At 40.3% G+C, this 64,322-nt stretch overlaps 2 protein-coding genes across 2 annotated transcripts; both read left to right on the top strand.

Moving 5' to 3' along the window:
* The first annotated feature begins 21,029 nt into the window (after positions 1-21,029).
* abcc6a (ATP-binding cassette, sub-family C (CFTR/MRP), member 6a) lies at positions 21,030-48,304 on the top strand. Its single transcript, XM_085163249.1, has 31 exons — positions 21,030-21,711; positions 24,524-24,700; positions 24,861-24,986; positions 30,394-30,531; positions 33,168-33,290; positions 34,371-34,432; positions 34,557-34,688; positions 35,892-36,098; positions 37,262-37,439; positions 37,634-37,795; positions 37,912-38,004; positions 38,562-38,765; positions 40,322-40,468; positions 40,567-40,654; positions 41,232-41,301; positions 41,414-41,540; positions 41,636-41,812; positions 41,896-42,063; positions 42,270-42,453; positions 42,552-42,636; positions 42,725-42,842; positions 43,278-43,485; positions 43,582-43,892; positions 44,160-44,359; positions 44,527-44,653; positions 44,867-44,968; positions 45,080-45,226; positions 45,322-45,480; positions 45,642-45,808; positions 45,909-46,103; positions 46,946-48,304. Exons 1-31 carry the CDS (start codon positions 21,670-21,672, stop codon positions 47,052-47,054), a joined length of 4,533 nt encoding a protein of 1,510 aa, XP_085019375.1. The 5' UTR covers positions 21,030-21,669; the 3' UTR covers positions 47,055-48,304.
* Positions 48,305-57,533: 9,229 nt separating this feature from the next.
* Positions 57,534-60,862, top strand: cep20 (centrosomal protein 20). Its single transcript, XM_085164279.1, has 4 exons — positions 57,534-57,659; positions 58,367-58,564; positions 58,831-58,915; positions 59,246-60,862. Exons 1-4 carry the CDS (start codon positions 57,632-57,634, stop codon positions 59,352-59,354), a joined length of 420 nt encoding a protein of 139 aa, XP_085020405.1. The 5' UTR covers positions 57,534-57,631; the 3' UTR covers positions 59,355-60,862.
* The last annotated feature ends 3,460 nt before the right edge of the window (positions 60,863-64,322 follow it).

Here is a 64,322-nt window from a genome sequence, read left to right as displayed (position 1 = left end):
AGTGAGGCTAGATTAAAGTGAGCAACTTTCCTAGGAATACAAACCCAAACAGGTTGATTTGAGGTTGGTTTTGTCATTTCTTTTTTTTTTTAATAGTTGAAATATAATTGTATTTATTTCTTTGTGAATTTACACTATAGCCTAAATCTGTCCTGCATTAGTATAATTTTGTGCTGATCTTTTGGAGTTGGTTACTAAAGGATACAAGTTAATATCCTGTTTTATCTCGATAATGTGGGAACCTCCAGAGCTGATAAATAAAGCCAGTTTAGAACTGCTAGGAATGACTTCTCGAAGCTGCCTCCAAAGCCAAGTCCGCTACCATGGACACCCATGTTAAAATGGCCAAAGTTACAGCCAAGTAAAGAAAATAAAACCATTTTATGGAGGGGTGAATTTTTATAGAAATTCACGAGTTTAAATTATATTGAGGTTTAAACTTCTGCTTAATTATGTGGCCATTTTACATCATTTTATATGTCCATTTTATATCAGGTGGGTGGTATTTACTCATGTTCAGCATTCAGCTGTGTTAAAAGACAGTATATGGAGCTTTGGGGTTTCTCAAAGCTCAAACTAATTCCATCCATCCAGCTTCCACTTATACAGTTCAAGGTTGGGGGGCAGTGGAGGCTACCCCAGTTACTATATCGTGAGAGGTGGGCACCCTGAACAGGTTGCCAGTCTGTCGCAGGGATAACACTAAGTGATACACATTAACACCTATGGCCAATTTAGAATCACCAGTTAAACCCTATGCATGTCTTTGGACTCTAGGAGGAAGGAGGAGTACCCAAAGTGAATCCACACAAACTCAGGGAGAACATGCAAACGCACAGCCCCAAGCTGTGAAGTAAAGGTGCGCTGCACTGTTGTGCCACTCTCCAAATTTAGCTTTCCCTTTAATATCCCAATATCATATTAATAACTAATCTACATTCAGCTGAGAAGTTCCATCGTCAACTAAGGTCAAGTTCAACTAAAAAAGAAAAAAAGGCCTCTTTTGAATCTACAGAAGGACATAGCTACCATCTATCTGCATATGGACGATTGTTTTTGGTTGCTTGTTTATTTTCTTTAAAAAAGTTTGCTAGAATTTTCTTTGTGGCCTCTTAGGGAAAAGTTTTATATTAATATGGCAACAAGACGTTACCATCTCTTGCCTGCTGGTCAACGCAAGTCAGATATTTAATTTTTGCTCTATTTTTTGGTATCTTACAAATTCTGAAGCTTATTTATATTATAGGTCCTAATTGCACAGCACTAAAACAGCTGCCTGCTATAGTTGAAAACAACACACTACACATAGCAATCAGAGTAATCTAAAACAGCATAGCTGTGGGCCAGAGAGGTAAACAGAAGAAGTTCTTTTCATATTGCCACGTTGTTCTCACATCATGAAAATGATTTGATCCTTTATTATGAACACTGTTTCTTATAATTTATTATACTTATTATTACATCTTGTTAAACAGCTCTTTGGTGGAGAGTAGTACTGAAGTGCTGCAGACACTGAATACCATAATTATTTTAGTCTAACTTTTCTGACATCTTGCACACACCTAAGAAAACTGGTTTCAATCAAAGTTTTACATAAAACTATATACATCAGCTAAACTGTATTTCATTGTTATTACAGCATGTAAGTAATATTTGTATTCTGGTTTTCTGGGCTAGAAAATCCAAATGTTTGCCTGGGTCAATGTAACAGAGGTGTGAGGCATCACACGATAAATCAAATGGCTTTTAGATCATCTTTAAGCAAATTCAATTCAATTCAATTCAATTTTATTTATATAGCGCCAAATCACAACAAAAGTCGCCTCAAGGCACTTCATAGATACAGAGAAAAACCCAACAATCATATGACCCCCTATGAGCAAGCACTTTGGCGACAGTGGGAAGGAAAAACTTCCTTTTAACAGGAAGAAACCTCCGGCAGAACCAGGCTCAGGGAGGGGCGGCCATCTGCTGCGACCGGTTGGGGTGAGAGAAGGAAGACAGGATAAAAGACATGCTGTGGAAGAGAGACAGAGGTTAATAACAGATATGATTCAATACAGAGAGGTCTGTTAATACATAGTGAGCGAGAAAGGTGACTGGAAAGGAAAAACTCAATGCATCATGGGAATCCCCCGGCAGCCTACATCTATTGCAGCATAACTAAGGGAAGATTCAGGGTCATCTGGTCCAGCCCTAACTATATGCTTTAGCAAAAAGGAAAGTTTTAAGCCTAATCTTAAAAGTAGAGATAGTGTCTGTCTCCCGAATCCAAACTGGAAGCTAGTTCCACAGAAGAGGGGCCTGAAAACTGAAGGCTCTCCCTCCCATTCTACTTTTAAATACTCTAGGAACAACAACTAGGCCTGCAGAGCGGGAGCGAAGTGCTCTAATAGGGTAATATGGTACTACAAGGTCATTAAGATAAGATGGGGCCTGATTATTTAAGACCTTGTATGTGAGGAGCAGGATTTTGAATTCAATTCTGGATTTAACAGGAAGCCAATGAAGGGAAGCCAAAACAGGAGAAATATGCTCTCTCTTTCTAGTCCCTGTCAGTACTCTTGCTGCAGCATTTTGGATTAGCTGAAGGCTTTTCAGTGAGTTTTTTGGACATCCTGATAATAATGAATTGCATCTGACAGATGTACATTAATTATGAAGGCATAAACATTTTGTTTCACATAACAGTGCATATATGAACTAATTAACTTTCAGTTCAAAACTTTAGCAGCACAAAAGAAAATATAGACCAACAGAAAGTGTTCTAGTCCTCAGGTGTGACCGATGAGGGGACTGAAAAACAAACCACAGAGCAGCAGAAGAGTAAAACTGTCTTTTATGTGCACCTGTATGTATGTGTGTCTCTTCGCGTAGTGTTTACATGCATTCAAGGATGTGTGTGAGTCTGCACACCCTTGCTTCAAGGCTCTGGTCAGACGGTGCATAACTGTGGTTGGACGCAGGCTAAGCGCCTCTAGACTACAGTGAGTCAACAATGTCTGCTCTCAGCGAGAGGAGACATGATAGGTCTTGTCTCATTTGGTCCCTCACTCGTGCGGTGGGACTCCCAAAATGTGTGTGTGTGTGTGTGTACGCATGACTTTAAAGTAAAATTAGCTATTTACTCAGATGTAGAATAAAAGCAGAATGCGTCAGTGTCTGTGCTTACATAAGTTATGTTGTACATGATGCCCCCTTAAAAAATGTGAATTTGGACAAAGGTTTTTAGAGAAGGGCAAAGTTAAGGAAAATTCTGAAGCCTAAGCATTAACTGTTCCCTTTCCTTTGTAAACCTTCTCCTCAGTAGGTAGTATAATACCTTAAACCTTCTTTCTTATGCTTTTTCCTGGTTGGTAGCCCATTTTAAGCACAGCTTCTGCCCAATTCTCAATGTCTTTATCTCAGCGTGACATCCTATCAAAGCTAGACACCCTATGACCCATAATTGGGCAACTATAAGAAAATGGACAGATGGACGGATAGATGGAATTCATTAATTAACTTCACCTAACCCTTACCTTAATTGTCACCTAAATTAAAGAGCAAGTTTATCTGAAAGTTGGGGCATATATTGTGTATTGTAAAAGATGCTGCTTAATTTGATATGATATGTGTCAAGGGGCTCCATCGTATACCAATTTAAAATAAGGCAGACACAGATTAAAAACTGTGACTGTGACCAATAAAAGGTTGCTGGTTTAATTCCAGCTGGAGACACAAACTCCTTTGGGGGTTGCATCAGGAAGGGCATCTGATGTACCTGTTGTGGTGATCTCTTGTGACAAGGGAGTAGCCAAGCGTAGCTTTTTTAGATTTGTGTGATCTACCTCCGCTCAAAACTGGAAAAAAAAACCCAAAACATATTGAATTATTTTATCAAATATATGAAAAGTAAAACAAAAACATTTGTACGTCTGTAAAGTTCATGTTCCTACACTGCAAAATCTCCAGTGTTAAATTGACACTAGAAAGTGGAAAATAACTAAAAATGCTAGTAATATTTCAGTGTTAGAAAAACAACACTGCTAATGTTAGTCATTGTTAATCTTTAACACTGACTAGGTTACTGTTAGAAATATAACGCTGTCAAAAGTGTTAATTTAACACTCCAAGGAGTGGACACATATAGACACTTTCTAGTGTCAACACTGGAGATTTTGCAGTATAAGTATCGGATCTGTGTGGATTAGTTTACTAAAATCAATTAATTCTTTTAAATCAGTTTTACTCATTAGATTTTTTGTTCAAAACAACATGTAATTTATGGTGGTTTATAGTGTAAGATAATGTGCTTAATGTATTAGAGCAAGAACCCCAAAGATCGGACAATTATTTCTTACTTATGTCTAAGTACTTGGGGACAGTGGGGAAGAAGAACTGCCTTTCAACAGCAAGAGACCACCTGCAGAACCAAGGTCAGGGAGATACAGCAATCTGCTATGACCAGCTGAGGGATGAAATGCCTTGTCTGGTTGCCCAGCTTGCATTACACAGATACAAACACAAGTGAATTTCCAAGAAATCCAGGGTGACATAACATACAGTGGGGCAAAAAAGTATTTAGTCAGCCACCGATTGTGCAAGTTCCCCCACTTAAAATGATGACAGAGGTCAGTAATTTGCACCAGAGGTACATTTCAACTGTGAGAGACAGAATGTGAAAAAAAAAAATCCATGAATTCACATGGTAGGATTTGTAAAGAATTTATTCGTAAATCAGGGTGGAAAATAAGTATTTGGTCAATAACAAAAATACAACTCAATACTTTGTAACATAACCTTTGTTGGCAATAACAGAGGTCAAACGTTTACTATAGGTCTTTACCAGGTTTGCACACACAGTAGCTGGTATTTTGGCCCATTCCTCCATGCAGATCTTCTCAAGAGCAGTGATGTTTTGGGGCTGTCGCCGAGCAACACGGACTTTCAACTCCCGCCACAGATTTTCTATGGGGTTGAGGTCTGGAGACTGGCTAGGCCACTCCAGGACTTTCAAATGCTTCTTACAGAGCCACTCCTTTGTTGCCCGGGCGGTGTGTTTTGGATCATTGTCATGTTGGAAGACCCAGCCTCGCTTCATCTTCAAAGTTCTCACTGATGGAAGGAGGTTTTGGCTCAAAATCTCACGATACTTGGCCCCATTCATTCTGTCCTTAACACGGATCAGTCGTCCTGTCCCCTTGGCAGAAAAACAGCCCCATAGCATGATGTTTCCACCCCCATGCTTCACAGTAGGTATGGTGTTCTTGGGATGCAACTCAGTATTCTTCTTCCTCCAAACACGACGAGTTGAGTTTATACCAAAAAGTTCTACTTTGGTTTCATCTGACCACATGACATTCTCCCAATCCTCTGCTGTATCATCCATGTGCTCTCTGGCAAACTTCAGACGGGCCTGGACATGCACTGGCTTCAGCAGCGGAACACGTCTGGCACTGCGGGATTTGATTCCCTGCCGTTGTAGTGTGTTACTGATGGTGACCTTTGTTACTTTGGTCCCAGCTCTCTGCAGGTCATTCACCAGGTCCCCCCGTGTGGTTCTGGGATCTTTACTCACCGTTCTCATGATCATTTTGACCCCACGGGATGAGATCTTGCGTGGAGCCCCAGATCGAGGGAGATTATCAGTGGTCTTGTATGTCTTCCATTTTCTGATGATTGCTCCCACAGTTGATTTTTTCACACCAAGCTGCTTGCCTATTGTAGATTCACTCTTCCCAGTCTGGTGCAGGTCTACAATTCTTTTCCTGGTGTCCTTCAAAAGCTCTTTGGTCTTGGCCATGGCGGAGTTTGGAGTCTGACTGGTTGAGGCTGTGGACAGGTGTCTTTTATACAGATGATGAGGTCAAACAGGTGCCATTCATATAGGTAACGAGTGGGGGACAGAAAAGCTTCTTACAGAAGACGTTACAGGTCTGTGAGAGCCAGGGATTTTCCTTGTTTGAGGTGACCAAATACTTATTTTCCACCCTGATTTACGAATAAATTCTTTACAAATCCTACCATGTGAATTCATGGATTTTTTTTTCACATTCTGTCTCTCACAGTTGAAGTGTACCTCTGGTGCAAATTACTGACCTCTGTCATCATTTTAAGTGGGGGAACTTGCACAATCGGTGGCTGACTAAATACTTTTTTGCCCCACTGTAGCTGATGTAATGCAGGGATATACATTGTTATTTACGGCCATAACTCTTATGTCACTAAAAAAATCACTGGAAAGTTTGACTATCTACTGACTACACAAAGAACTACATATCATTCAAAATAAACACACTGCTTTCGTGCAGCTTTTAATTTAGAAATCATCTGAGGCCTATCTGCCACGCACTACAGTCTGTATTTGTCTTGCGGTAATGGCGTTAAAACCGTAAAATGTGAATAACGCTCTAATCTCACTGTCTTCTATACTTACTGAGCAATGGATGTTTAAAATATGATTGATGAAAATGCAAAATAGAAAGTCCAAATATAGTTTCTAGACAGTGATGCAGGATTCATTATGTGGTGTAGAAGCATACACACAATGCTCCACTTCTCCACATGAGTTACACGTATTGCATAACATTGTTTGTAAAGCATCATTTCTTCTCCTACTCAAACAGAACAGATTCATCAAAATAGCTGAAAATGCAATAAACACAGTCCCAGTGACGTGAAATTGAAAGAAAGCACATACAGTTTCAAGTAAGTTGTTCATTTCTATGCATGAACTTGTACAAGGAGATCATGCTGTAGGCTTTTTAAAACTGGACATTTAAAAAGAAAATCGTGACACCAGAAGCCCTGTAGTGGGTTTTCTCAACATACTGGGCAAATTTCCTCAATATTATAAATTCTGAATTTTCATAATCTAATATAAAATCACAATTTGCGATGGGCTTTTTTTCATGATATTTTCACTCACATGTATAAAAGCTTTTTCCATATTTTGCATATATTCGATTTTTTTATTACAAATTTATTACATACTTTCCATTTTCTTCTTTCCTTTTAATGTAGTAATTCCACTCATAGATAGATTGATAGATAGATAGAGTAACTCAAAATTGTTGTTAGTGGTCCTATGTTGGTCTTGTTGCTTTATTTATTTATTGTTGATGTCAAAGCAGCCTGCAAGGTAAGGTATAGTCTTCTACAACACTTAACCTTAAACCTTAAAAACTAAGGCTACGTCCACACTGATGCGTTTTCGTTTAAAACCGCATATGCCGTTTTCTCTCCGTTTTGGCCTCCCGTCCACACTGAGACGGCGTTTTCTCTCAAGAAAAATGCAGCATTTTGAAAACGCTCTCGAGACTTTTTGAAAGCGATAACACATTTTAGTCATGTGATGCAGTCAAGTAACCAATTAAACTAAGATAGCAGATGGCATTATACAGCAGTTGTTTTCTTTGCTCTCAATTTTGACAGCCCTATTAAAGGTTGATATCAGTTTTTACACGCTCCAGATAGCTTTTCTTCAAATTCTCCCTCACTTTTGCACCTTCGTACTTTTGTGTTTTACTCGCAGCAACAACTCCACCTCCTTGACTCTGCAGTTTTCTCTGGTCCCCTCCCCAGTCAGACCAGGAGTGACATGTTTAGCCGCATGTTCTCCTTAAATTGCTGGCTGTCTGAGTGATGTCCAAGAAACGATGTGGGCTTCATAGATAATTGGCAAACCTTCTGGAGGAAACCTGGTCTTGTTAGGAGAGACGGCATCCATCCCACTTTGGATGGAGCAGCTCTCATTTCTAGAAATATGGACAAATTTATTAAACCCCCCCCAAAATATGACTATCCAGAGTTGGGAACAGGAAGCAGAGTTGCAGTCTTACACGCCTCTCTGCAGCTTCTCTCCTCCTGCTACCCCCCCCCCCCCAAAAAAAAAACCCATCTCCATAGAGACTGTGTCAGCTCCCAAACAGACAAAAAACAAACTAAAAACCAGCAATAAACAACTTAAACATAAAAAATCACAAAGAAAGAACAATACAGTATCCACATCTGAACCAAAGAGTAAAACAGTGAAATGTGGATTATTAAATATTAGGTCTCTCTCCTCCAAGTCTCTGTTAGTACATGACTTAATAATTGATCAACAAATCGATTTACTCTGCCTTACAGAAACCTGGTTGCAGCAGGATGATTATGTTAGTTTAAATGAATCAACACCCCCGAGTCAAACTGACTACCAGAAACCTCGAAGCACAGGCCGAGGAGGCGGTGTGGCAGCAATTTTTCACACCAGTCTATTAATCAACAAAAGACCAAGACAGACTTTTAATTCATTTGAAAGCCTGATGCTTAGCCTCGTCCACCCCAGCTGTAAAACTCAGAAACCAGTCGTACTTGTTATCATCTATCGTCCACCTGGGCCTTACACAGAGTTTCTGTCTGATTTCTCAGACTTTTTTCTGATTTAGTGCTCAGCTCAGATAAAATAATTATTGTGGGTGATTTTAACATCCATGTAGATGCTAAAAATGACAGCCTCAACATGGCATTTAATCTGTTATTAGACTCAATTGGCTTCTCTCAAAATGTAAAAGAACCCACCCACCACTTTAATCACACTCTAGATCTTGTTTTAACATATGGCATAGAAACTGAACATTTAACAGTGTTTCCTGAAAACCCTCTCCTGTCTGATCATTTCTTGAAAACATTTACATTTACAATAATTGATTACACAGCAGTGGGGAGTAGACTTCATCACAGTAGACTCACAGACTCCGTGGTATAATTCTCAAACACGTACCCTAAAGCAGATGACTTGTAAGCTGGAGAGGAAATGGCGTGTCACATATCAACCAGCCTGGAGAAATAGTTTGTTGCTTTATAAGAAAGCCCTCCGCAAAGCCAGAACATCTTACTATTCGTCACTGATTGAAGAAAATAAGAACAACCCCAGGTTTCTCTTCAGCACTGTAGCCAGGCTGACAAAAAGTCAGAGCTCTGTCGAGCCAACCATCCCTAACCAACCCAACCAACTAGTAATGACTTCATGAACTTCTTTACAAATACGATTTTTATTATTAGAGAAAAAATTACCAATAATCATCCCACAGATGTAATATTATCTACTAGTGTGGACGTAGCCTAAGGTGAAAGGTCAAAGTGCAAAGTGCAAAATCAACAACTGTAAACTCCCCTTAGATGGCCTTTAGAGTTGTGGTTTTAACGCCTACTGTTGTGCATGTCACATTGGTTTTATTTATGATCTTTGAGAAGAGTTGTTAATGGTCACAAATATAGTCTGGTCTGTCCTTAACATTGTAAAGTCTTTAAAAGTACGGTATTCTCCCTGAAAACAACACTTAGTCATCCCAGATTGTTGCAAAAGTAGGTTGAGAAATAAATTAAAGTTATGCAACTTTGTTTTAAAAAGCCAACCCTTTTAGGGTTTGGTGGTATTCCTCTGGAAAAGGCAAGATGTCTCATAAAACAAAAAGAGATGTATTTTCTGATTCAAATTCACCAAGCCTCCTAAAATCCCTTCTAATCCTTTTTATAGATGTACAAAATTAAAACCAGAGGAAAGTGATTTCTCTTCTATTATTGAATTGTTTACACTTGAAAAACTATCTTGTGCACCATGCAGACCTAAATCACACTCTAAACCGCCTGTTTTCATGGACACTAGAGTGTATTTAGCGTCGTCTGGTACAAGTTAAATGGCCCTTGTCTGTCTGGCACTATTCCTTCTGTGATTTTTTTTTTTTTTATACACTGAAGGGATAAGAGAAAATATTTAAATGTGTTTTTCACCGTCGGAAAATCGAAAATATATGCATGTTCAGGCAGTCCTCATCAAGCCAGAGATTTCTGAATGAATCAGTCACATAATAACCACTGTTTATGATAAGAAGCCAATGGAGACACATTCATCTGCTACCCGACACAAGACTATTTCAAGAAGGCACATAAACAAACCCAGGAGTCAAAAGTACACCCTTTAACAAATTAGATTTAAGATTTACCTCAAGAGCAAGCTCAGACACAGAGGCTAGTTTATATAAAGAAGGTGTGTTCAGTTTGAGAATTACCCAGGAAAGGTGATGCATTTGAGAAAGAAGATCCGCCAGAGACTTCAGATAGAGCCGTAACGGGTTTCCAGTTTTCACACATTGTGGACGATAGGCTAAAAAATTCAGGGAAACAATCCCGTTAATAAAGGGTGTGGCGAGAAGCCTCCGTTTATGAAACCTGTCATTTTACTAGAATTTCTAGTTAACCACAGGATGTGGCTCACATTGCTTTGCCATCCCAAGAGTTGCCGTCCTATATGGCTTTCCGGAAGCCTGTTATGTTTGTACTTACTGATTTACAGAGTGCAAACTGCAGGTTACCAGTGCATGAGTTTATAATAGAACAAATAGTCCTGCAACAGGAAGCTGTATAATGAGAACCGCTGTTGAAATTTGGATATATCATGTGGGGGGATATATTATTGACTGCTCTTTTTCCCATGACTGAAGACAAACTTGAAAAAGTGCTAATGGAAAGTATTAATACGCGGAAATAATACTATTGCTCATAAATACTTTGGCATGTTTTGATGTGGCTGGTTGATAAACTTTCAGTGTTTTGGGGTCATTTTTACCACTTATGTGCTCACGCTGGGATGATGAGGAGCAAACACATGTTAACAATCTTTTTTTACTGTTATTATGAAGCACCTATGACTCAAACGAGAGTTAAACAGTTGGCGGGAATCCAAAAGACATAAAGGTAGCAGAAAATCAGATCAGAGAAGTGGCTGCGGCTGACCTCTGTGGTGTTTTCTGTGTTCTGTTAACAGATATGACATTGCAGTATGACAATAAGTAGTAAAAAAATTCTGCCGGTGATCACTTCATAATTTTACCACACTGCATTCATCCCATTTGTTTTCCACCTTGAAAAAGAAGTGTGTTTTTACAGCCTGCAGGGAGTGTATGGTTCCCTAATAAATGTCACAACGTTCCAGGCCACCCCCTCGGTTTTTCTTGGTGATATTTTTAGACAGGCTCTGTCCACAATCCTGAAGTGAAAAGCGAGGGAATTGTTTTTGTTGATGCTCCGTCTTACCACTTCAGTGTGATGACTCGTGATGAGCTGGTGCCTCCATACGTCACAAGAGGCCAGAGTGAGTGGGAGTCGGGCTCTGGGTTCCATTAAGTGGGGAGCCAGTCACTGAGATAATTAAAGAACTAGTGACGCGGGACTGTCCGTGGAAATCCACTCGCTACTATTTTTGGATAGCTGCAGGTCTGTTTTGAGTTTAGAGAGAAGCCACAATATCCTATTAAGCATTGTTAAAACAATGTTTACTCAGTGGCTCTGCTTAGTTAAACTGCAGCCTCTTTGTCTCTACAGATGCTGAATGAAACGCATCACAAATGGTTAGATGGTGGATGGATGGAGGAGTAGTGTGAGATCAAAAAGTCACCAGATTTGACGCTGTATCAGCCTGGCTGCAGGAATTCAGCCATGTTGTGACCTCTTAGCTCACAGCCAGGGTCTCCGGTTTGTTTAGACTATCTAAACCATATTGGACTGTGGTCCAAACTGTGAGGCAGAGACAGGTCGCATAGCTGGGTAGCTGACGCATAAAGCTCAGCTACTTAACAACATGTGTGTGGCTTATATTTAGTAGTAAAAAAAATAGGCTTTGCAAATTACCCTAAAGAAGTGTGCGCAGTTGGTGCGTCATCAAATTAAATTTCAAATAAATGTTGATGACTGAGATTACAAAACAATGCATATGAATTGTTGCTATTTTATATCCTCCAAGAACAAAACAGGAACATCAAGATTACAATCCCACGGAAAAAGGAACATGTTGATTCCGTGAAAGATGTGTCTGACGTTTTAATAAACTGCAATTTGGTTCTTCGCTGGAAACTATGTAAGCACAAACTAACACACACATTCAAAAACTGACTTTTTGGTATAAGAGAGGAAATAAATAGAACCTTTAGAAAAGCAACTACCAAATAACTACTCTTCCAAATTCAAATTCAGAGAAAATCTTCATCATTGTATTCTAAGTGGCTCATGCACTGCCAAACACCATTGCCAATTTAAAAATCAAGTAATGAAGAAGTGAAAAAACACACTTCTGTTTTTGAATAAACATTAATAATTTGAGTGCTGACTGCTTTGTCACATTTCTTCTTTCCAAATTTTTTTATAATGAGACCAAATTTTTATACATATACATATATATATATATATATATATATCTATATACAGTGGGGCAAAAAAGTATTTAGTCAGCCACCGATTGTGCAAGTTCCCCCACTTAAAATGATGACAGAGGTCAGTAATTTGCACCAGAGGTACACTTCAACTGTGAGAGACAGAATGTGAAAAAAAAATCCATGAATTCACATGGTAGGATTTGTAAAGAATTTATTCGTAAATCAGGGTGGAAAATATGTATTTGGTCACCTCAAACAAGGAAAATCCCTGGCTCTCACAGACCTGTAACATCTTCTGTAAGAAGCTTTTCTGTCCCCCACTCGTTACCTGTATGAATGGCACCTGTTTGACCTCATCATCTGTATAAAAGACACCTGTCCACAGCCTCAACCAGTCAGACTCCAAACTCCGCCATGGCCAAGATCAAGACCAAAGAGCTTTCGAAGGACACCAGGAAAAGAATTGTAGACCTGCACCAGACTGGGAAGAGTGAATCTACAATAGGCAAGCAGCTTGGTGTGAAAAAATCAACTGTGGGAGCAATCATCAGAAAATGGAAGACATACAAGACCACTGATAATCTCCCTCGATCTGGGGCTCCACGCAAGATCTCATCCCGTGGGGTCAAAATGATTATGAGAACGGTGAGCGAAGATCCCAGAACCACACGGGGGGACCTGGTGAATGACCTGCAGAGAGCTGGGACCAAAGTAACAAAGGTCACCATCAGTAACACACTACAACGGCAGGGAATCAAATCCCGCAGTGCCAGACGTGTTCCGCTGCTGAAGCCAGTGCATGTCCAGGCCCGTCTGAAGTTTGCCAGAGAGCACATGGATGATACAGCAGAGGATTGGGAGAATGTCATGTGGTCAGATGAAACCAAAGTAGAACTTTTTGGTATAAACTCAACTCGTCGTGTTTGGAGGAAGAAGAATACTGAGTTGCATCCCAAGAACACCATACCTACTGTGAAGCATGGGGGTGGAAACATCATGCTATGGGGCTGTTTTTCTGCCAAGGGGACAGGACGACTGATCCGTGTTAAAATACCAGCTACTGTGTGTGCAAACCTGGTAAAGACCTATAGTAAACGTTTGACCTCTGTTATTGCCAACAAAGGTTATGTTACAAAGTATTGAGTTGTATTTTTGTTATTGACCAAATACTTATTTTCCACCCTGATTTACGAATAAATTCTTCACAAATCCTACCATGTGAATTCATGGATTTTTTTTTTTCACATTCTGTCTCTCACAGTTGAAGTGTACCTCTGGTGCAAATTACTGACCTCTGTCATCATTTTAAGTGGGGGAACTTGCACAATCGGTGGCTGACTAAATACTTTTTTGCCCCACTGTATGTGTGTGTGTGTGTATATATATATATATATATATATATATATATATATATATATATATATATATATATATATATATAACACCCAGCACGCCCCTTCAAGCTGTGTGTGTGTTTGTCAAGCTAAGTCAATGTAAAAGCTAAAAAAACAAACAATACGCATCCAAACCATCTCTGCCATTACTCTGGTTGGCCGTCATCCAGCGAGGTTTTCCTCTGAAGAGTAAACACAGCACAGCCTCATTCAGACACCTTCAGGTTCCAGGGCAGTTGAGAAAATGTTGTCTGAGCAGGAAAAGATCATCCTGTGTCTGAGGTTTGGCGATGTCAGGTTGTGATTGGAGTCACTAAAAGAAAAAAAATGCAGCCCAGCAATTACCTTGCTAATTCTAGATTGGTTATGCAATCACAGTATCTCCTAATGTTGTGCAGCACAACTAAAATGCAGAGTATATTAACATCTGGACATGAGCAGGAAAGTGTTGGATCTTTTCTTGTAAGTTTGAGTGTATAGTAAACAAGAGATGTTGTACAGTTACATTAGAGGACTGCTGTCAATTTTCCAATCCTACAGTTGCACAGCTTCGGTCTCTATATTTTAGCCTAAGACATAAGAATCCAGACTGTAACGTTGGACCCAAGAAACATATGCTGGAGCGAATATGTTGACAGCAGAACTTTTATTTGATACTGTGGTTTTATTGACTGGGACACAGACACTCCCGCTCTCTCTCAACTGTCACTGCCAACATATAAAGAGACACAATCACCGTCAGATCCCAGCACACCTGTTCACCCCGCCCCTGCACCGCCCCGGGAGCTCACTGTGTCACCCCTCCTCTGCAGCTGGCCAGAGACCACACCCACGCCACACAGACATATTTCACCTCCAAACAAAATATAGACCAAGTTTTTTTTAATTACCTTACTATAGTGTAAAAGATCTGAAATATAACATGTATTTTACATTTGGCATTTATTGATAATGACTTATTTTTGGAAAGTAACAAGAATGCAGATTTGCCTTTTTATTTGAATCTCCATAACAAATACCAAAGATCTATCTTTGGTGGTTAATTGTAAGAACAAATAATTTTTTACAGTACAAAAATGCACAAAGCAAAAATAACTGGGATTGCCTTTTTACTAAAGGTCCTAAACAAGAACAATTTTTAAAAAAAAACAAACAAAAACAAACTGTGAATAAAATGTAAAATTGCAATCATGATCTCAAATTGGTTACATGGTGTGCTGTCGGCCACCATCAGAGACCTTATTTCTTTTTCCTAGTATAAACAATTTCAGGGAATTTGGCACAGCTCATTGCTCAGACAGAGTATGGTCACTCTATTGTTAACATTGCTCTTACTGTTAACAATTAACGGCACTTAATTGTACAATTCATGAGTAAATTTGTCTGTTTGACACAGATTTGTTTGCTGGGCTGACCTTTATGAAATACCATGAAATGAAAAAACATTTCACTTGTTATTTGTACAAAAAATACATAAAATCTCACTGAAATATGACTAACAGGAGACAGAACTATATTGTTTTTGTTTATTAACCATCAAAACTGTTTCAATTAAAGCGAGGTGCATTTCAAGGTTAATTTTTAAAAAAAGGGTTTATTATTAATGAATTAAGAAACACAATAATTTTGGGTGCGCTGTGGTCAACAACTGTTTTGTCCATCGCTGTAGGTGTAATATAATAAAAGCCATAATGCATTACGACTGTGAAACCAGAAAACAAGCATAAAAGAAATAGCTAAAGCTGATTGACTGGTCAGTCTGTCAGCTGACTGGTCATTTGGAAATGATGTTCTGTCACAAATTTGCAGTGTCACGTGGCTGTTGTTCCCTACATGTCAACGAGTAACTTTAAAAGTGAAATATAAAGCTGCGTAAGTAACTTTCCATGTCAGTGTTTTGGAAACGTGTGTCTAACCTGTGATTTCCATGAGAGCTTAGGAACTGAAAAGCAAACTGAAACAGCTAGCCAGCTCTGGTGCAGTTAAAATGAAGTTGATGACTGATGTTTTTATGAGAGAGTCGATGAGAAGACTTTACCAAAAGCATGACAATTCCCTTGTATCATTCTGTAGATGTGTTGGGACATGTGAAATATATGTAATTAAACTTGGAGTTTGACTACAAGTTAGCATGCAAGTGGTTCACCAACATTCAGAGATGTAGTTTTTCTTCTTTCTTTTTTTTTTTCTTTTTTTGCCTGTCCCGTTTGGCTCTTTTGCTATCAGAATTATTGTCTAAAGGCGAAGAAAGATGCCCAACGGATTTACTTTACCAAATTGACCATCCCAGCCTTGCCACAATGGTCCATTTCATTCACCTTTTATTGTTTATTTTATTTTCACTTGCTGAATACGGGACAGACTTGACTGGGAGAAAGAAAGAGGGAAAGAAAAACAGCTGAGAAGAGGGACGGGGGAGAAGGGCAAAAAACAAAAACCAACAGAATAAGCAGACAAGAAAATAAATAAATAAATAAATATATCAATCACCTGGATCACCTGTTGAGAAAGAGAAAAGAAAACAAGCAGAAGAAAATGAGAGTAATAGAATAAACAACATCACAATGATCTATGGGAATATAACTGTAAATACTAAATATTAAACATTATTGTGCAGCACGTAAAATCGACAGCGCACAGTGTGCTTTGAGGTAGGAGCCAAAAAGGGTGTAGTTTGTGTGTGTGATCACCTGTGTGTACACCTGTGAGCATGGACGCACTTGTTTTTTAAAAGGTTCCTTCATGTAATGATCTGCTAGAGGGTGTGGGGGGCCACTGCCCCGTCCTCCAGGGCATGAAACAGGTATGGAGGAGATCAAAACTCCAGACATCCAGAGGCCTTCAGAACACAAGAGACCAAGGAAGACCAACAGAGGGGCAGCTGCGCCACTATCCCAGAAAGAGCTGAGGAGAGTCCCAGATGAGGGGTCACTCAGCAGCCGCGGAGCAGAAGCCCAGGGGGGGTTGCAGTGACGTGCCCGTGAGCTCCGCCGGCAGCCAGCTGAGATGTAGTTTTTCTGCCAATGCTGTATATGTTTGGGTTTTGTTTTGTTTTTGTTTTGTTTTTTGTTTTTTTTAATTTTTGGGGTAGTGTCCCGAACTCGAAGATATTGAGGAGGAAAACAAAACAACACTGGTAGAGTGTTGAGTGGTCAAACAATGATTTTATTGAACACACGCACGGGGAGATGGATACTGCACACAATCAGCATAGATCTCCACCCAAAAATACACAAGCAATTGCTTTTATAATGTCAGGGTTTGACGCCCCTTCTCGCGTTTTCCAAGAACATTATTTGCATCTTAAGAACATTATTTGCATTTTTTACACACAATGATCAATTTTAAGAGATAAATGCAGACACCAAAGTTCCCCTCCCTAGCATCTTCGTCCAAATATGGCGATGAATTCAGGCCCCTGAAGATCCCCTGGGACTTGTCTTCTTTTTGACACATCTTCTGTCACCTGTTACTAAGCAAACTCAAATGCAACAAGAAGCTGAATAAATTCAGGCCTTCACTCAAGCCTATTTCTAGATTATATGTATTATATGTGTTTTGTAGGCGTGTATGCAGTTTTAATCTTCCATAGCTCCAAGTCACTTACACAATAGATCAGCAGTCCCCAACCCCCGGGCCTCGGACCGGTCCGTGAGTTGTTTGGCACCAGGCCGCAAGAGTTGAGGCTCAGGTGTGAAATGTATGGTTTTCAGGGTTTTTATCGGTTTTCAGTGTTATTTTGTTATCGTTTTTATCTTTAACTCGGTCTTCCTGGGTCTTTTCACGTGTGTTATGAATAAATTCTTTTTTTTGGTACCGGTACTAGTTTTATTTTGTTGTATTTTTCCGCGACACCTTAAAGGCCGGTCCGTGAAAATATTGTCAGGCATAAACTGGTCCTTTCCTTAATTGACTGAGCTTTAACTCTTTAATAAGCACAAAATGCAATGTGTGTATATGGCTGCCTCTGTAATAAAAGGTTAATGTAAAGCCAGCAGGTTTAATAACCATCTTAATGCAGTGTCAATGCTGTAGATTATATTGTTAATGCAATGTTAATGCTGCAGGATATATTGTAGCTGTAAAATAATTTCTTTAATTCCACAGTAATTAACTGTTACAGCAACAAATTTAGGCCATAAAGAGCTTTTTTATTTTTATTTTTATTTTGCTATCGTGTCTGTACTATAATTGTCCTTTGAAAAGTCCTTTCTCCTTTTCTTTCATGACCCCGACCACTGTGAAGCAAAAGTGTTCATGAGGCGGCAACCACCACTGTATGAGCATGTGCAACAGGACCTGAGTGTTCACACAGACATCACATGTTCACACAACCTCATCATGGAAAAACTGTATTTTCTGGCAATTGCTATTTATTAACAAATGTTCTGCTGCCGCACGCCCTTAAGTTAACTGGTTTACATAATAATCCTGCCTGCTCAGTACTTCCACCTGGGCTCTAACTGGCATTCCTTCTGATTTCACTCTAATAAAATAATTAATAATTTTGTATCAACTGTTTTTTCAAAGTAGCTTCTTTCAATGTGAAATCCTTTGTAGTTTTTCTGATCAACACTTTATGTGCTATTGAGCAGATCTGGTACATCCACCAATATTAGATGCCTGTCTGATTCTGCTGGACCAACTTCTATGGCATCATCTCTCTATGTTACCATACTTGCTGAACTGCTTATTTCACAGTGTGTGAATAATCAGTCCTTTTTGTGAATGAGCAACTCTACGGCATGTGTCCAGACAGCAGGGTGATAAATACTTGTCGGCTGGTATCACTCGCAGGGTCATGCGAGAAAGGTCTAGACTCTGCAGACTGAGAAAATGGATGTGACACACTAAGATCATACATGCAGTGTCTTCTTCATCCCACCAGTTTAAACAATACAGCAGTCGTGCTGACAGACAGGAAGCAGAAGTCAAAGCTCAAGCAAAGAGCAAAGCTTTAAGCACGGATTACGATGGCACTGTGGGTTAAAGCAGGAGGGAGAAAAGCGGAAGGCAGAGCCCAGGTCTAATTGCTTGCGTAGGCTGACACATCTGAATTTACGGGCTGCAGTGGAAGAGTGCCACTCATTTAAGACTCTTTATTTAAGAGCTAAGAAAAAAACCCACACACACATAACAGATATTTTGTTCACTTGTTTCATAATCTGTTTAAGTCTCCTCTTTTCACTTTGCTGTTGCTAAATTTGTCTTGCCTTGCTCAAACGTAAAAAGCCAAAATGACACCATTATTTTGACTAGACTGTTTTCCTCCCAGAGAGAGAGGCCAGAGGAAGTGTAGGTGACCTAGACTGGTTAACCACCACACAACCACGAGTTGGCTGGGGCACTGCCACCTCCGCAGCCACCCTCTGCATCCAGCCTGCCAGGTCCACATTACTACTACTACATGCCATGACCACAAGTGGCCCTGCTCCAGTTCTAGCGTCCCATTGGGTCCACGCTGGGTGCTTTCTCTCTCCTCATCGGTATAAACAGTCTGCAGTCTGGCCATCGACTGACACGAAGCTCATTTGGGTCGCATTTACAGGCCAGACGTGCATATGTTTGCATTTGGGTCTGTAACAACAGTTTGCACAGCGCTTGCTCTTCACTGCATGTGCACAGTTCTGCATGTGTGTGTTGTTTTTGTGCTCCTTTTTCTCCACGAATTGCAAAACCCAACCTCAAGCTCCTGTCTGGGAATGATCAGCTGAGAACTCGGTTGAGAGGCTGCAGTGAAGGTTATTCTTGACCTAAGAAAGGATATTAAAGTGTATCTCTGGCCAATCTAACGAGCTTTTTTAGGATCCATTTAGAGGAGCATAACACAGAAACTTCAGGCTAGATCAAGTAAACATAAACAGCGCAATGCAGAGACGCCTTTTGGGAAGATTTCTCACACGCTTCTGAAGCCATTTACTCGATGTTGTCATCTTTCTACTGCTGATTAGAAAACACAAACGCACTCGGCCACAGAGAATCAAGCCTCAGTTATGTGAGTTAAAACAAAAAGGGAGCACATGCCAAATCTCTTTTTTTCTCAATGTTTGGACCTGAGGTATTATTTGGGACAAAAGGTGCACTTTCAGCAGCTACAGTCACGTACACACACCACCCACTTCATTGGCTGTGATACACTGCCTGTGGTGTTTCGGACCATTTCTTGGTAGCAGCAACTCTCCACTCATGCTTTAGGACTGAGACATAACACAACACTCGGTTAGACCGTGAAAGTTTAGATCTGACAGTCAGCTACATTAAGTATTGTTACACTAATTCATTTTCTCTTAATGCTTATTGGTTACTGTTGAAGTCAGCAGGGTAAGCTTTAGGGAAAATCTGAACTTTCTAACCCTCTGACCACACCTTAAAAAAAAACCTAACACAAAATATTTATTGCTAACCAGTATTTTTAACCACAATTACAGTTCCAGACTCCCTCTTGGTGTCTTCTCTATTTGCTCCATGAAACAACTTTGAAACCAAAAAGCCTCACTTTCAAATGAATTTGCATGTCGTGTTGCATAACATTTTGCAGTAGAGGCTAACTGAAGTGCTGAATAAAAAGCTCTTGATTGCATGGAGGAGAAGCATAAAGTGATGAGTCACTTTTAAAAGAATAATAATCTCATATTTGCACATGGCGAGACACAGGGCCTGGTGGTGGTCTGCCTCTCTGCCGAACTTTCCATGTTTCTTCTTTGTGGTGATGATGCCGGTGGTGTTAGTCCCAGTCAAGACAGTGTCATACTTTCCTGCGCAGCTGCTGTGCTGAAGTTTTCCCTTGTGTATTACCCGGACTAACCAGCATCACGCCATTTCGTGATGCTTTTCAGCAGACTACAAACAGCTTTGAGACCACTCGCTCTTGTTTTTGCACTTTTCAATTATATAAAAGCTTTTTTTTTAAAGTCAGATTTTGCCCCAGTTTCACATTACAGATGTGCTGCATTTAAGTATTTGCACCTATTCCTTAACAAACTAGTGACAGTAACACAAGCAACCAAGTCCCCCTCTCGTCTTTCAGTTTTTTCACAGACGAAAAGGACACAGATTTACTAAAATGTAACCCCCATCTTATTCAGCATGATGATGTCACATTTTCCACTAACAGCGCATGTTTTAGCTCAGGAAGATGACTAATTAACCAAATATATTATATTCTGACCATATCAGCAATTTGTGCAATACTTGGAAGTGCATGTGATGCTTTGTAATATCAAGATAGTTCCACAAAAGCAGTGTTTAGACTAAAAAATAGAACATTTCAAATACACATATGCTATAAGTTGGTGCTACCTAGGCTTGGTGAACTTATGTAAGAAAATCTTCACTGCTAATATCTTGGATTTGTGCTAAGTGGAGATCTTATAAGCATGGTATTTATCTGAGTGTGGCTAGTCTCAGTTTACAAGGTATGTCTATGCACAAACAGACACTTTGTGGTCAGACAACTGGCTGTTTGGGATGTGGGGAAAGAGGGGAAAAGAGGGAGCAAGGCAGGAGGTGAGGGGCACTGAGTGAAGCTGGGAGGAGTGTGTCTGGGTGTGGAGCTGTCATCCCACTGAGGGGAGTAGCTGTGGTGTTTTGATCAAAATCCAGAAGATGTGGGAGAGAAAAGAGGGGTGTGAGTAAATGAGGGAGAGAAAGAGGGAGAGTGTGAGAGAGCAAGAGAGAGAGAGAGAGAGAGAGAGAAATATTTCCACCCACCCAACAAGGAGACACACTCATAAACAGCAGGCAGACTGAGTGAGACTCAGAAAGACACAGAATCTCAGGGCAGCACCAGTTCAAACAGCGAGGCAGACAGAAACAGGGTTTCATTGAGAGAAGTTTTTATTAAAGAGCAGGAAAGGTCACACACTCAAACAGACACACACACTAATAAACACAGCGTACCACACAGACAGACAAGCGAGGACCGGCTAAACCCAAGAAACACAACCATTAGTCTTTTAGGGCTCAGTGTCTCTCCCCCCCCCCCGTCACACATACATACACCCACCGGTGCTGTTGCAGAGAGTCTGTGCTACCCATTGTGAGGAGCAGTGCTGATCGAGCCCAACAAGTGGAGCAACAGGGAGGAAGGAGCCAACGAGTGGATGGATGCCTTTTGCAGACTCAGTGGCCTGGACCCTCTATGGGTGAGTTTATGATGTGTTCACTGACCCTGGAATCACATCGTATTACTGAGTGTGTGGCTTTTTCAGCCAAGGTCACTTTTAAACAGCATTCATTTAAAAAATGAGGTATGTCTTTTTAATTCCTGCTTATTCCTGCAAAGATGTCTGTTAATTTCAGCTCGTAGTTGTCTATGAATTGCTAAATATGAAATCAAAGATATTTTTGTTATTTTGGCAGATTATATTATGAGTATTAGCATTTGTTTAGAGAAGTGTTGGTGTATAAACACACTGGTATAATTCTTGGTGAAACTCTCCTAAACATTTTTTTAATCTAATTATTTAAATGATCAGTGCCATTAGCATTAGCCAGATTAGCATTTTGTCCTTGGATACCTGTTGTTCATTGGGATTAGAAGGATTACTGGCACTAATAAATAAATCAAATGAGTAATACTAATTTTGTGTGTTTAGGGAGAAAACCCACATACATTGACCTTCTCAGTATTCGCAGCCAGTATTACTAATTCTAATGTAAAGCTTCTCTGAACGCCAGCCTTTACCTTTGATGAATACCACAGTTGTGTGTTTATTGTCATCCTGCGGCATAATTCATAACAACGAGATGCTGATTGGATGAAATGCACCACAGTGAGTCTGCTGCTCTAATTGGAAAAGGTTTTTAGTCTTGCATGTTTGCAAGACTCCACACTCTAAATCCCGGCTCTAAAATAAAAGGAACGGCTGTAATCCAACTGGAATGCCAGGATTATTAAATGCACTCATTCCCAACTTGACTTTTTCAACCCTCGTCCTTCCTCTTTCACTCGGTTTCTGGTTCTCGTTACTTCTTGTTCTCTGTTTCTGCTCCTGCAAAACCTCAAAACAACTGCCATCAAACACTGTTGGGAAAGTGAAAGCGTGTTACTGTATTTTGTGCAGCCCTCGCTGCCATGAAACTTCAAAACACAGATGTGCTGTTCTTACGGGATGTTTTAACAGATGTTTCTGTCTTCTGCTGGCCACAAATATCTATTCCTATTAACTACACGGACCTTTTTACATGTTTTGGAAATGACATCATTGCTGACTCACTGGTCACAGCCTTGGGGCAGCAATGCAGATTTATATGGATCTAAAACCGAAATTGTAACGTCCAGCTCAGCAATCTGTTCCAGCAACACCTGACCTGAAAGGTTTTAGGACAAATTTGAAAGGGGCCAATTTAGGAGCTAGGATTGTGTTTAGCGTCTTTCTTTTTAGATCAACCTAATCTATAATTTGAACAACAGGCCAAAGTGAGACAGACAGGGGAGTGATCAACGCTCCCTTAAATTACAGTCTCTATAGTTTATACACGTCACATACTCACAATAGGTAATCCTCTAACAGTTCCTCAAAACTCAAGGAGATTGCAACACGCTGAATTGGTTTCTGAAATAAAGGGGATGTAAAAAGCAACAATGAGCAGATTCAGAGGACAGTGAGTGTCTCTGTTCTCCACTCTCAAATCACTTTGTCAGGTAAAAATAGACACTATTGGCATCTACCGGACACCATTTCAGCCAAGGGTCAGAAACAAGCAAAAAGCACAAGAAAGAGCTCAGAGAGGCTTTGACGGGTTGGATGTCATCATAAAAGTGCGCTGCTCATCTACCTGCCACTGACCACAGAACTCAGACAGGTCTGTGAAAGTAGCCACCCACTCGCTCCTTCTCAAGCAGTTTTTCACTTAAATGGATTTTGATATGCCAAACCTCACAGAAGCCGCTGTTATACCATAGGTGCAAAATCATGCACTCGTTGCATAACCTTAACCAGATATGTAGTGAAGCTGTACGTGAGAATCAGACTTTTAAGGCGAGGCAGCCAAAGAAGTGTATCATTATAATTGCTAGCTACTGAAAGAGAAACTGAAGAGCCTGACAGTCAGATCATGATTCAGACCCATGTGGCAGTAAACAGTATTGACTGATGGTAAACTTGAATTAATCACAGCTGCCCAGGCATGTTACCAGAAACGACAGCGTCAGTCTGTCCAATGTCTCACCTGCCGGGCTTCACTCAAAAGCCTGTGTGTGGACATACGGTTGTTACATAATAATCTGGCAGCTGCCACCAATTTTGGCCACTTTACCTTATCCCAGTTGGACTTCTACCAGCCGAGCCAGACGTATGTGCCATGCTAGAAGCTTTAAAACCACTTCCTGTGGTGACTCCTCGGGGCAGTGTTGTTAGCACAGCCAGACACCCTGCCCCTCATTAGGGCAGCGAGGTGATAAACAAGGGAAGCTTGACAACAACAAGCCATTTAGCCCCAAGTATCTTTTTTTAACGATAGACAGACTATCTTGGTTGTGCTACTGTTACGTAATCTCAACATTTTGGCAGCATTTGCTCAACACACCTCGTCTGCACAAACTTTTATAGTTTATGGGCTTCATTATTACTGTAGTTCTTGACCTCATCGTTTGATTGGTTGACAGTTATATTGTCCTACTCAAATTGGGAAACAAGCCAGAGATGTGGTGAGGGGAAAAAAAAATAAAACATTCAAATACTGACTCAGCTTTTTTGGCAAAGGAGGCCTTTTCCAGCTCGCACTCTCTCAGGACTGAGCACAGATACGTTTTCTGTTGACCTGCTGTGGTTTCGCTCTCACTGCATTGATGGATGAAACGTAGGACCTGCACCAAGTCGGGATTTTTGCCACTTGGTCCCGCCTGCTTAGTCTGTCAGATGATGAATATAATCCGTTTGACCTCGGTTTCTGGCTTTTAAGCATATTCTTTCGATCTGAACTTTTGAACTTCTTGTTTTCTCTCTGCTGCAGGACTGGAACCGTACATGGTACACAGCCAACCCAGACCTAACCCAGTGTTTCCAGAACACAGTGCTGGTGTGGGTCCCCTGTATCTATCTGTGGTTGCTGGCCCCTTTCTACTGTCTTCATCTCTACTGTCATGACCGCGGACACATTCAAATGTCCTGTCTCTGCTCTGCCAAGATGGTGAGACATCATTTTAAATGCTGGCCAGTCTTCAGTTTATTGTTTACGTTTTTTAAGAAACGTCGAAACATTTGCTAGGTTTGTGTTGGGTTTTTTTGTTTTGTTTATTTTTGTTCTTAGCTTCTCGACTCATTCTCCTCTTACTCTCTGCTCTGTTCAGGTGTTGGGTTTCCTGCTGGCTTCATTTGGCTTTGTGGAGTTCTTCTACATCCTGTTGGAGAGGAGCCAGGATATCCAACACCACATGGTCTTTCTGCTCAGCCCTATTATTCGCAGCATGACTGTGGTAAATACTGTGGCTCTTTTTTCTCACACATGTACACATCTATCCAAATCAAACTCCAGTTGTTTTAATTTAATGTTTTATTGACCTGGAAAAGGTTACGCACACTTTAGAACTTGCATGACAGTTGGAACATCAAGGATAGGAGCAAGGTGCGTTTATCAATTCCTTATTTAGCCAAAGCACTGCACTGTGTTCTTAGTGTTTGTACTAAGGGGGGAAACTACATGTCGTCAGAATGGGAGGGATAACATTAAGGCACAGTGTTGAAAACAAATCCTTTAAGAATAAAAAAGCAAGAGCTACAATGCAAGTTTTTAAACACAGTTACTAAACACAGACAACAACTTTAATATTACTGCAAAGCAATCATCTAATTGTGCATCAGCTGTCCATAATTTCTATATATAGATGCACCGTTGATTTGTAGATCTGACATTTTCTTCATTCAGAGTAGCTTTAGCTAACAGAGATGTTTGGGAAATATTTCAGCTTGTGTCCTGCTGGCTCACATGTCACTGTGCAAATATACAGTATGCTAGTCAAACACTGAGGCGCAAAGATGCAGAACTATAGCTAGATTTATGGTGTAGCAGGCAATGCAAATATCACAGTAACCTGCTTGTATTTGACAATCACTCATCGTACTGCAAAGCACTTATATAATGACATCACTTAGTGTTTCATGTGGAGTCAATGTAACTGCATATGTATGTGCAAAGTTCCAATGCAATGAAAGTGTGACTGTTAGGTACTTTGGCAGTGGCCAAATAAACCAAATATAATGAATCAGATATTTTGCAGCCTGGATCCCTCTTTTACAAAATATCTACAACTGACACTGAAAAAAATGGAAATTGCTTCATGTTTCCATCTGTGATTTCCTCTCAGCTGAGCTCATGAGACACCAGAGGAAGTCCATTCCCTCTGACTTCCCCTTTCCCAGTTTGGACCCTTCCTCTTTAATTTTCTTGCTTCTGTGAGTCTACATGCGTTGTTTTTTACATTATGGCTATAAAATCTGCAAGAATATGACTGAATATAATGTGTCAGAGTATATACCTTGGAAACGGTATACACTACATAATGAAAAAACACTGCATAAACCATAATATGTCTTATAGGTGATGATCTAGTGTATACTGTTTCCAAGGTATGTACTGTTTGTATCTGACACATCATCATGCATCATGATGATTGGTCAATTATGTATTAGAATTCAAATGAGCTGCTTAGTGGCGAAGAACATTGACAATGGCATGGCTTCAATCCCAATTAAGTCCATATGACTGTCTTCCAACTTTGTGGTCTGTCTTTAAAACAAAAACACACAAATCCAGCAAATACAAAGGTGATGACACACAATTGTAGTCTGTGTTAACCCTAATTACACAGGAAGATTCGGTCTTTATATAGCCTACAGGTGTGCTGTTGGATTGGAAGTTTAGATGCCAGATGCTTCTCTGAGCACAGGTCTTCTGACCACAACTGTATTTAAGTTCAATGGGTTCAACTGCAACGCCTTAGCAAAGAAGAAGAAAAGATAAAAGACAAAATAGCCCTCCGGATACCGTAGCAACAAGAATCCTCGGTTGGGTATAAACCAAACCCAAAATCCCAAAAAACCCAAAACAAAAAGCTCTGACTCAAATGTTTAGATCTGAATCAGTGCAAGACATATGCAGATGTACGTAGTCTGGAAGAGATCTTTAATCTTTACAAATGTTGTTTGTATCTTCCCTCAAAACATCTCGAAGCAAACCATACTGGCCTCCACGACCCAGATCACAGCGGTGTCTAGGGTGAGCGGTAGAAGGTTATTTATAGAAAATAAGGCCCAGCGTGCAATCAGAGAAATGTTTTAGCCTTTGTTGATAGAAAAGTCCCTGAATGTTTCTGAGAACATCGATCCCACTCATTTTCAGTACATCTTAAATGATACTTAACTTGGATGAGAAGGCAAAGGAGAAGAGGAGTACAGCTCAGCATGGGTGGCAAGGCAAGTTTAAAATGCTGTTTATCCTGAGCAAGAGTGATAGAAAGTACAATGCTATGCAAGGGTGCAGAGCCCAGATGGGAAGGGACCTGTGAGCTTATAAAGTTGTCGTATACAACCCACACAGTCGTATAAGTTTACGTACAAAGCTCTCTCTCTCTGTAGCCTCATACAGGTTCTGCTCAGTCTCACTCTCCAAGTCAGACAGCTTTACCCACCTGTGGTCTTTTCAGACTCTTGAGTAAATACCAGCACGTGTTTGTGTTAAAAAATACACTGAGACGTCTCTTGTATCAAAAGGATACATCTCAAAAAAGGTCCCTTATTTGGAATATCTAATTTCTCACACCGGGGAGGAGGGTGGGGGGGCAGACAACAAACTCCTAAATCACATTAAGAACATGTCTCCAATCTTTTAATCTATGTGCCAGACTTATCTTTATTAAAGGATATAATTTCCTAGATGTTGATTCTAGCCACATACCACCAACCAGTCCCTGGGTGCGGGACGGGAACACTGTGCTCTTGTTGCTCTGACCAGTTTGTTTTGTTGCCCTTCAACTCAAGTTAGTGTATGGGAACGCTTTCGCCCAAGTCAGTCAGCCCACGAATGAATCGTGGTCAGTACGGATGTAAAGTACGCACATGACACCGGCTATAATCAGTAATGCCATGACGTAAAGCTCCTATTCCATCCCCAGCACTGCACACTTCCCATGTAATTATAAGGTCGGGGTTTGATTCAGGCCTAGTGATGAAGTTAGTTCCACCCACTGACTCCTACAAACAGATGGGCTTATGGTTTGCAGCAATATGGTGGCAAGACAGAGCGGAAAGCTAGGAATAAGAGCGACCTTCCTCTCGTACGCTGACCTAAGGCCAGTTTGATGTTAAGGTTTGGACCAGGGCTGATGTGATCTTATGTGTTTAGGAGCAAAAGAATTTAAAAAAAGAAGGTTTTTCCCATGGGCTTGGTACAGCACACTAACATAGAGTATAATAGATATGGTGTTAAGTGGTCCCATAGTCTTACTTAACTCCTCCAGCAGTCAATAAGATGAACTGACTAATGGGTCAAATTAACCTATGAAATACATTCATTTATATTGATTCATCCCCAGTGTTAATTATCGCTAAACTGTAGCATTTTAGCATCTTTTAGCTAATTATTTTATCTTTATGATCACCAGCAATATCTAGTTTAACATAGTTAAGAATATTGTTCCCATATGCAGCAGAGGAAAATACTTCTAAAAGTGTATTAAATAACAGTTGAAGTTATTGACTTTTGCATTTGTTCAATCTTTATATCATGCTGGGCTGTCCCACAAATCCATTTTTACCATTCACTGGCACTTTAATCTATTGTTATGTAACTGGAAGATTAACTGTGGCATAAAAATGTCCTATTTTTCTCAAATTTCATTTGACGATAATCTTAAATCTCCAGTAGTTGCTACACAGCTAGTATTAAAGCATTTTGTGTTTAGTTGGCTAAGACCACAAAATTGAGTTAAGAGAGGGCTGGACTGGCACTGCTCAGGCGCGTGCAACCACAAGCATTAAGGGTTGGGAGATTTTGAGCCTATAGGCTCAAAATCGTTTGCTAACAGCACTGCTATGCTATGTATATAAAGCAGTGAATGAATAAATCAGGCCAGTGTTGCTGATTTTATGTTAAAAAAAACAAATATGCATTTAACGCAGAATAAAATTGCATTGAAAACTATTAAAGAAGCTACTCAGTTAACTAAAGTATTGCTAATTAGAATAGCTTCGGTCCAAAAGCACACAAGATTCTTTGACATTTGTGTGTTTTGAGTTGGCATGTTGTTCACATCCCCTCTTTACTGTATCTATGGCTTTCCCTCCAACTTCCCAAACACATTCAAGTCAGGTAGACCAGAGACTCTAAATTCCCCATATGTGTGACTGTAACACTATTTATATTCTCTCTCCCTGATGGGCTGGTGAGCATCAAATGTGTTGGGGAAAATGAATGAACAAATGAAATCAAATCAAATCAAATGTTTCATCATCACTGCAGCAAGAATATTGTTTATATTAGCACAAAGATATTCACTGGATTTACACAAAGTGCTTCAGGTTGTTGATGCAAAAAAAAAAAGTTACATAACTGACAGACCAGCAGTTTATAACAGGACAGCACTGTGGCTCGTCCCGGGGTAACCAATGTGAGTGCTCATTATGAAACCTAAATCCGCTTTCTCCCCACTTGGCGATGAGCTGGCACGGTGAAGTGACGTCTCACTTGGCCAACCACTCGGTGAGGGACCAATTACAGAGGTTCACGAGCCGATGCGTGCCTCCTCTGAGCACAGACAGATAGCCAGCATGTCTAAACCAAATTAGTCTTTTTTTGCTTGTTTGTTTGTTTGTTTTTGGAGAAAACAGGAAAGTATATAGGACAGTCTGGCATGCGGCGTACATGTGTCATTTTTATAAAGAGAAAAAAGCCAAGTCATATTCGTGTCTGCAGCCAGGGAATTCCCAGAATCAGGGCTGCTTTTTTAAAACCATTGACCACATTACATTAGATCACATGAAATCTGTGCTCTGTGGAAAACACTTGCACTGACAGTTGCAGCTAATAGAAGAGAAAAAGGTTCTGTGGTTCCACGAGTGGCATCCGGTGACACATGCAGCCATTAAAAGATCGCCTGTCAGCATCCTCGGGTCATGCATTTGTTTTAGTAAGCAAGATAGCATTTGTTAATATTAACCAGGAAAAACAGCTTGTTGGCAGTTTTATTCCCCTGCATCAAGGGAAGGTTTTTTCATGAATTAAATGTCATGTAAAATGTTAACCATAGTTAACTTCAACGTTGGTCAGCATTTTTTGCAATTTGTTTTGTTGCTATATGAAGTTTGCACTGCATTTGTTAGTGGATTGTGAAGTTATTGTACTGATTTCTAAGCTAGTTTGGCTCATTGTTGGTTAGGTGAGAAACGATGAGCATAAATATCACTTTCTTTGGATTTCTGCAGAATATCAGAATATTCAAATAAACTGAAGTCTTCATATAGACATAAATCCAGAGGCATTTAGAGTCAAAAGAAAGCCTTTTGGAAGATCTCTGTTTTTAAATTTATAATGCAATCTATAGACACAATGCCAATTAGAAAGCAGTTGACATGACTGTACACAGACTATGAAAGTAATAAATCTGAGTTTCCCAGAGACTGAAAGACATTGTTGTGCTCTACAAAAGTTGATTCCTCCTGGTCCTTTTGTCCGTGAAGTCATTTCAGGCAGTATCAACGTGGCATCACAGACTGGAGTTTGGCTCTCTTCTCTCTGGTGCTCTCAGGGACAGAGTTGTTTCCTGTCCTGTGTTGCAAGAACCACACATGTTAACTGTTAAATTAAAGTCTTTCTGTCTCTCTTTCTAGATCCTGGCCATGTGCATCATCCAGTTGGAAAGAATAAGAGGCTGTCGTTCCTCTATATTCCTCTTCCTGTTCTGGGTCTTGGCTGTTGTTTGTGCTCTGGTGCCTCTAAGAGCAAAGATCCAGCTAGCCATGGATGAGGTATGTGGTTAGCCTGTTAATTAATATAAAAATAAATGTACCCTTTAATATAAACGATATCATCTTGCATCCAAAAAGACTGAAATCAAAAATAGGCTCATGTCAAAGTGAATTTGTAAGCGTGCCCAGTCTGAACTTTGTGAACCTGCTGTGTCTAAACACCGTGAAGAGGTATCTAATCAGCTGTGCTCCTACCCATAGTCTAGACGCGAGACTCCAGCAGCACAGCTTGAGCTGTACCCTGTGTCAGAAAAGAATTTCTATTCTATCCCCCAATTTTAACCAAGGTAGCCCAAAGTTAACACAATGTGTTGGAGGATGACACTGCCAATTCTGGTCAAGCCTGTGTGTGTTTAGGGTTTCCTTTTCTTCCTGTGTCTCCTGTCAAACACAGCAATCATTGTTGTATGGGGGTAGGTTTGTATTTTTGTTCACGCAGCCGTGGGGCAGTCGTATTTGCATTTCCATAAAAACACACACAAATCCATATTTCTGTTTTATCGTTTCTCAGTGTGACATTCCCATACTGTTTGGGGGAGAGTAATGATGGGCCTGGGATAAATGCTGGTGAGACATGGCAGCCCAGGGTCAGACCAGAGGAACGTCAGCGCTGTGTTTACGGGCCTACACTGCTGTAAACACAGCCAGATGGAAATCTATGCATTCACACATAATGTAAAGTCATATATGATTTACACGCAGATGTTTTCATTTCACACATGTGGACACGTGAACACACATGTAACCACTCATAAATTCATACCAAATCCTCCATACCATTTTCTAGTTTATGATGAACCATATCTACGTATTAAATTTGGTTAATCACTTTAGGCTTTTTACCACATCCTCTCCTCCAAAAACTGTTGTTGCTGCCAGCTAGAAAGTATTATACGTCAAGACTGGCATTTAAAGTTTCAGATTTGCAGGCAACTCCCCTAAAACTCATAAAACAAAGGAAGTTATAATTCCTGGTAGACTAATTGGCTTAGTCTACCACAAAGAGAGTAAACTGATTACAAAAATTAAATGTAATGTGTCAGCTACTGAGACAAATTTTGTTTTTATGCTAAATAGTGGAGCTAGGTATCAAGCATACAGCCACAAGAGATATCACTCCTCTCAACTAACTTGGGAAGGAAACTGAATGTGCTCTTTCCTAGAATGTACAAATATGAATTTAATACTCATACAGTTGCAACAGAAGTAGTGAGGAATTTCCAGGATCCCATCAGGAAATAAAAATTGGACTAGATCTCAGAAGTAAAACCAAAGAAAGGAAAGATTTAGGCAATGAATAGTGACGTTATAGATCTGTCTAACAGTTTCAAAATTGCAAACAAAATATTTTTAGTGTTTTTTTGACTAGTATATTTCAATGTCTGTAATTTTAAGTCGGTTCATTAATTAAAAATGCCATTTTGTTCCCAGTTATCCTGGCCAGTATTTGTTTTCTGAGGGTTTTACTATAGCGGTCATCACATCAGTACTGTTGCATAACAAAATATAAACAGTAAGACGTTTTCTTTTGCTGTGATGAGCTATAAAAGAAGCGGAGGCTGCACAGCTCAGCAGTTTTATTCAGTGTGGACTGTATATAGCGCTGAGATGTATTCTAAATGTTTAGGAAGAATGTGTACATTTCAAATTGCAGCGTTGACAGCTCAAGTTGACGGAGTTCATGTTTGCGGACCCTTGGTCATTCTTAGCTGCATGACCTACATTTTTCCCACCCGCTCTCCGACCATCCTGACCCTGTTTTTCACAGTGTGGCCGGATCCGTTTGGCTTCTTCATATCGCCTTTCTGGGCACGGCACCACACTTTTCAGAGAAAATCATTTTACTGTTTACCATGGCTCCAACTCTTATGCATAGCCATACTGCTGCACATACACAGCACACAGCCTGTGGCAGTGGCTCTGACCCAGTTGTAAACAGAGCCTGTGCCAGAGCCCAAAGTTTCTGTATGTCAAGAATAACATGCGAGTCCTACAATTCACAAAAGTCTCTGAGTGGTTAATATTGCAGCTGCTCCCTTGATTGAAAGTAAGGGTGCTGGTTTGTGAAACCACAATTTCCCTGTTTACAGATACGGGCTCTTAGCGTGACTGCGAGACAAATTTAACTGTTGTTTCATTTATAAAAAGCACACCATTAAAGACTCTGGGTTTTCACCCTGATTTGGCTTAAAGGTCCAAAATACTCTTTATTGTGTCTGTGATCCCGGTGCAGAAACCATCCTCCGCTATACGGCTTGCGCTCAAAGGAAAAGCTATATAAAAGCTATATAATGAATTTTGTGCTGTTGTGAAACTGCTCACAAAACCACAGTGGTGACAAATGATCCATTGTACCACAGCCAGGATGTTGTGTGATTTGTTAAGTAATGTTGAAAGAGATGAAACAACCAAAATACATTTTGATTCAAATGAAAACCCTCGTCATGTCAGAGCGGTGTTATCTTTTTTTGTGGCATGAGCTCGGCCGCAAAGCCAATTAATTGTGTCCCTAGTTTAAAATAAATGTCTAAATTGCAAAACTTGCTTAAAACCAGTAAACTCAAAGAACTTTAACTGCAGCATTCTGACATTATCAGCTGCCTTTTCATTGCTTTTCCTATTTATTTATTCCACAGGGCATTGCTTCTGATATTGTACGATACCTCGCCTTCTTCTCCTACTTCACAATCCAGTTGGCCCAGCTATTCCTGTGCTGTTTTGCTGACCAGCCTCCCGAGGGAAAAATCATCTCAGAAAAGGTAGGCAGAGGAGAATGTAAACCGCTTCCGTCAAGAACATCCTCTATGATTACCTAGGAACGAAAAATGCCGGAGTGGCTGTCCTGTGGTTTTCCGCTTTTGTTGTGAAGACACTTTTTACTTTTGGAGGAAATGATGTGATTCACATCCTCCTTCCTTTCACTCTCACATGTCCACTTTGGCTTCCTGTGAGAGGAGTGTGAATGACTGTGTGTGCCTGTGTGTCTGCATACCTTCAGTACTGCTCACTCACTTTGTGAGATAACATCGAGACCACTGCTAAGAGTCTGTGACCGCACAACAGAAAAGCAATTACTTAATACAGATCTCACTACCCCATCAAACATGAGCTTGGTAAAACGTTGTTGAGCTCAGAATAATATGCTGATTAGGGGTAACTCACAGGTGAATGAAAATGAGCCTCTAACTTATCAAACAGACATATGATGTAATATTTCCGCAGTGGTAAACAATTGAAATAGCTGGAAAAGTCCCCTAAGAAATTGCTGGCAAGTAGCAAGGAGGTTGAGGGTGCAGAAGCCACAGTCTGGCGTGGTGGACACACCCATTTTTCTTCACCTCCTCCGTTGCTCTGCCGCACGCTCTGGTTAGAGTTACTCACAGGAAGAGAGGAAGAGGGGAGACAGAGAGTAAGAGCACTGGTAATGATGAGAGCAAACACCCCAGTGAGGGGGTGGCAGGGTGGAGGAGATGCCATAAAGTTTGCGTGACGGGACAAACTCTCTGTTTTTCTGCGTGTTTATCCACTTGTTATAGTTTGTGATGACACATTTCCACTCTGTCTGCAGCAGACCTCAAAACGTCATATTCACCCTGCGCTAACACTGAGCACTATTTGTGCTGTTCTGTGGGAGTTCGTGGCCTTTGCTCCTCAGACTGGACCACCTGAGTGTGCAGTGTTGTTTGCGCACATTAGCATTCTTAAACACAGCCCGCACAAGTGCACCATTCAACCATCAACCGACGGACTCTGTCAGGATGTGTATTTCTCAAAAACCCTCAAGTGGTGAGAGATTTACTGCGAAAACAACAGTGAGTCTGGTCTTTAATCTGTTGCAGAATCCCTGTCCTGTGAAAGATGCCTCTTTCCTGTCAAAGATCCTCTTCTGGTGGTTCACTGGGTAAGATGGTTCTTTAAAACCCTTTCATTTTTAGGCATCGGGTGACTCACTGCAACAACAGTTTGTGCTTGTTTACAATAATATGTTTATTCTGTTTGAATCACTTCCCGTGTTTCTTCGTCAGACTTGTCGTAAAAGGATATCGCAACCCACTGGAAGCAGGGGATCTGTGGACGCTAAGGGAGGAAGACAGATCACAAAAGATCATCTCAGATCTGGAACAGGACTGGACAGCTGAATGTGCCAAACTTCAAAAGTGAGAATTATTTAAATTTGATCAATTTTATTTGGTACTTTGGGTATTTACAGTGGTACTGCAATGCACTTTGCATATGCATCTGTATACCTCTCTTGTATGGCTGGGATTACGCTCCTTTAAGACACGTCTACAAACATCTGCAGACACCACAAACACATAATTGTTCTCATTATACTACTTTCTAGTCCACTTGGAGTCTGCTCGGGGGAAGCATGTGCAGTTGGTGGACAAGTCTGTGGGGTCACCGCAAATTGGAGGGTACAATAACAGCCGTGCTGAGTCTCACATACAGCTGCTGCTGATGAAACTTACATCATTCGTACCCTAGTGGACTCTCGTGTACTAGTGGATGCAAAATCTATAACAAAATCTGTTACAGTACTGGAAACAATAGCATTATTTTTGTGTCAACCTGATAAACAGTCATCTTTCAAGTCCTCAAACTGCAATTCTGACTTTCTGTTGAAAATTCTTATTTAAATCCTAACCTTATGTAACCACGTCTTTATTGGGATCATCAGCTTTATTTGTTCGATTTTAGAAAGCATCTGCTTTTACATAGTTCTCCACATCAAAAGCATGTAAAATATCAGCATACTCCTTTAAAGAACCACATCTTCAGCTGGTTAATGTTTGATATGTATCAGGCAGCAGTTGGTGCATGAATCAAACAAAAGACAGGACACGACATGTGCAGGAAATGCACGTGTCTTGCTATTTTGACATAGGCCTGTGATCCCCTGTACTCCTCTCCATATTGTCATAGCCAAAAATCAGTTCCATTTTATTGCAATGTGGTCAAACTTCAACATGGGGCTGGTCGAATTAATGACCCGAGCAGAGCAGAGCTGTAACTGTGGTAAATTAAAACTTGGGACGTCTCATCACCACAGGCATTTAGGGGTAAAAATAGGCCCAAAGAGAGTCATTTGAGGACAATACAATACCATAATGTCAAGACTAGAGACTCTGTGCCATTTTCAAGGCTTGTTAACACAATCCAGTGCTTTGAAAGCAGTTGTTAAGTCTAATAATTATTTCAGCAAATAATGCTTTTCTAAGCTGCCAACAAATTCAGCAATGGCACGAAAAACAAGTGCTTTTTTTAGAGTTTTACATTGGAGACTTGAAAGACAGCAGCATGTTGGTGCATCTCTAACATAGATGTCTGTAACTGTGACCATGTCTTTGCTCTTTTAGGCAGGAGAAAGCCTTAGCATCAGGCGTGGCGCTGGGAAGCCGACTGCCAGAGCAGGCTCAGCTCCTCAGGAAGTTGCAAAAGGAGCAAAGCTCTGGCTTCTTCCTCCTCAGAACACTGGCACGCAAATTCGGCCCGTACTTCCTGACTGGTACTCTGTGTATCATATTCCACGATGCCTTCATGTTCGCCATCCCTCAGGTGCTAAGGTAAGAGTGCACCAGAACCTCAAATTCTGCTTTTATGAAAGACATGTGGCTTTAAGTAGATGTAGTGTGAGTTGCCAATATGTGCAAATATTAAGTGTATCTCAGCCAGTACCATGAGGCCCATGAGTATTTTTTTCCATTGCTGAAAATCCCTTAGATAGCAGTTCTCTCGTTTATATAATCCACAAATGTTGTGACGATTTAGCATAAAGATAGAAATGAAGTAGTCTAGTCTGATAGAAAGAGGTTCACTTAGTGCAAGAAACTGTGCCATTATATTTGGAATGAGATACTGTTGTTGAGTTCCCGAATATAGCTTTTTCACTGCTCAGTGTCCCACAAACCAAATGGCATTGAGTGTACTGTATTAAGGAAAGCTCCAGCCAGACCTTTCCAAACCTCAGCTCCGACTGAAATTACCTGGATGCACTGCAGACCAGGCTAGGGTAAAATAAAGTTTTATTGTTTTACTGCTGGGAAAATTCAAGAAACAGCAGACAAAAATACAACCGTCTAAAATATCTCTTTAAATATAGAGATAGACAGATAAATAGCGTTAAGGGATTTGGTGATTTATGACAACTGCCAAACAACAACAGAAGCTGGCAGCAGTGAAAACAGGTCATGGCCGACCCGCCACCCGCCTCACCATCCCACCAGTCAGACTGGAATGTTGTTGTTGATGCAAAGCACAGAAGCAGTGGAAGTGTTAATTACGGTCATAGAGCTGTGAGCAAGAAAAGTAGACGAGACCACAGCCCTCTTTGCTCCAGTAAGGAGGACATGAAGAGAGAGAGAGGAGGCTCTAAATGGCAGAAATGCAGTTGGACCACAATAAGGGAGCCGCTGGCCAAGTGTGAGGGCAGCCTGGCCACAAGCTGAGCTCTGTTGTGCAACCTAGGCTACTTTGTGACGGCCAGTCAGCCAGCAGCCACAGCAGCGCTCAAGGACATTGGCAAAAGCACACGAAAAGAGTCAGATAATACCAGATTGAATCTGTAAAAAGAGTAAAAACCTGTCTGTGCCTGTTTTGCTTTGCATCCTTCGCAACTTTCCAGGAAAGATATAGAAACAGAGCCTCAATACAGAGGTTGAAGACAAAATTGAACATGTGCAACCATCTGAAACATTGCGATTAAGTATCTCTTTGTCCTCCTCCATAGTCTTCTGCTGGATTTCATGAGAGATGAAGATGCACCACTGTGGAAGGGCTATTTCTACGCCACGCTAATGTTCCTCCTCTCTTGCCTTCAGTCCCTCTTCAACCATCAGTACATGTATACTTGCTTCACAGTGGGAATGAGGGTGAAGACAGCTGTCATGGGCTTGGTTTACAGGAAGGTGAGTCACTCTACATCTACGGACATGAAGCCACCAACCGACACAGACACAAGTGGCACAAACAAAAACCTTATCTTCTTCCAGATTGGAGTATGTGATTAGCAGTTTTACCTAAGATGAATGATTGCGTGAAATCTTTACGAGGATATTAAATTACACTGTAAACAACTCTGTCTCTTTTGTTGGCAATCCAGTCTTTGGTGATAAACAGCTCTGCCAGAAGGACTTGCACTGTGGGCGAGATTGTGAATCTGGTTTCAGCAGACACTCAGAAGCTCATGGACTTTGTGGTGTACTTTAATGCTGTGTGGCTGGCTCCGATTGAGATTGCGCTTTGTCTCTTCTTCCTCTGGCAGGTATGTTGAAATGCAGTGTTTTTACAAAGCATCCAATTCATGCACAAATGAGGCCCAACAGAGTAAGAGAAAAAAAACAAACCTTGAAACAATCATATCCTTTCATCTTTTCTCAGCAACTTGGCCCGTCAGCTCTGGCAGGAATTGCCACTGTCATTCTCATTTTTCCACTCAATGGATTCATTGCAAAGAAAAGAAGCAAGCTGCAGGTAAAAGCTGTTACAGGAATTCTTCACACTTTCGTTCCAGTAGCCCAGACATCTGGCACGTCAGGTCAGGGATACCACAGCTGGTTTAGATAGTGACTGAAGAGCTGTGTGGGTGTTTGGCCTGGATGGTGCATTCTCCCTTGTCCTTTTGATGTCTGGTCCATATAACATGCTTGAAAAACAATGACAGGAAAGGGTGGGCAGTAGAAAGGCATAATTTTTCATTTCTTTGGAAAGACAACAGAGGCTTCTGTAAATTTGGATGCCAGTTTAATCGAACTTAGTCTTGAATGCAGTGACCGCATTCCTGGCTCTTTGTTGTTTCCTTGTTATAAAATTCACAAAAATGTAACAAGCAATAAATTCTTACTGAATTAAACAAGTTCTGTGATGTTCGAGAAAACTACTACAGCTGTAATAAGGGGAGTCAAACCCATGTTCACAAATGCATGAATCCTGTGGTCTGCTAATTGTCTATCCACTGTGCCTCAGTTCCAGCTTTCCATGCGGTCTTTTTCAAACAATACTGAGTAAAAACCCCTGTGTCTGGTCAACAGGAGATTCAAATGAAGTTCATGGATGGCCGTATCAGACTGATGAATGAGATCTTGAATGGGATAAAAATCTTGAAGTTTTATGCCTGGGAGAAGGCCTTCCTGGAGCAGGTTTTGGGCTACAGAGAAAAGGAGCTCAAGGCTCTGAAGAAGTCTCAAATTCTCTACTCCATCTCCATCGCATCCTTTAACTCCTCTTCTTTCTTGGTGAGAACAATCATTTGATAGACATTCCAATACAGAGGCTAACTCCACGATACTAACAAGCAGTCCTGCATGTCTAAAGTCTGAATAAGCCCACTGTGCTAAAGAGCTATCTAGTCTGCAGTCTTGATAGTGAAGCGGTCTTGAATAAATAGACATGTAGACAAAAAAAAATCTTGTAGTTTCTCAAGTACAGTAGCAATATATTAGATTTGATTGATTTGTTAGGAATTCACTTCATGACCGTCCCATGATAGCACCAAATGCTAACTATAGGCTAGGAGTGTAGCTTAAACAGTTGAGAAATGTAGCACGATCTGATATCCTCGTGTTGGTGTTGTTCTCAGATCATCATACTAAAGGTTGTTCCAGGATCAACATTGCAAGTGACCAATCAGAATGTTGTGATGTCATACTTTTGCGACTTCGGGAAAAACCGGCGTAAAACAAAAAACTGTACTTAAGCTGCGAGAAACCGTCTTTGTCCGCCGATCAACGGACCCTAACCCTGACCCTAAACCTAACCCTTTAATAAACGCTAAGCAGAATTGATATTGTCCTTGCAACATTGGAATTTCATAAATGCACGAATGGGTTGGTGCGCACAAGAATAACGTCGCAATAATGTGATTGGTCACTTGCAATGTTGAACCTGGAACAACATTTTCATGATGATCTGGGAACAACACCAACACGACGATATCAGATCATCCAGAAATGTATATGCCTGTATAAGAAGCAGTCAGCTGTGACTGAAGGTGATTGCTCTCAGGGGGCTAATGCTACAATGTCTCTGCTGCAGCTCATTTAGTGCTTAAAATCTAAATAACAGATGCCATGAAGAACTTAGTGGTGCTGTGAATTTCGTCATCTTTACAGAAAGGTATCAGTCAAAGCCAGTAGTATCTATTGTCTCAGCCTCTTCTATCGAAAAAATACAAGAAGAATAAAGCGTACCTCATGAAATTACATTTAGGCCACAGCTCCACAGGTCCCCATTCATTCACGACTCTTGCACCATACCTTAAAATAGTATCATTCTACTAGTAACTATTATTTTCTCAGTCATGCTAACGTGTTGGCAACCACCAGGTATAACCATTATACCATCTTACCATGCCAGAAACACAAAGTAAGCTGAGACAATACAATAATTACAAGTGTTAAATATCACATCTCAATAAGGTTGTGTTAGATCATCAAATCATTAAGATTTATCCTCTGGAGATGTCTGAAGAGAATTTCATCTTATTCTATCAAACACCTTGCTGGAGACGCAAAAAATAAAATTATACATAAGTGGCCTTATTTTAAAGATCCAAGTCTACAGAACAATAAGACTCGGCTAGACTTAGGGTTACGTGCCACAGACAGGGCGGGGAAGTCAGAAAGTAGTATCAGACATTTAAAGCGTTGCTGCTGATTTTCGTCTCGATGCGGGTTAAAGTATATTGACAATTTAGACCTGTGCAATCCTTGTTCTTAAAACTGTCTGTGCCTAAAGAGCATGCAGGGTTCTGCCCATAAAAGTAACATTTAGTGCCTTTTTTCCCCCCAAGATTGCTTTCTCCATGTTTGGAGTCTATGTGATGCTTGATGACAAGAACGTCCTGGATGCACAGAAGGTCTTTGTCTCCATGGCGCTAATCAATATTCTGAAGACTCCACTCAGTCAGCTTCCATTTGCAATAAGCACAACCCTGCAGGTAGGTTGCATTTCTTCTCCATCCATGATTGAGGATATTAATTTCACAGTCCACAGTTTAACAGCACATATCGACCATTTCATTTCTGACTGTTTCAGGCTGTAGTCTCACTGAAACGTCTGGGGAAGTACCTGTGCTCAGAAGAACTGAAAATGGAGAATGTCTCAAAGGCACCACTGAGCTCTGGTAAGAACCCCACCCATATACACTATTAAATATACACTATTACACTGAACGAATACACTTCTATACTTTTCAGTTTCACAAATATCCACAGTTCGGTTCCCCATACTGCCTGAAATCACAGGCTGTCATAATCAATATAAGCATCCCACAAGATGTAGTTGTTTATAACTGTGGACTACCACAACCTTGTATGGATCATGTGCACTGTCACTTCCTGGGTCCCCAGGCTGACTGGTAGACAGGGTAATTATAGGATGTTCCCTTCAGCGGTTGAATGTAAATCACAGCATGAATTCAGACATATGATTCAGAAAGAAATAAAAAAATATACTGCACTCCTCTGTCTGTAAACTGTCAACGCTTCCTAAGACAGCTTGTGAAAAAGCAGCGGCTCTGTAATTTGTATGATTAAGAAAATTCACTTGTAATTACGTCCCGGCTGCACCCTGCCGAGTAACTTCAAGGAGAAGCTTTGTTCTGAAAGTTTGTTTATCACTAAGGATGAAAGAATACATCTGTTTTCCAGTGCTCGCTGCAGGTTTTGTTCATTTAAGTCAATCTTTTCTTTATTGTTTAGGCGGTGAAGATGTGGTCATAGAAAACGGCACTTTCAGTTGGTCTGCAGAGGGTCCTCCATGTCTTAAACGGTATGTCTTAAGTATGTGTTTATATGTTTAGGAAAAAAAAGATTGAAAAACGAAATCAAAAACAGAATAAAAGATTTGAGGCTTACAGGAAAATTCACTTCTTTGTTGACAGGATCAGTGTCAGTGTACCTCGAGGCTCCCTTGTTGCTGTGGTAGGACATGTAGGCAGTGGAAAGTCCTCGTTGTTGTCCGCTATGCTTGGGGAAACGGAGAAAAGAAGTGGCCAAGTTACTGTCAAGGTACTAAGCTCGCGTTCCATAACAAGGTCTATTCATAGTTTGTGGGCAACTTGTAATAAATATTGATATTCTCGCTTTTGACTGTCTCTTCACAGGGTTCTGTGGCGTATGTTCCCCAGCAAGCCTGGATTCAGAATGCCACAGTCCAAGACAACATCATATTTGGCCGGGAAAAGCTAAAAACATGGTACCACCGTGTGCTCGAGGCCTGTGCCCTGCTCCCTGACCTGGACATCCTACCTGCTGGAGATGCTACAGAGATTGGAGAGAAGGTATTGAATACTTTGTTTAAAAAAAATGCTGCTTCATGCATATGTTCAGTCTCAGATATTTTAAACGTTTTTTCTCCATGCAGGGACTTAACCTCTCAGGCGGGCAGAAGCAGAGGGTCAGTTTGGCCAGAGCTGTCTACAGAAAGGCTGATGTATACTTGCTGGACGATCCGCTGTCTGCCGTTGATGCACATGTGGGTCAACACATCTTCGACAAAGTCATTGGACCAAAAGGAGTCCTTAGAGACAAGGTAATGCCATATAACGTCTGCAAAGTGCAGTTTATCCAGTTCAACGCAACCACAAAGACAATTGCGCCAGTTACAAGTTCTGTGCTATTGTTATCATAATATGGAAACAACCACTTTGCTGACACCTTTGTTTTCAAGAAAGCCTCAATTTAGCGTTGGATTGTGCTTACATGTCATTTTTCTGACTTGTGTGGCTTGCTATACAGACCCGCATCCTGGTGACCCATGGGATGAGCTTCCTGCCACAGGCCGACCTCATCCTCGTCCTCGTAGATGGAGAAATAACAGAGAGCGGCTCTTACCAGGAGCTCCTCAGCCACCACGGCGCATTTGCAGACTTCATCCACACCTTTGCAAGCACAGAGAGAAAAGAGAGTGCCATGCAACGAGGTGAAGAGACATTTCAGACATTAGTTTTGCTGTTTTACATTAAGACAGTCTCTTAAATTCCCAGTAATAACTCAACACTATGCACACTTTTCATGTAGCCGGTTCCAGGAGGTCTAATGCTCGCCTCAGTATGGTCGACTTCATGCCATTCTCCAGAGATCTCTCACAGGAGCAGCTCATTGGGTACATTGACAAATGCATCACTCCTCATTCTCACATTTGGAATATGAACCATACTTTTTTATGAAACTGACCTCTGACCTCTCCTTAGGGGTGACACCACTAATACTAACCTGCAGAATATGGAGCCTGTTTCTGAAACAGACCAGGAACAAGTACCAGAGGACTTGGGAAAGCTCACTGAAGTTGACAAGGCACGCACTGGAAGAGTAAGTCTGAAAAAGGCCTAAAATTAGGTGTCAGTGCCACTCCCTACCATGCTCTGCAGTTTCCCTCAACTCTGCTTAGCTTGCCAGTATATTTCAAATCATTGCTGTTATTTTAGATTGTGTAAGTCTAATGTTTTGGTAGACAGTCACTCCCCTTATGTTATTTTTGGCTAAAACAAGAAGCCATCTTCAATGAAAAGCAATTTTACATGACCTGCCCAGCACCAAACAGCAAACAGATACACAGCAGTAAAGTTAAACACATGGTCATGGCAGACACATTGTTCTGGTTGTGTCGGCAAAAATAGTTATTGCTGGTTTAATAATTATGAATAAAATTGTTTTATTATCTCTGATCTGGACTTGGATAAATGGGAGGGAATGGATGTGAAGATAGTTCTCTTATTCCTGCTGCTTTTTATCTGTTTGTAACAGGTGAGGTTGGATATGTACAAGAAGTACTTCAAGACCATCGGTTTGGCCATCATCATTCCCATCGTCTTCCTGTACGCCTTCCAGCAGGGTGCTTCGTTGGCTTACAACTACTGGCTCAGCAAGTGGGCTGATGATCCTGTTGTTAACGGCACCCAAATTGATACAGACCTGAAACTGACTGTCTTTGGGGCCCTTGGGTTTGTGCAGGGTGAGTTAGTGGGTTTAATTCAAATGATGCTTCAAATGATTCAAACAATTTAACTTAGTTTGGACATAACAAACACTCATTCTCCCTTCCCTTCAGGTGTTGCTATCTTTGGTACGACTGTTGCCATCTCTATCTGCGGGATCATCGCCTCTCGCCACTTGCACATGGACCTCCTGAACAACGTGCTGCACTCTCCAATGTCTTTTTTTGAGTCCACGCCAAGTGGCAACCTCCTGAACCGCTTTGCTAAGGAGATTGACGCTATTGACTGTATGGTCCCTGAAGGCTTGAAGATGATGCTAAGCTACGTCTTCAAGCTCATGGAGGTCTGCATCATCGTGTTGATGGCGACACCCTTTGCAGCCGTGATCATCCTGCCTCTGTCTTTCCTCTATGCCTTTGTCCAGGTATATTTTCTCCCCAAAATATAAACTCTCCACTCTGATCTTTAGTTTCTTATTTGAGATGATGCTGTTGAATGTTGCTTAGCAAGAGCTGGGTTCCATTACTGTATGTTATTGGAAAGTTCTGGGCTCCAAAACCAAACCTGCTGATTTTGCCATCCACTTGAATTTCTTTTCCCACCTGCTGACATGGACTTTGAATGCATTCACTCTGAGTCACTTGTTTCATTCATTAAAGATGGTGTTTTACTTTTCCACTGTGGCCAACAGAGCTTCTACGTTGCCACATCCTGTCAGCTGCGCAGGCTGGAAGCCGTGAGCCGCTCGCCCATCTATACCCATTTCAATGAGACGGTGCAAGGCGCCAGCGTCATCCGAGCCTTCGGAGAGCAGTCCAGGTTCATTCTGCAGGCTAATGAGAGGGTTGACTTCAATCAGACCTCCTACTTCCCTCGATTTGTGGCCACCCGGTGAGAGGATATGCAGTCATTATAAAGTGCCTTAGCTTTATTCATATTCCATTTGCTCACTTAGCAGTTGATGAGGCTTGATTAAGGTTTATAACATTAAGAATTGTGGTTGATTTATGAGATAACAATGTTATTAATGATATTAATGATAACACTGATATCTACAGGTGGCTGGCAGTCAATCTGGAGTTTGTTGGTAATGGTGTGGTCTTAGCTGCTGCCATTCTGTCTGTGATGGGGAAAAGCACCTTGAGCCCAGGCATTGTTGGTCTGGCTGTGTCACATTCCCTCCAGGTAATACAGTCTACCCACAGTCACGTTGTTATACTGTTATCCAAGTAGCCACCTTATTACCACCAGAAACACAGTCATATTCTTTGATCACACAGCTACAGAATGAGGCATTTGGGAGTTAAACTAGAAAAAGTGAAAATTGCATTGTTTTTGTTTCTATCCGGAAATGCATCGCATTTCAGGAGAAGTAAGTTTTTTCACTAAATATTGCAGGTGACTGGAATCCTGAGCTGGATTGTGCGATCTTGGACTGATGTGGAAAACAACATTGTTTCCGTTGAGAGAGTGAACGAGTACGCTGACACTCCTAAAGAGGTCATTATTCCCACCGCGCACACACGTACACCAATTACTGCTTAGGACAATAAACTGTACTAGAGGATGGCTTTTGTTTCTCTACTTATCCTTCCTTATTGGCTCATACAGGCCAGTTGGAGTATAGAGAGCAGCTCACTACCCCAGGCCTGGCCCCAGAACGGTACTATAGAGTTCCAGGACTACGGACTGCAGTACCGTAAAGGCCTTGAGTTGGCTCTGAAAGGAATCACTTTGCATATTCATGAGCGAGAGAAGGTAATTCATTTTGTGTGATATTAAAAGTTTTCATCGCCTTGATTTAAACTGCATAATTATCTAAAACATCATTTCTAAAACCTAATTTTTTTCAGGTCGGAATTGTGGGTAGAACTGGAGCAGGAAAATCCTCACTTGCCCTGGGAATCTTTAGGATCTTAGAGGCAGCAAAGGGAAAGATCTTTATCGATGGAGTCGACATTGCTGACATTGGACTCCATGACCTCAGATCGCGCATTACTATCATTCCTCAGGTACAATAACTCTTATTGATATCTGGCTTTCATCACATTAACTGCTTGCAGCAGTAATGATCTGGATCGAGTGTAAAATCAGCCATTAAAAAAAATATTAGTGATTATATTACTCATTTAGACATTTCGGTGATGAATAAAATCTCTGTCCTCTCTCACAGGATCCTGTGCTGTTCTCAGGCTCCCTCCGGATGAACCTTGACCCTTTTGATACCTACACAGACGAGGAGGTGTGGAGTTCACTGGAACTTGCTCACCTCAAAAACTTTGTATCTAATCTGCCTGACAAACTTAACCATGAATGCACAGAGGGAGGAGAAAACCTCAGGTACACACCAATATGACACGCTACAGTTCAGTAGCGTCTACTCCAGCACCACGTTTAGTATGATATTCTAATCTTCCCTTCTCTTCCTTTGTATACGTAGTCTGGGTCAGCGTCAGCTCGTATGCTTAGCCAGAGCCTTGTTGCGGAAAACCAAAATCCTGGTTTTGGATGAGGCAACAGCTGCTGTGGATCTGGAGACCGACACACTCATCCAGTCAACAATCCGCACACAGTTTGAGGACTGCACTGTGCTGACCATTGCTCACCGCCTTAACACAATCATGGACTACACCAGGTATATTAATGTTCATTGTCTATTTAGTGAATCGACAAAAAAGTAATGGTGACAATTTTAAGAATTCATTAAGTGACTGAGGCTAGGTAAAGATCCCACATTAGATGATCCCAGCTTCTGGAATATTGCTGCTTTTATCCATTTCTTGACACAGTCCAAAAGTCTGTGAAAAGAGAGGACTTGCTTTGGACTCTGGACACTAACATGTAAAGGGCATTTGTTATTAGAAGAAGAAAAACAGTTTTTATTTACCATTTCAAAGACAGTAAATTGTGGGAATGGTTCTAAAGAAATATATTCTTTCTTGTAGCCCTACAAACAAACTTGTTAATAGTAACTTTTGCCTAAACCAGTAGTAGCTATGCAGTTTGTGGAGTCAAAGAGTCAAATCCAGGTGTAACATGGTCACTAGTGACATGCATTGTTTTTGCATTATTTAACTGCACTAACTTAATCAATGAATTGTTAACTTATATTCTGTCATTTGTAGATGCTAATTAACATACAGAGGAAAGATCTGTTTGTAAAAACTGCTTTAAAAAATGGATCTGACTCTTGCTGCCTGTGGATCTGAATGAGAAACAGCTAGATTATTTGTTGGACTATGTAAAAGTGTTTGAGGTCAGACTCTCTATGTGATGCAGGCAAGTTATATGCTAGTAGAGTGTTATGCTATATCCAGATACAGCAAAGGAAATGATGACATGTGAGATGACATGGAGACTGTTTTGTACCAATACGAATACAGATGTGCTTTGCAATATTTGCTTGTACTGCACAGCTTTATTACACACCTATATGTTGCATATAAACAATATACTTTCTTTCTTGCTGCTTCGCAGAGTTATCGTCATGGACAGAGGCCACATTTCTGAGATGGACTCTCCAGCCAACCTCATCTCACAGAGGGGGCAGTTCTATCGAATGTGTCGGGAAGCCGGACTGGTCTAGGTCTCCGTTGGGCTTTGGCCATAGAACTGATGACCTGGTGTACAGATGTGGCACCTTATGCTTATGGCTCTCCAACACACATTAATCTGGGCCATTCCAAGCTTTGTGGCAGCTCCAAAGACCTCTCCGTGAGGGCATTGTCGATGAATCTCAAAAGCATTTGTTGGTTTTTAACAGACAGACACACTGTCCCAAGTCAGGAAAAGACATTGTTAACCTCAGAGGATGAAAACTATACAGGAATGCTATACTGGATATTTGAGTCTCGCTACAAATGTTGTATTTCGATTAATGGAGTCAGTTTATTCCATAAAAAGGATTAAGCCAAAGGCTGGAATGAAAGGGTAACACAAATCTTAAGGATTTTCATTCTCTTTAAGAATGGAAGCTATATTATTTTTGTAGTTTTATAAGTGTGTATTTTTTTATGTTTTCTCAGGCTTAAATATGGATGTTTACTCACTCTTTTTTTTAGCCTTGTATAGAAAGAAGAGGCAATTTTATAATTTTAAAATGATAGAAGTCTTATTTTGTCTTCTTGTCTCAGAAAGTGGGTCAGGAAATTCTCTGACACACTAACCTTCAAAAGGTTCAAATGAGGAGGGCAAATGAGGTTTGTACTGCATTCAAAATCTGAGCTTAGGGCAGCCAATTTGGAGTTTTTATATGTAAGGGAAAATGAGGAAAACATTGAAGTGAGCCAACACATTAGCAATCGTCCAACTATGTTGTGGCCATTGTTTATTTCTGTCAAAGTAAACACATAAAACAGTCAATAGAGTCCTTTCTGGTCAGATTTAACCTGACACCGGTAGTGAAAACCACCATGAATGAAGAGAATGCCTCGTGAAAACAATGGTGATAAATCTCTGTGTGATTGTCTCTCAGCGTCTACCACACAGACCCAAGCCATACACACACGGAGAAGATAAAAATCAGTGTTTGTTTGTTTTATTTTTTATGGTGCTGACATGTTGATTTTAGTCTCTATTCAAAGAATGAACCCTATGGACTTTTCAAGGAGAAGAAGCATTTACTGTTTTGTCTTACTGGTTTAGACAATATATTCTAAGAGAAACCCAAGTTTTTATTTATACCATTTGACAAAATGTATTAAGTGTCCTTAAAATTATGAGGATTATGTTATATTTATACTTTTTATAACAAGCTTGATCATTTTCACTGACCTTTTACTGTTAATGGCTTTTGTTCCATACATCATGCTGGAAAATAAAATTTATTTGACTCAATGGTTATGACTGGCTTTGCATTCATAAGTATATAATGGTAGGTGCTTTCGCAACCAAGTGAACGCGGATTGAAGAAGTGCTACAGAGAAATTAAGGCAACTTAAAACAATCACAGGATGGTGTCGAATGAGATTATATTTATGTATTTATATCAAATAATATTATGCCCAACTGACTTCATCATTTTAAAAAAAGAAAAGACACATTTCAAGTAAAAACCAAGTATTTCCTAATAATTACATTTTGAAAGAGTGAGGCAAAAATGCCTGACTCTATTTCGTTTAGGACTGTTTCTTTAAACGAGACGTTTGCCTCCTCATGTGTCAAGTTACGTATGTAGTTTAATCCACATCCACATTTTTGTGTCAGAGCCTGTGCACAGCTCATTCAATGTGAGATTTACTGTGGTTTGTTGTATGTAACCAGAGCTGAGTTTATAAAAACCAGGGAAAGGTGCATGTAAAATATAAATTCACACAAAACTTAGTTTAAGTTACCAAACTCAGTCACTAGGTGGCAGACAGCTATGAAGAGTAGCATACAGACAGCTGTTCCTTTACACCAATGACTGCAGAATGACTGTTTTGTCCTTCCAGTTACTGTTTTCTGCAGTCATGATGGGTAACCACGGGACAACAGACCCAGGAAAACACAGGGCTTAAATACAAAGAGTGATAATGAGGGAATCAGACACAGGAGGGGAGCACTGCAGGGAGCAATCATACATCACAAGGAGTGGAGGAAGCAAAACTGAAAACATTAACAAAGGACGCAAGACTATTAAAGTGAAAGGCACGGAGATGCGGACTTGACAAGGACACACGTCTGACAGGGGAGACAGAGCGAACATTGGGAACAGGTAGACGTCACTGTCTGGGGAGAGAAGAGGAGGTGAACAAACACATAGAGAAGGGTGACTCAACATGAAACGAGGAACACAGGAACGGCACAGAGAAAACACGGAGACAGACTATACACAGCCTAAGATAAACACTGAGGGAGGGAGAACTACAACCAATAAAAGCCTAAGACATAAAAGAGAGTCAAAACTGTGAATAACTCTCAAAGAATATTGTAACCCAACCAGCGCAGGGGCCTCCCTACAGCCCGAACTCTGCGTTGTGCAATTTTGTGTTGGATTAGGGTGTACAGAGTAGCGGTGAGTTTGTGAAGGACAGATGGTGTAACCCTGGACACATCACTGTGAAAGACAAACTCTGCAGCAGAAACATTGAGCTGTTAGCCATTAGCATGCCTCCGTACTACCTCCCCAGGGATGTTATCGCGATAACAGCGTATGTCCTCCCCTTGGCCAACGTGGATGCAGCCTGTGACTCTCTCCACTCTGTGGTCAGCAGACTGCAAAGGCAATCTCTGAGAGCCCTTCTTCTAATATCAGGGGACTTTAATCATGTCTCACTGGACTTGGACATTGGACATGCCCAACCAGAGACAATAAAACACTAGACTTACGGTACGCCAATGCAGAAGGGCATAAAGTTCACCTCTCCCTCCCCTGAGCAGATCTGATCACAACCTGGTGCACCTTGTCCATGTGTAGGGAGCCCTTAGTGCACATGGAGCCACCCGCACACTGCAGAGATGGTTGTAGGAGAGCGAGCAGGCTCTTAAGGACTATTTTGAGTCTACTATGTGGGAGGTGATCTGTGAGGACACTGACAGCCTTGTGACATGCATTACGGATTATATTAACTTCTGTGTGGATAACACAGCACCCACCAGGATTGTGCGCTGTTTCTCCAACAACAAGCCTTGGATTACCTCAGAAATTAAAGCTGTCCTCAAGCAGATGAGGAAATCCTTCAAATCTAGAGACAAGGAGGAGTTGACAAGGGTGCAGAGAGTGCTGAGAGGACTGATAAGGAATGGGAAGGACAGCTACAGGTAGAAGACTGAGAACCAGCTTCAGCAAAACAACAAAGTCTGGAGAGGCCTTAGAACCATCTCGGGCCACAAAGATCAGAACCCTCTGCCCGTGGGGGATATGAGGTGGGCAAATGAACTGAATCAGTTCTATAATAACAGGTTTGATTCATCCATGAGGCAATCTTCAACATCGGCTGCAGACTCACACACCCCCACTGCTGCTGTTCCACCCCTGACACCTCAGACACTTCACACCTCCTCTACTCACCCTGCTCACTACTCCCCACCCCCAACAACAGTTCCAATACACATTCAACACCAGGCTTCAGCCTGTATCTCTCAACCACCCAGGTTAGGAGGGAAATGAGAATTAAAGCCAAGAAGGCAGCGGGTCCAGATGGCATCAGCTCAGGTTGTCAGGTCCTGCGGAGACCAACGGTGTGGGGTGATGGAGCACATCTTCAACCTGAGCCTGAGACTGGGGAGAGTCCCACAACCCTGGAAAACCTCCTGTGTTGTACCAGTGCCAAAGACTCCACGTCCAAAAGACCTCAACAGCTACCGGCCGGTGGCTCTGACATCTGACCTGATGAAGACCCTGGAGTGGCTGGTCCTGGATCAGCATCGGCCCCTGGTGAGCTCATCATTTCAGTTTGCCTACCAGCCTGGCATTGGAGTGTATGATGCCGTCATTCACCTCCTACATTGTTTCCTCTCTCACCTGGAGAGCGCTGGGAGCACTGTGAGAATCATGTTCTTAGATTTCTCTAATGCCTTTAACACCATTCTTCCCACAGTTCTGAAGGACAAGCTGGAGAACACAGGAGTGGACCATCACCTCACTACATGGATACTGGACTACCTCACCGATTGACCACAGTATGTGAGAACTCAGGGCTGAGTGTCAGACAGGGTTGTCTGCAGTACAGGGGCCCCATAGGGAATGGTTCTGGCTCCGTTCCTCTTCACCATCTACACTGCAGACTTCTCCCAAAGACCCACCCAGTGCCTCCTTCAGCAGTTATCTGATGACTCTGCAATAGTCAGACTTATCACTGATAGGGATGACAAGGAGTACAGAGAACTGACCAGTGACTTTGTGGACTGGTGCCAGCAGAACTACCTCCAGATCAACACTAATAAAACCAAGGAGCTGGTGTCAGACTTCCGCAGGCACAAACATCCTCCACTGCAACCACTAAGCATCCAAGGTATGGACATTGAGGCTGTGGACAGCTACTGGTACCTTGGTGTTTATCTGAATAATAATTCAGACGCCTTCTACAGAAGAGGGCAGACAAATGGTCAAAATTAGGCGAATCTACAGTGTATTTCCAGCTCAACAGCGACACCCTGTGACGTATTCAAGTCACTACCTTACAATATTAAACCAAAAACACAAACACTGGGTCACCCAGTAAATATTCTGTTCTATTTACTGGGGACATTTCATTCTTGCATGTACCAACTTCCTGTTTGTCATTCATAGTAAAATAAAAATGCACAACTTAATGTCAGCACTTGTGTCATCACAGGTTCACACAGAGCCCTCTGGCTCTGTATCCTGTCTTCACCAAATGGCCAAGGAATAAGCTCAACACAAACAAGATGGCCATATCCAGCTCAACAATTTTTAAAGTGCTAACAGGTGATTCTTTGAGACCACAGATTTTTCCCCCACAGTTTATTGTTTTACTACTAGAAGTGATGAGTATACTTTTAATAATCCTACAGCAGTAATTAATCACAGAGCTGGGAGATGAATTGAATTATGATTTAAATGACAACTCTGGCTTTTAACAACTAATTAAACAAGATCATTGGGATGAACCGTTACAGTTCATTACTCAACCCTGTGACCTGAGACATCAATCAGTAAAAACTGTGGGCCAATAAGGAGCGTCAGATGCCTTCTGAAGGTGGGTGTGATGTTTAAATGGAAGTGTATCCTTCTCTTTGATGTCTACTTTAAAAATGCATTTATTTTAAATATATCTACATTTCAGAAAATCTCATTGTTCAAAACTGAGTAAATTCAAAATGTTTATCTTGATCACATGTCAAATGATAAAAATTTCTTGTATTTAAAATGTCAAAATGTGGTATAGTTATATTCTTGTCTGGTAACAATAATAGACCGAGCTGGCTCTTTTTTTCTCCTTTAAAAAATGTTACATTGTCTTCCTCCACACATGAATGAATGTGTGTTTTGAAATAAGTCAAGATATAAAACTATCACATTCTGCTTTATTAAACTTATTCTGCCATGTTCAGATTTTTGAAAGGTTTCAAAATAGGTTACACATTTAAATGAAACAGGAAGTTGGTGAACTCACAGACAATGAAAACAAACAGAAATCAGGGCATGAAACTGAAACATTTTTATTGATATTGTGGCATGCAGAGGAATAGTGATGTGCGAATCATGAACGAATCGTTCAGTACTCGAGAATCACTTTACTGACTCGTGAATAATGATTCACAAGTCCAACTGACTCAGTGACTCATTCCTGTTGCTATTGGCAAACTAATTTCATTAGTAGAAATATATCTAGCTTATAATTAACATTGTGGGGAGGGGGGGGGGGTGGATCAACAGCCAGTTTCTTAACAAAAATATTTCTGCTCTGAACTGGAAGAAAAAACTCTGAGTAGAAAGCTCACATCAAGACAATAGCTTCCCAGTTCACAGTAGCATTGCTCTGCTAACATGCTAACAGCACATTTGAGTTACTCACCCCCGCCCTTCCTGTGCTGAATCGTAGCATAAGCGAATCACTCAGGACTCACTCACCCCCTCCCCCTATCAACCCCAAGCTGATAGGGGGAGCATTTTATTAAACCTTGCTGGTGCTACAATGTGCTTCAAGGGTCAATAACAGCATAACAGAACTCACTTATGGTACTGCATTCTTGCTATAAAACAATAACTGTCAGTGACTTTGTACCATATTATAAACACAACATTGAAGATAACAGTTAACCTTACAGTAATTCCTGTATTACTGTAAGGAACGGTACCTTACAGTATGAAAAAGAAAAGCCCAACAGACAAACTCCTCTGAGCAAGTATTTGCCGACAGTGGGGAGGAAAAACTTTCTTTTAAGAGAAAGAAACCTCCGACAGAACCAGGCTCAGTGAGGGGACGGCCATCTGTCACAACCAGTCCGGGGATTTTCATAAATCACTCGATGGATTAAAGAGCTATTATTGATATCAGTGATAGAAAGCTCCAAAACAAGAAGAAGAAGGACAACCTGACTGTTTACCTTAGTTTTGTTCAAGCTTCGAACAAAGCAGCAGTGTATAACCACTAGAGTTGGATGTCTCGAGACCGGTCTTGGTCTCGAGACCGGTCTCGAGACCACTTTTACGTGGTCTTGGTCTCGTCTTGGTCTCGACGGACTTTTGTCTTGGTCTCGGTCTTGGTCTCGACGGACTTTTGTCTTGGTCTCGGTCTTGGTCTCGCTGTCTCGGTCTTGCGCTCTCAAATCGACATAGTGTTCGGGAGATTTGGAGTCAACCATCAGCGGAGCGGGGGGTGTCTTACTGGGCTTAAGACCGGGTCATTTTTTTTGAAGCATGGGGTTTTTTGGAGTGTAATTTGTATGTTAGATGCCTGACTGACAACTGTATAAAACAAAAACAACACACGAAGCACAGAGCGCACCGTCGTAAATTCCCCCTGATTTTGGTATGATCCGAGCTTTGGCACTAGGCGACTGAGCACAGCACCCATGTGAGCGAGGGGGGGAGAAGCTGCTGCCTGCGAGTTTGCTGCAGAGGAGAGCTTAAGTTTGACCAGGTACCAACGGAAATCATTCGTACTGAACTAATAATGTAAATATGACGGTGTATCACAAAAGATTGATATCAAACTGATCACTTGGTTGCGTTACTTACTCTTCGAGTGAATCAACAAATGGATAAATAAAAAGCCGAACGACAATGCTGATTTTTTTTAGAGAGTCTTAGCTTACATCTCATATTTTCAGTTGTTACCCTCCACGGCTAAACAAACTCTCTAAATCGGTTTCAGTTGTGTACTGATGAACACAACAATGGACATAAGGAGCTTCTTTCAAAGAAAAAACTCAGGTAGATGTTATTTTATATATTATGCTTTGTATGTTGTTGTTGTATGTTCAGTATATCTATGCAAAACAAGAGGAATTTCAATACACAGCAGTATATTCACAGTTGAAACCAGATATTTACATACACTTTAGGGAGAAAACATAAAACCTTTTTTTTAACTGTTAAACATCAATTTAGAGTAAACTTTTGTTTTAGATAAATAAATGTTGCAATGTCTTTTGAATTAGTTAAATGTCAGAATAAAAAGAGGGAGCTGTCTATTTTAATCACTTTCATCAAATGTAGGAGTACATATACACTAAGTTTATTGTTAATTAAGATTAATTAAGAAAACTCCAGATGATTCCATTCTGAGCTTAAGAAGCTTCTGATTGGTTAGTAGAGTCCATGTGGGTAAATTGGTGGCACAGCTGTGGATGCATATAAGGCAAAACACAGAGCCTGTTTCTTTGAAATGGGAAAGTTTCTTTGAAAAATCAAGAGCTGTCAACCAAAACACCTGGAAAAGAATTCTGGAAAAGAATTGTGGAGCTCCATAAGTGTGGCTCAATTTTGAATACAATTTGGTGCCATTTACAATTAAGAAATACAGACAGTTTCTCTCTTTACTCTTAAAGTTAACAAATATGTTTTTTATATTTATCAATCTAAAAAAAGAAACATTTAGTTTGATTTGATGTTACAATTAAAAAGTGTTTGTTTTTATCTGAAGAGTATGTAAATATCTGGTTTCCACTGTATATTTGTGTTTGGCTTGATTGTCAGCACAAAGAGGGAAAGAGAGGAACAGAGAGGGAGAGAGACGACGAAAATGAAGACAGAACAGAGATGGAACAAGAGCAGGTGAGACACACAAGTTAGTCAAATGGTTGTTTGCCAAAAACTCATCAGAACATGTATCTCGTACCTATTGTATCTTTTTAGATAGCGTTTGTTACTTTTAAAATTCTATATTTATTAAGTTATGCAGGCTTGTTTGCTCAACAAGGCTGAATAATTATATAAACTTTTCAGAATCTAAATAGTGTACTTTGGTAGAATTAAAAAATAAGTGTAGTGCAGGTCTAAGATGATTTTTAGTGCTGCTATCATCTAGTTCTGATTCTGGTTCTGTCTTGGTTACTGTTGTAGTCCTGTTTTAATTCTGGATCAGTTCTGGGTCTGGTTGAATTGGGGTTTGGTCCCTGTGTCTTGATACAGGCCCGACTTTGTTCTGCCTTGCTGCTTAATTAAAAAACTATATATATATATATATATATATATATATATATATATATATATATATATATATATATATATATATATATATATATATATATATATACATATGAAGTCATTCTTTTTTGAACAAAGCTCAAAACAGAGCCTAATAATCTTTCAGTCATTTCTACCCCCACTTAATTTCCTTTGGCTGCTCAGCTCTCACACAGTGGCTCAGCTACGCTCCAATCCCTCCATATTGTGGCCAATCACATGCGAGGATATAGGATAATATCATTATGTGAAAAACAGAGAGGGTGAGAGACGCAACAGTCAAGTGGAGCATGCGTCAGTCCTTTCAGTGAGTGAGTGAGACAGTAGACAGCGGTGAGGAGGGCTGTGCGAAAGCAAAAACACATAAATATGCCCGAGACCCGTAAACGAAGCAGCATCTGGCTGTAGTTTAAAGACTTTTTTTGTCTCGGTCTTGGTCTTGGTCTTGGTCTCGTCTCGTCTCGGTCTTGGTCTTGGTCTTGTCTTCGTCTCGGTCTTGGTCTTGGTCTTGTCTTGGTCTCGATACCCTCTGGTCTTGGTCTTGTCTTGGTCTCGATACCCTCTGGTCTTGGTGTTGTCTTGGTCTCGGATTAGGCGGTCTTGACTACAAGTCTAATAACCACTTAATTTTAATTAATTGTTCAGTAAACATTGCTCTGAGGGACTGTAAAGACCTCATTCTATTATACAGCATTTCATTATATTTACCTATCATTACTTGGCAATAGATCGGAATAAAACAGGGATATATGTCTATTAAATATTTTACATTATTTTACATTTTCCTCTCAACAATTCGCTTTCCTTCATTTCTATCAGGGTTTCCCACACACATGTTAAGATCTGGGTAAATGAACAGCTGCTACTGCTGGACCTGTAACTGCGAACGATCCATTGAGGGGGATGTTTTTGGCGTTACCTGTGTGTGTCTCACTGCTTTACATTCGCTGTCCTAAAGAAGCTCCCAGAAATCTTAAATACTTTCAGTTAGGAGTGTAGTGTAATAGGTGATCCTAGCACCAATGATACTGTTTGTCAGCAGTCCACTTTTATCAAACCCAATTCCGATATTGGGTCACATTGTGAGACGTTTTAGTAGGATCCTTAGCCTTCACAGGCCAGCTGTAAAATTTGCAATCTTAGTTTCATTCACATTTTTGACCCATTCGGGGACTGCTTTTCTCTATTTAGAAGATACAGTATTTACCTAAATGTGTCAGGTATACCAGTACATTTGCTGCACATGCACACTCACTGGAGTCTTGTGGATATACAAAATGCCCTCTGTTTCTGTCAAACAAAAGCTTTATTCTAAATGACTTGATCTCAACAAGTAACATAAACGTTGTCTTCTCAACATAGACATTGGTCAGAAATGGTAATTTGAGTGTTTTTTCCAAGGAACGCCCCTTCGACTATAAATTTTTTAGTTCTGAGGAGAGCTAAAAAGGCTCTCCAAGTGGTAGGGCGGTGGACCACTCAACCTTGATGTTTGCTGTTTTTGCATTGCTCTCCTAAACCCAAAATAGTTTTCTGTTCCACTTTTGTGATTTTATTTCTTCTATTCCTCGTATAACTATTTTATGGCTGATTTTAATATTTATATTTACCAGGCTGAACATCTGAATTTTGACCTGTATGACAATCCCTTAACCTAACCATGTCTCAGCATTTTACATGAGTGTAGTCAGACTATTTCTCTTACTCTTTAACAGACTATTTATGATCATAGGTTATTGTATTTGATGTAAACTGTGCCTTGCCTACTCCTAGTTTTAAGTAAACTCTGTCCATGCGAATGCTTTTGAATCCTCTGCTCACACAATAATATTTATGATATGGTCAATCATTTCATTGCCATGTGCTTGAGAACTCTGAACCAAATGCACCTCTAAAGCTCAGTCATGTTGTCCTTTAAACCCCCCAAAAAATCACAGTAAAAATACACTTGTACATAATGTGGTCCACCATAAAAATAATGATTTTTTTAAGTCTTCTCGTGTTATCTTCCTGAGTTGTCTCTCCCCACCTGCTGGGGCGCTATTTTTGGAAACGCTCATGTGGGTTGTATAGGAACACTCGTTGCGATGGCGACCATCACTGAACTAAAGTGCGGTAAGAGCTCACTGCCATTAGCATAATTCATTATTTTGTTTCCTAACTTGTATCGTAATACGATCTCGGATCAACCCACATAATTTTAGATGTCATTTTACAAGCTAGCGAAAAGCTACGAACACTGGCAAACTATAAAACACAGAAACATCCTTACCAGCCTCCATTCAAAAGTTTAATAAGTCAGCTACCTAAATGGCAGTAGTTTTAGGGATATTTTAAGCATGAATCAACCCATTGCCGCCTTTATTGTTAACACCTATAATTCGATTCGGCATAGCTAAACACGTAATATACTTTATTCGATCTAGATTTTTTCATGAAACTTTCGCTGCTCGCTAACGCTAACAGCTGCTAGCCAGCTAGTTCAGAGTTAGGCTAGTTAGCATAGGGGGAGGATATGTAATAAACATTTTCATAAAAATAAGAACAGATTAATGGTTGAGAATTACTACGATTTAAAGAGTGTGTTGTGAAGATATGGACATGAATATGAGTTGCTATCGAAGCGGTCTATAGCTTTAAAAATACCAAGAATATGTTAAATTGGTAATTTTTTGTACAGTGTACGTCGTACAAAAACATCCCGCTTTCATTCGTTAGCTAAATTTACTGACCAAACAGATTCGTTGTACCCATAGGGGTTGTTTAGTTTTCCAATGTATTATCCCTTGTTTTTTGCTGTGTTAAAAATGTGAATATTTTAGCTTTGAGGGAAACGCTGGAGTCTCGCGGTGTGCTGGGCCAGCTGAAGGCTCGCATCCGGGCGGAGGTGTTCAGCGCCCTGGATGACCAGCGTGAACCGCGACCTCCCGTGTCCCATGAAAACCTGATCATCAACGAGCTCATCAGGGAGTACTTGGAGTTCAACAAGTACAGATACACAGCGTCTGTGCTTACTGCAGGTGGGTGAGGTCAAAAAAAGTGCAAGCTCAACATTTTTTAATTTTTTTTTTTTTTTTTTACAAACTTTAACAACTGTAACTACTATGATTATGATTTATTACCTACGACCATTCAACTGCTTGTCAACACAAATGTATAATCAGCCAATCACATGGCAGCAACTCAGTGGACTCAACTATGTAGACTTGGTCAAGACAGTGGCTGTCATAACCAGCAACTATTGTTGAGAAAAGTGAATATTTTTTAGCACTGTTTGTTTTCTCAGAGTCGGGCCAACCCGAAGTTCCTTTGGACAGACAGTTCCTGGCGAATGAGCTGAAAGTCACTGAGGATCCAAGCTCCAAGTCAGTGTAAGTGTAGAAAGCAGGATTTAAGAAATCCCAGTACAGTCTGCTCCTGAACATAATGTTCAAAAATTAGCTGAACTCTTTGGGGAATGTTCAGAGTGGGCATAACAATTTGACAGTGTCCCCATGAATCCTCATCATAGTTGTGCACTGGCTTGATGACTTGGGAATTTATTCTAATTTAAAAAAATAAATAAATAAATTAGCACTTATCTCCATGTACCGCCAGGAAAAACTGAAAGGCGTACAATTTAAAATAATTACTATCAGTCACCTATTTTCCTTCTCTAATGAAAACTTAATTACAATTCATTTGTTTTTTTTATTTTGCAGACCTCTTCTATATGGCTTAGTGTCCCACTTTGTGAACAGCAGTAATAAGGGAGGGAAGGTGTTTCTGCGAGGCGCTGCTGCCGTTAACACTCCTGGAACTGATGCCTAAAGTTTACTATGTTGTATCTCGCCTCTGTCCTTGTAGTTATTCAGCCTTTACAGCGTAAAGTCTGTAAGGTCTTGTTAGCTCAGTAATCTTTGTGTCTTTGTTATAAATTGCCAAATGTTCTTTGTGGCCTTTTTTACATTTTGAATTTATTATCAGACTTCAACACTTTATTTATATTAGTCACAGTGTAATCCTAATTGTTTTTGTTATAGTTGAGTTAAAGGATTGAGATTACATTTGTGATGTATTTGGTGTTTCATTTTGTAAATATGTGATATTTTTTGACTGATTTTTAACAGTGTAAAAATAATAAAATCTTTATTTTTATTCACCAACTGCTGATCTCATTCTCCACCATGTGGTGGCAGTGTCACCACAGACAAAACTGAAGTCTGCTGTTTTCATAGGATTAAACAACTTTCCTATTTTTTCAGTCTTATGCAGCCAATCATTTCTAACATGCAGACCAACAGTACTGGGTTTGACTTGTTGGTTGCTCTGGTTCACTGGGGCCTCCCTGTGCTTGCATGTGTCCTACCCAGCATACACACCACATCTCACACTCTGATAGCTACGATAGGATCCGGCCTCACTGCATCCCCAAATTAGATAAACAGCTAAGGAGATGAATGGATGGACATGTTACACTGTAACAGGTCCTAAAAGACCTTACACCATTGAAGATATTGAGAGCAGGACCTTGAGCATAAAAGTTGCAAAAAAAGCAGAGACCACAGCAAGTGCACTTTAAGCTGCATGCATTAAAACAGGCCTCTGAGGCGATCATACAGCTTGTACATTGATATGAAATGTTGCAGGCTTTTCCAGATTTACAAGACTTATTCATTGTGAATGCAAGCACTTTCTCTTTTACAGTTTTCATCATAGGGTGATTAAAGTAGCTGCTCCTCAACGCTGACCAAAATAACACTTTCCTGTGATTGTTTTAGCGGCCATTGTGTTGTTGTCTGAAACTAAACCCACCCATGATCCAAAGTTGTGCCCTTCAGTTGGTCTAACTGTATTTACTATGGCGAATTGGTCCACATATGCTTATATAAATGAACCTAAATAGGTGTAATGCATCTTCCAGACTTTATTCTGTAGCTTCTCTCTTTCTTGTTTACTTCTTTTTCTCATTTGCTTGCTGCAGCTTAAGAGAAAAGGCAACGAGGTCATTCTTACCTTGATAATTTTATTTTATCTGACCCCAAAGACCACACAACAACAACAGTAAATCAACAAAACTTAATTATATCTATGTGTATACTGTGTGTAGCCCAGATCCCACGCTAATTATGCACTGCATCAAGCTTTTCACATAGTTTCTCACCATTTTAAGGAACTTGACATTTTTATCTCAAACTTAAAGCCCTAAGTTTCTGGAAGTGATTATCTACTGAGGCAGCCTTTTATTTCTTATCCTGATTATTGATGTTGGGCACTTAGTTGCACTGTTTAAACCATTTGTAACCTGCTCTACGTCTAAGTTATTTTTAGGTTATACACATTTGTTTCTGCTCATCATAAGTCTCAGATCTTATCTTCAATTTGGCCACAAAATGATTGATGTACCTTTAGTGCAGCTTGTTGAAGAGCTTAACTTTCTATGGTGTCCTAATTTATTGTTTCCCAGTATCAAATGAAAATAGCGCTATGTCTTTGTTCATCTGAAAATGTCTGAATTTACATGGTTTTACAAAAACAAACTGATTTGTCCTTAAAGCTGAGGTACTCAATTACCTACTTCACTGACATCTGATATATCCATTCTCTTTAAAATGGCTTTACAAGCTCCTGAAGTTGAACAATGACACGATTGTTCAATTAGCAGTTTGCCCCATAATTGGTAGCATTTCTCCTCCACTGTATAAATGAGTTGTATGCAAAACAGGCAGCTGTATAAATAGTGTTAAATGCAGTGATCCTTTGACTGCTGCAGACTGAACTGACGTTTGCCTCTGTGCTTAAATTAGAATGCAATTGAATTCCTTGGGGGTCAAACATATCCATAAACATGTTTTCTCTCCAATAGATGACCATCTACGGACATGAGGGTGAAGAAAAAATACACATGAAACATGCTGTATGTACGAGATTTTAATATGACAGCTCGTTTTTATTGCTTCGAGGGAATCCTCCACATGTACGTGCTCAATTGCTTTAGCCATTCTGGCTGGTTTACTATAAACAGTGACCTGTTTGAATTCACTTGCTGCGTGTTAATTCATTTGCTGTGTGTAAATAAAATACAGATGATTAACATTTGATTTCTAAGTGAAAATCCTGCTTAGGTTTATTTCATTTGGAGTGGGATTTTGCCATCATTCACTCAGAGGTTTTAATCCATGTTCACTCCCGCTGTCTCCTCCTTAAAGGTGTGTCAGGACAAAGTTTAGAACAGATTAACTTTCAATACAAATAAATAATAGTCCGTCCTTCTACCTTCATCCATTATTATGGCTCTTATTCTGGAAAATGATCCTGTTATACACTGTTTAGTTCAGAGGGAATCCCAAGTCTCTGTGTACTTATTTCAAAGGCATTAGCCTCAAGCTGCAAATTGTTAATTTCATATTTTATCTCACTGAAAATAACAAGAAAATAACAAGTCTTTCTCTTATGTGCACTAAACAGAAGCTATAAACCAGTTGTCTGTCACAGCTAACTGCAGGTAAATAGAGTTAGAGTTTGGAGCCATAGGAGTAACTTTGTTTGAACAACCCTCTTGCTATTGAACCATATTTAGTCACTGGGGCTTGGGGTGGTTGCCTATGCTAGACTTTGAAAGTAACACAGAAAGCTGCAGAGATTCCATACAGACGCCATTCTCCTTATATGGCACACACTGCAACTTCTCTGTTCAGTGTATCTGTTCCTCTTTCCCTCCTCTTCACTCTTCATCCCTCCCACTGCCTGTCTGTGCTGAGTTTTTCAACCCATGGTCCTTTTCCACGAATGCCACCCCATCTCCTTGATGTTGGCCAGAGGGAACCTGAAGGCCCTTAATGTTGGTCTTAGGTCTGTCATCAGTTTTTACACAAACAGACACACACGAATGCAATGCTATGTCTCTGGCGCAGTTATCAACCAGCAGTTTGATTTACCGGGACAAACAGAAAAGTGTCCTTATAAAGGAAGTTCCATTGGAAAGAAGCTGCACACAGGAGGGATGCAGCAGGACAGGGGGAGGAGCTGTTTGCTGTGTGTGTAGCAACAGAAAGATGGGATGTGCACACACACACACACACACAAAGAAACTCACATTCATTATGCGAATTATGAGTTATGTACTGGTGGGAAACTCTCCAGGGAGGTTACAGTAAAAGGGGATTCCTATGCAGGGGACAGCTGGTTTTCCTTATGAGGAGTGGGAACGCATTGCATAATCTTTAAACCCTATGAACGTGTAGGACTGAAGCACACAGTTTTATAATTATGATTCCTGTTCATTTTTCCCCACTGTTTAGCCTTTCAACTAGTAGATTCAACTCAGAGGTGTGTGGAAATAAATAATACAAAATAAGGAATTGCAATTTGAAATAATATTTTATTAGACTTCAGTTAAATTGTCTAAATTGTAAAGACTTTCTTGATTGCCTTTGAATAAATTCTTTTAAACATGACACCTGTAATTTATGTTAAAAAGGTTTTTCTACAGGGAAAGTACATAGAAATACATTTTAATTATATTGAAAATGTACTGCCACAGACAGAAGACAACTCCATCCCACACATCTACTCCTACAGCCATTGTAGAATAACACATACATCACCTAACATGCATGTCTTTAAACAGTAGAAACTGGAACACCTGGAAGAAACACAGACATAGAGAGAACATACAAACTGATAACAACAGTTAATTATGATTCAAGGCACCCAATAAACACTTGGCTTGATTAGTGCTGAATTACTAAATATTTTTGAACCAACTCTTTCCAAAGAAATTAGTTAAGACAGCAAGTGATAGCATGTTTTTAAGATTAGACTCAAATTGAACCAATTATTCGGCTTCTGTGTTTATTGTGGGTCCAGCTTTTATGATTCAATTAATGGAAACAACAAATCAAGTCATGAAATGTTCCTAAAATCTGTCATGATGCATAAAAAATAAACACATAAATTCAAGTTGAGCCATGCTGTTTACCTACAAACACACATTTGGCTTGTCCATTTACAAGAATGTAAAGTAATTGAACTAATTCTTTGGACAGGAGGGAGAGGAGAGGATGTTCCCTTTGGTAAGGTAATACTATAACACATTTTCTTTTATATATATTTTTTAATATAAACTGCAGTTACTTTTAAAATATGAAGGTTTAGTTATCTAGTTTTATACTCATTTAATTAATAAAAAACAAGTTATTATTTAATTTAACACAGTATCACTGACACTAAAATATCTAGTGTGTGAGAATTTGAGTTAATCGGTCTATTAATCTGAATAATGTGCTTATGGTAGACTCATAACCAAGACGTAAAATGAACCTTGCTGTGTTACATAGGCTTGATTATTTTTAGGGGTATTTTAATGTAGTTTGGCTCATGATGTAGTTCATTTTAACGAGAAGTTCTATATCAATTTGGATCATTTTATTTATAAAAAATATGTCATATATATATATATATATATATATATATATATATATATATATATATATATATATATATATATTGTATATAGTTTAGTTTATAGGTGTATAGTTTTGTAACATAAATGTTGTGGATTTAGATGTACTGGATTTGTTAGCTGCAGTTAATTTCAAGATATTAAAAAACTTATGAAACGTTTTTAAAACTCTATTACACGCCAATTTATTTTACAACCATAACCTGACCTCACAGCCCGTGTGTGCGCTAGTCTTACACATAAACGTGATGTCTTTGTGCTGGAACAGTAAGCATGGAGATTAGGGAGTTATGGTGTTTTCCATTTTACTGTTGACTGTTATATATGACCTTTTA

The sequence above is a fragment of the Neolamprologus multifasciatus genome, chromosome 6, assembly GCF_963576455.1.
Source record: "Neolamprologus multifasciatus chromosome 6, fNeoMul1.2, whole genome shotgun sequence".
NCBI lineage: Eukaryota > Metazoa > Chordata > Actinopteri > Cichliformes > Cichlidae > Neolamprologus > Neolamprologus multifasciatus.
This window is presented reverse-complemented; position numbering and strand designations above follow the sequence as displayed.

Bases quoted from the DNA above. Each gene is read 5' to 3' on its own strand.
- abcc6a (XM_085163249.1), top strand. From the start codon at position 21,670: ATGGATGCCTTTTGCAGACTCAGTGGCCTGGACCCTCTATGG. The intron at 42,637-42,724 runs GTACATTGACAA...ACCTCTCCTTAG, and splicing joins TCACAGGAGCAGCTCATTGG to GGGTGACACCACTAATACTA. The intron at 42,843-43,277 runs GTAAGTCTGAAA...TGTTTGTAACAG, and splicing joins ACAAGGCACGCACTGGAAGA to GTGAGGTTGGATATGTACAA.
- cep20 (XM_085164279.1), top strand. From the start codon at position 57,632: ATGGCGACCATCACTGAACTAAAGTGCG. The intron at 57,660-58,366 runs GTAAGAGCTCAC...TGAATATTTTAG, and splicing joins CATCACTGAACTAAAGTGCG to CTTTGAGGGAAACGCTGGAG. The intron at 58,565-58,830 runs GTGGGTGAGGTC...TTGTTTTCTCAG, and splicing joins AGCGTCTGTGCTTACTGCAG to AGTCGGGCCAACCCGAAGTT.